Raw genomic sequence first — 72,089 nt, 5'->3', positions numbered from 1 at the left:
TTAATAAAGAAATGGGAGGATGTACCAAAAATCCCAGGTATCAGAACAATACATTCGGTATATTCTGATAGCAATGTTAAATTAAGCACAGCTCAGACAGCCTCTTCTTTGAAAACTATAATATTATAAATGTTTCATTACGTTATTTCTTATTATTACTTATTGCTTATTTCTTATTACTTATTACTTTTTACTTATTTCTTATTACTTATTACTTCTTACTCATTTTTCTTAAAATTAATAAATTTCTGTACATATTTCATATTCAATAAAATTTATTTTTTTTGCTTTAAATGTTATTAGACATATTAAATTGGGTTATATCCGTTTGTTTTTATGAAATATGAAATTATTAATAAAAAAAAGTTGTGGTAAAAATAAAAATTTAATAAAAAAAACCTCATGGAAAAATCGTACGTTCGCGACCGTACGTTCGCGACCGGAACTTAATTAAATTAAAAATAAATAAATGGAGATATTTTCTTGGGAGTAGACTTAATAGAAAGCTACATGATTCTACTTTAAAAGTAAAGTCATTTCTTTAAAGTATTCCGTCTCAATTCGCAGAGTTTTGCATTTTACTGCATTAAGCCAAATTCGACTTCCATTTTGCGTACGTTCGCGACCGCATGTTTTTTGACAATATTATGAAAATTAAAAATCGATAAGCCCCATAATTTACATTAAGCAAAGAGCTAAACAAATGCTATCGAAGAGTAAAAAAAAAGTTTCAGGAAACGTTTGTTTTCGATGTTATTTTTTGAATTAATCTCGTACGAACGTACGTTCGCGACTTTGAGAAATGCCCATATACAATAATTACTATAGTAGTTATGATTCCTGATTAGGTTGCGATCAGATAAAAATTGTCGAAGTTATTAAAGAAATACTTTTGTATGGGCAAAAACGCCTACTTACTAGGGCTCTTAGTTGCTTTGGCCGACAATCTGGTACATTGTGCCGTCTATTTTGAATGGTGTACTATATCGATATACCAAACATACCATTTGGTATATTTTTAGTATTTTCGGTATATTTTGAAAATAATACCGCAATATTTTGCCTTTATTGAAAATGGGTATCGGGTATCTCACAGTCGAGCACACTCGACTGTAACTTTCTTACTTGTTTTTTATTTGTATCAAGGAAATTTCTTAGAATAATTTTGGAAAAGTGGGCGGGTACACGCCTACGGGAAATATTTTCTTACATTTTTTTCATACGTAGTGTATAATAACTGAACGTGGGATGTTTTGTTTGTCTTAAACAACGAGCGAAGGTTCGCTTCATTTCCGATTGATTTCTTACATTGCTTCTTAATGTTAAGTAACTTGTTGAGACGCTGCTAAGTCGCTGTTTCGTTGAAGAAGTGGCGGCAGCGCTGCTTATTATACATAAGTGGTTTTAATATATAATTATATATATGTATATGTAATATATAGAGGAGCATGTGTTATGTACACCCGCTGACAGACAGCGGTCAGTGGCCGGCGTTTATGCTGACGCGGTTTTTGATGTGCCGGCTGCAGTTCAAGTGGCATCATATTGCAGTGCACTTGAACTGCGCTGGACATTTGTTGTTTTGTTTACATTAAAGTGTCAATGCATTATTTTTATGTGTTCCGGGTAACAACAGAGAGTTGCTGTTTAAGTATTTAGTGTTACTCTGGTTACAGTGTAACTTCGATATATGTGCATACCACAGTAGATAATTTGGAAACATACAAATTTTATGAATTTTGATTTAAATTTGGAATTGTATATCTTTAACTTATTCTTAATTTCACATTTAATCATAACTTTGTGAAGAATAAATTATTAACTGGGCATCAAGGTATCGAGTCACAAAACATAATTTTTGATTTCATTTTCCAGAGAACCAAATCAAATTTAAAATGCGAATCTGCCAAAAATATATTAATTAAATAAATTTACGCATTTTTATTAAATAGAATATTATTATTATTTATTTATTAGATTATTTTAAACGAAAATTTTTTTGCTTCGTCAAATTTGGTTTTAACAAAGTTAATTTTTTCCTCCATTATTTTTTGGGAACGCATGTTAATATTATTTATAGCTTTTATGTGCATCTTTTGTTCCATGTTTTTCAATTGGTTCCTCAAAATTTCAATTTTTTTTTTATTTAAACTCCGTTATGCGTTTGCAGCTTTTGCAATTCCTTCTTTAGTTTTTCTGCACTGCGCATCGCCGATCGTTGTTCTCTATCTTGCTGCAGTTCATATGACTGTATGTTCTTCAGAAGCGTATGTACTTGCGATTGACAAGCTTCTTTCTCTCTACACATGGCTTTTCTTTCATTGTCGCCTTCAAGGTCTCCAGTTCCTTCTGCAAGCCAACATTTTCCGTTTCGAGTACGGTCTTTCAGATCACAAACTTCTTTGTGGTGTTCCTGCATCAAGTTTTCCAATTGTTGCTTGGCAAGTTTTTCATTTTTCTTCGCCAATTTCAGATCACTTTCGGCTTGATTATACAAACTTTCGGCCTTGACTTTTTCCGATGTCAGCTTCAGTTCGGAACCATATTTTTGTTTCCGTAAAGTTAGCTCCTTTTTCTGCGACTCTTTTTGCGGGGCGGAAGTGGGCGTGGCAAAATATGAAACAAACTTGATCTGCGAGCAAACATAACAAATGCTGTCGAAAAAAAACTATAGCTCTATCTCTTATAGTCTCCGAGATGGCTGATGCTACTGTGTGGCTTAATACCTGTGTGGCATATTTAACTTTCATTTTTTCAAAGGAATTAGGATATACGTGCTTCCTTGATAGATTAGGGCATAATCGAGCTGAACTGTTGTTTGTGTCAATCTCAAACAATTTAACAACAATTTGCCATGACACCTGGCCATCTGGGGTCTTAATCGAATTACGCATTAAAATATTCCGAAGGGATTTGAATAAATGGGGGACATCATAAATTGTGTGAATTTTCTGCTCATTAACAAAAAAGTATGGTGTTTCGTCATTCACCCCATATTTGGTTAGGGCTCCTCTGTTATTCGGGCCTTGATCACATACCACTGCTCTGATAGTTAGGCCTATGTTTTGTGCGACAATTATATTTTTGTTAAGAAATTCTTTTAATTTGATGGCTGACAGTCCAGTGGATGTAGCAAAATAGCTTAAAACAAATTTCCAATTGGCATAAAGGCCTCGCACCATAAAAACGCAAGTCTGCTTGCATAGTTCTCCTGATTTTTCATAGCCATCGTCCACAAAACCTTCCACTTCGTCATGGTGGGAATTATATTTTCCGTATTGACATCTCTTCAAACAATAATACGGCATTCTTATTGTTGTCATCCATTTTTGAAAATATTTCTTTCAATGCATTAAGTGGTTATTCAGACCCGGAGTCATATTTTTGATTGGCGCCCATCTCAATAACGATGATTTCGATGGAAGATTCAATTCAAGATCATCCCTCATAAATGAATACGCCTTAGCTGAATAAAAATTAATCCTTTGAGCTATTAGTCTTTCTTTATCTTGCCACTTTTTTGTATTGCTCTTTATCAACATCTTGCAGAATGTGTTTGAATTCTCTGATAATCCTTTCTTGTCGAGAATTCCAAATAGATTGCTGTCATTTTTTTTATATTTTAAATATTTCAGTTTTCTTACTTTTTCATTTCTTAATTTCATTTGTAGCAGCCTTATTTTTTTCGTATACATATTATTCTTTCTTTTCTCTTTATTCAGTTTTTCAATAGTTGACCAGTATTTGTTCCTATAATGCATTTCGTTTTGCTCTTTTCTTAGGCAATTGTCGCAAAAGTTATTATCATTATTTTTGTTTTTGTTTTCATATATTGGGCTCTCTGCCATTTCCACACAATCAATGCTTGTGGGCTCCGGTGCCTTATGTGTACTTTGAACAATTGAAATTGGTTCAATCTCTTCGCAAAATGAAAACACATCAGTGCTCTCTGTGAACAAACAAGTATTTAAATTTAGCTTCGGCTCATCTACTAAACGCAGAGTCGGCAAAGCCCCTGCTTTTAATTTTTTACCCCCTAAATACTTCGACTCAAAATGTATGTTACATATTACCGCCCTGTCAATATTGACTCCCTTCTCCAATTTACATTTCGAAACCCATTCGCGACGGAGAGTTTCATTTTTCGGGAAGTGGAACAAACGGACAGGAAAGTGCTCTGAGCTATCCCTATAGCTTCGCTGGCATGAATCAATGCTGCAAGTCAACCCACTTTTCCTGACATCTTTTTTTATTACATTAGCCATTTTAATATTTTATAAATTAAAAAAATGCAAGCAATTTATCTCTCTAAAAATCGACGCAAGTCTTACCACACGCAGACAAATTAGAAAGAACAAGAAAAGCGCGGTTAAATAATGCAAAAGAAAATAGACAAAAAAAAGACAACAAATTGGCGCGTGCCAATCTCTTTGTTTTCCATATACATGTGTACATACATATTTACATATACATATGCAAGTCACACAAGCTTATGGTAAATTATTAAGAAGAAAAGCGCGGTCAAAATGGCGGAAAAGAAAATTTGTCAAATCAAAACAAAACAGATCAAACTGTCGACAAACAAAAATAACAATTGGCGCAACAACAACACTTGCAACAACATCTCTTGCAATGTGTATACACATGCACACGGGCAAGCTACACACGCATACAACCCACCCCACCTAAATTCTAGACAGTTTGGCATTTAGAACTATGTTTCTGAAATTAATAATAATTACTTTATTATCTGCTAATAATTAAAAAAAAGTATAATTTTGTATATATTTTCTGAAAAAATATTGTTTTTATTTTTATATTTTGTAATATTTTAGTAGGTAAAATATTGAATCAAAAGTTTTAATAAAAAAAAAATGAAGAATTTATAAATATTTTCATTTTTAAAAGTTTGTTTTAATAAATACATGTTTGTAAATCATGTAATAATGCAATTTATACAATATAATACAATTACAGAAAAATATTAAAAACATAATTACAATAAAATATTAATTATATATGTTTTTAATATTTAGATTAAATTTTTTACTAAAAATTTTCTAATAAATTAAAATTAAAACCATATTCCAAAAATGTATTTATCTTTCAAAAAAGATTGAACTTTTAATAATAATAATTGTATTATTATTATTAAAAATTGTGAAAGTTATTAAAAATTGTGAAAGTTATTAAAGAAATACTTTTGTATGGACAAAAACGCCTACTTAGCTGCTTTGGCCGACAATCTGGTACATTGTGCCGTCTATGGTATATTTTGAATGGTGTACTATATTGATATACCAAACATACCATTTGGTATATTTTCAGTATTTTTTTTTAGTAATTTCGGTATATTTTGAAAATAATACCGCAATATTTTGCCTTTATTAAAAATGGGTAGCGGGTATCTCACAGTCGAGCACACTCGACTGTAACTAACAGCCGATGTGAATGAACATTGTGCCACTGGCAACACGCCGCTCATAGTAGCAAGCGCGGACGGTCATGTGGATGTGGTGAAAGTACTGCTGAAGCATGGCTGCCAACGTTAAGGATCACAATAAGAACGGACATACACCGCTGATGGCAAAAATTTGAAACAAACTTGATCTACATACGTACAAACATAATAAAGCCTGTCGAAAAAAAATATTCATACCCACAGACGGACATGTCTAGATCGTCTTGGCTGTTGACGCTGGTCAAGAATTTATACACTTTATAGAGTCGGAGATGCCTCCTTCTACCTGTTACATACATTTTGCTGCCGGCACAAAGTTATAATACCCTTCTACTCTATGGGTAGCGGATATAAAAATAAGTGAAGGTTATTCTTAAAGCTTTAGCACTGTATTAAAAGCTAAGATTGATTTTAGCAACTTTTTCTGTTTTATGATAAAATATATAAATTCGTTCATTTTTTGGTTTGCATACGAATTTGTTAATTTTTGCAATTATCAGAAAAGAAAATAAAACAGGAAAAAAATTCAAAATCACTCGTAGCTTGTAGACTTCTTTTGGCATCGTCAATTTGTTTTAGTGCAAGCGAATTTCACAATGTTAGTGATGCAAGACGCTCCAATTTAGGTGCAAACTTTTGAGGGAAGTTATTTGATCCAAGTAAATATCGATATTTTGTCGATAGAAATACATTTTTAACATTTTAGCTATTTAATTCAATTTAAACATCACTAAAATTTGAGTAAAAGTAAACTAAAAAAAAGCTGCTTAAATTTGGTCAAAAATCCAGAATTCCCGCTGCCCGCTGTTTTCATAATTTTCACGCAAAAAGCGGAAATGACACAACTGTTGGCTATGTGCCTCATCGCCAGTCGAAGCTATCGCGACCAGCGTTGCCACTTTAGCTATTTGCCCGCTAGATTTGACGGTTTTTAAAAGCAAAATGCGGGATAAATTGAAAACTACTTTAGTTTTTTAAAAACATGTGGTAACTTTGTGTATTTTTATGTTTTACGATGCCACACTTTAAAACCTTGCAGTATTTTTGCATTGCAATGGTAAAAAACATCGATATGCCAAAAGATATTATCGATTTTTACTAGTGTTATACCATCACCATCTGGGTATTTCACAATTTTCAAAACGATCCTGTGACAGTTGAAATGCCAAAAGTTTATAAGCAAAAACCGCGACATGCTTGGTTGGAAGACCCACCACTTAAGGATTGGCTAACTTTGGATACAGCTGATGATCAAAAATGCTTTTGCAAATATTGCAAATCCAGCATTAATGCGAAGCTTTTGGATTTGCACACGCATGCCAAGACAAATAAGCACAAGTCTTCGTCATCTGCGTTTTCACAGACGAACAAAATAACGTTCGTTCCATCTGTCTCTCCAAAAACCTGCCGGCAAGTGAGATACCCGCTACCCATTTTTAATAAAGGCAAAAAATTGCGGTATCATTTTCAAAATATACCGAAAATACTAAAAATATATTTTGGGGTATTATTATTAATATATACCAAATATACTAAAACACTTAAAAATGTACCAAATGGTATATTTGGTATATCGATATAGTACCGCATTCAAAATATACCATAGACGGCACAAAATATACCAGATTGTCGGCCAAAGCAAATTAGACCCCTAGTAAGAAGGCGTTTTTGCCCATACAAAAGTATTTCTTTAATAACTTCGGCATTTGTTATCTGATCGCAACCAAATTTTCAGGAATCATAAATACTATACTTATTATTGTATATACCAATTCTAGCTTTACAATTACGCTTGTTATTCGATTTTTTGATTTACGGGGGCGGAAGTGGGCGTGGCAAAAATTTGAAACAAACTTGATATGTGTGCAAACATAACAAATGCTGTCGAAAAAATTATGGCTCTATCTTTTATAGTCTCTGAGATCTACATAGGTGTTCATACGGACGGACGGACAGACACACAGACGGACATGGCCAGATCGTCTCGGCTGTTGACGCTGATCAAGAATATATATACTTTATAGGGTCGGAGATGCCTCCTTCTACCTGTTACATACATTTCTTGTCGGCACAAAGTTATAATACCCTTCTACCCTATGGGTAGCGGGTATAAAAATGAGCATGTTTGACGAAAGCATCATTCGGATCAATTCGAGTTGATCGTGTATAAGTAAACGATTAGCGACAAGTCGACACGAAATGAGCATTACGAATGCATGTACAATAACAATTTCTATGCGAGCTTCTTGAAGCTTGTTGTTGTTGCTTCTTTTTTTTGTCTTCGCACATTTCATCTGTGGAGAAAAAGTACCGTTTGCTGCGCGCATGAGTAAAATCATACGAGTTGATTTTTGTGAGTTGAGTGCTATTCTTGTTCGAAAAAATGATTGTTGAATCGAATGAGTAGCGCCCGAAATCATTATGCTGAACACAAGCCGAACAATTTGGAGTGAAACAAAAAATCGCTCGCACCCGAGTGGATTTAAAATCTACAAAGAAAATGTGAGCGAATGCAAGTTTGATCGGCTGATCCGAACAGTGTGAATTTTTTTTACATATGTATGTACGTATACATTGCCTTGCATGCTGTACCCGCGTGCATAGGCACTTCTGCAAGCAGAACCCGGCCATTCCGACGAGTGATTGGTCCGTGCTGAAGGTTGATGAACCTTTACCCAGTGGTGGGCAGCACGTGATCATTCAGATCAACAAGGAGGCCGAGGATCTGCTATACAAGCGCAATTGGAAGATGGCGTGGAGCTTAGGGAGCGTGTACCTACGCCTCAAAAAACGTCATCCCAACGACCAGGACACACACACGCTGAGGTCAGGGGAGGTTGAGGCAGATCTCGGTCTCGAGAGCGTAACCGCAACTCAACCTTCATAAATCCAAAACGGCTTCGGTGGAGCTACTCCTTGCCCTGGAGGAAGTGTCCGCCTACGCGACTTTGGTCCAAGAACCATGGATAGCGTCGGGCAACACGGTTGCTGGGCTGAAGTCGCCTAACTATGATTTGTACGTCCCGACATTGGTTAGTAGATCGAGAACTGCCATCCTTGTAAAAAAGGGACTAAAAGCTCATCTACTGCCTAATTACAGCAATGCTGAGCTAACCGTGCTGGTGCTGGAGAGGTGTGAAGGATGTATGCTGCTGACATGGCCCACCACGTACCGGCTCCACCTGAACAGCTGCGGAGACTGCTGGACATGGCCCCCAACAATGTAATATTTACATAAATACATTTACTTTTAGCAAAGGCTTGGGTGTTTTGGGAGCGCGATATTCCTGAAAACAGCGAATCTTTTTATACCCGCTACCCATAGGGTAGAAGGGTAATATAACTTTGTGCCGGCAGGAAATGTATGTAACAGGTAGAACGAGGCATCTCCGACCCTATAAAAAATATATATTCTTGATCAGCATCAATAGCCGAGACGATCTAGCCATGTCCGTCTGTCTGTCTGTGTGTCTATCCGTATGAAACACTGGATCTCAGAGACTATAAGAGATACAGGTATATTTTTTTTCGACAGCATTTGTTGTTTGCACGCAGATCAAGCTTGTTTCAAATCATTGCCACGCCCACTTCCGCCCCTCAAATCGAAAAAATCGAATAACAAGCGTAATTTTAAAGCTAGAGTTGCGAATTTTGGTATATACAATAATTACTATAGTAGTTATGATTCCTGATTAGGTTGCGATCAGATAAAATTGTCGAAGTTATTAAAGAAATACTTTTGTATGGGCAAAAACGCCTACTTACTAGAGCTCTTAGTTGCTTTGGCCGACAATCTGGTACATTGTGCCGTCTATGGTATATTCTGAATAGCGTACTATATCGATAGTAGTAGTATATTTTGTATATTTTAAAAATGAGATATATTTTTTTTAATAATTTTGTCGTATGTTTTTTATATTTTGAGAATAATACCGCAAAATATATTGATTTTATTCAAAATGGGTAGCGGGTATCTCACAGTCGAGCACACTCGATTGTAGCTTTCTTACTTGTTTATGTTATTTGCATGATTAGCTTAAAAGTATGCAATAGTTCGTTCTCCAATTACAAATTTGTATGGCATAATACAGGTTTGTTTACATAAATTAAAAACGTAAACAGTAAATTTTACTTAATTGCCTGTTGCAATTCTCAAGTGGTTCTGGATTTTTGTACCCGCTACCCATAGGGTGGAAGGGTATTATAACTTTTAGGGCTGTCGAAAATTTAAAAAAATATCGTATCGATGATATTGTTTTTATCAAATAATATGATAATAATATTTCTAAATATCACCGAAAAATATCGATATATTTGATATTTTTGATTTTTTTTAATAAAAATGTTTTTTCCTGGATAATAAAAAGAAAATAAGTTTTATAAACTTACATTTTTTAATTATATTTTTAATCAATTTATATATATATATATACATGTCTTATGTCTTAATGTAACATCAAGCCCAATTGGCAGAATTTAAAGATTTTAAAAACACTCTTTACTTTACGAGTATGTCCGTCAAAAATTGCAAAAATTTCGCTATGCTAATTGCGCAAGTGCGACGACAGATTCGATGAATTACCGCTGGTTTTAATTGTTTTCTCACAATGAATGTACTTCGCGGTGCCGCCTGTTATGTTTGTGTAATTTGATTTAACATTCATTTTTCCCTTTATTCTTCTGTCAAATTTCAAATTTAATTTAAGTTTAAATTGAAAGTTTCAATCGACGCTTTGAATTTAGAGTGACCAAGGAAAAAATATCAAAAAAAAAAATATCGTGATTTCGATATTTGGGCAAAAAAAATATCACGATATAAATATATCATTTTTAGAAAAAAATATCGATATATTGATATTTTGATATATTATCAACAACCCTAATAACTTTGTGCCGGCAGGAAATGTATGTAACAGGTAGAACGAGGCATCTCCGACCCTATAAAAAATATATATTCTTGATCAGCATCAATAGCCGAGACGATCTAGCCATGTCCGTCTGTCTGTCTGTGTGTCTATCCGTATGAAACACTGGATCTCAGAGACTATAAGAGATACAGGTATATTTTTTTTCGACAGCATTTGTTGTTTGCACGCAGATCAAGCTTGTTTCAAATCATTGCCACGCCCACTTCCGCCCCCCTCAAATCGAAAAAATCGAATAACAAGCGTAATTTTAAAGCTAGAGTTGCGAATTTTGGTATATACAATAATTACTAGAGTAGTTATGATTCCTGATTAGGTTGCGATCAGATAAAAATTGTCGAAGTTATTAAAGAAATACTTTTGTATGGGCAAAAACGCCTACTTACTAGGGCTCTTAGTTGCTTTGGCCGACAATCTGGTACATTGTGCCGTCTATTTTGAATGGTGTACTATATCGATATACCAAACATACCATTTGGTATATTTTTAGTATTTTCGGTATATTTTGAAAATAATACCGCAATATTTTGCCTTTATTGAAAATGGGTATCGGGTATCTCACAGTCGAGCACACTCGACTGTAACTTTCTTACTTGTTTTTTATTTGTATCAAGGAAATTTCTTAGAATAATTTTGGAAAAGTGGGCGGGTACACGCCTACGGGAAATATTTTCTTACATTTTTTTCATACGTAGTGTATAATAACTGAACGTGGGATGTTTTGTTTGTCTTAAACAACGAGCGAAGGTTCGCTTCATTTCCGATTGATTTCTTACATTGCTTCTTAATGTTAAGTAACTTGTTGAGACGCTGCTAAGTCGCTGTTTCGTTGAAGAAGTGGCGGCAGCGCTGCTTATTATACATAAGTGGTTTTTAATATATAATTATATATATGTATATGTAATATATAGAGGAGCATGTGTTATGTACACCCGCTGACAGACAGCGGTCAGTGGCCGGCGTTTATGCTGACGCGGTTTTTGATGTGCCGGCTGCAGTTCAAGTGGCATCATATTGCAGTGCACTTGAACTGCGCTGGACATTTGTTGTTTTGTTTACATTAAAGTGTCAATGCATTATTTTTATGTGTTCCGGGTAACAACAGAGAGTTGCTGTTTAAGTATTTAGTGTTACTCTGGTTACAGTGTAACTTCGATATATGTGCATACCACAGTAGATAATTTGGAAACATACAAATTTTATGAATTTTGATTTAAATTTGGAATTGTATATCTTTAACTTATTCTTAATTTCACATTTAATCATAACTTTGTGAAGAATAAATTATTAACTGGGCATCAAGGTATGGAGTCACAAAACATAATTTTTGATTTCATTTTCCAGAGAACCAAATCAAATTTAAAATGCGAATCTGCCAAAAATATATTAATTAAATAAATTTACGCATTTTTATTAAATAGAATATTATTATTATTTATTTATTAGATTATTTTAAACGAAAATTTTTTTTGCTTCGTCAAATTTGGTTTTTAACAAAGTTAATTTTTTTCCTCCATTATTTTTTGGGAACGCATGTTAATATTATTTATAGCTTTTATGTGCATCTTTTGTTCCATGTTTTTCAATTGGTTCCTCAAAATTTCAATTTTTTTTTTATTTAAACTCCGTTATGCGTTTGCAGCTTTTGCAATTCCTTCTTTAGTTTTTCTGCACTGCGCATCGCCGATCGTTGTTCTCTATCTTGCTGCAGTTCATATGACTGTATGTTCTTCAGAAGCGTATGTACTTCCGATTGACAAGCTTCTTTCTCTCTACACATGGCTTTTCTTTCATTGTCGCCTTCAAGTTCCTTCTGCAAGCCAACATTTTCCGTTTCGAGTACGGTCTTTCAGATCACAAACTTCTTTGTGGTGTTCCTGCATCAAGTTTTCCAATTGTTGCTTGGCAAGTTTTTCATTTTTCTTCGCCAATTTCAGATCACTTTCGGCTTGATTATACAAACTTTCGGCCTTGACTTTTTCCGATGTCAGCTTCAGTTCGGAACCATATTTTTGTTTCCGTAAAGTTAGCTCCTTTTTCTGCGACTCTTTTTTGCGGGGGCGGAAGTGGGCGTGGCAAAATATGAAACAAACTTGATCTGCGAGCAAACATAACAAATGCTGTCGAAAAAAAACTATAGCTCTATCTCTTATAGTCTCCGAGATGGCTGATGCTACTGTGTGGCTTAATACCTGTGTGGCATATTTAACTTTCATTTTTTCAAAGGAATTAGGATATACGTGCTTCCTTGATAGATTAGGGCATAATCGAGCTGAACTGTTGTTTATGTCAATCTCAAACAATTTAACAACAATTTGCCATGACACCTGGCCATCTGGGGTCTTAATCGAATTACGCATTAAAATATTCCGAAGGGATTTGAATAAATGGGGGACATCATAAATTGTGTGAATTTTCTGCTCATTAACAAAAAAGTATGGTGTTTCGTCATTCACCCCATATTTGGTTAGGGCTCCTCTGTTATTCGGGCCTTGATCACATACCACTGCTCTGATAGTTAGGCCTATGTTTTGTGCGACAATTATATTTTTGTTAAGAAATTCTTTTAATTTGATGGCTGACAGTCCAGTGGATGTAGCAAAATAGCTTAAAACAAATTTCCAATTGGCATAAAGGCCTCGCACCATAAAAACGCAAGTCTGCTTGCATAGTTCTCCTGATTTTTCATAGCCATCGTCCACAAAACCTTCCACTTCGTCATGGTGGGAATTATATTTTCCGTATTGACATCTCTTCAAACAATAATACGGCATTCTTATTGTTGTCATCCATTTTTGAAAATATTTCTTTCAATGCATTAAGTGGTTATTCAGACCCGGAGTCATATTTTTGATTGGCGCCCATCTCAATAACGATGATTTCGATGGAAGATTCAATTCAAGATCATCCCTCTTAAATGAATACGCCTTAGCTGAATAAAAATTAATCCTTTGAGCTATTAGTCTTTCTTTATCTTGCCACTTTTTTGTATTGCTCTTTATCAACATCTTGCAGAATGTGTTTGAATTCTCTGATAATCCTTTCTTGTCGAGAATTCCAAATAGATTGCTGTCATTTTTTTTATATTTTAAATATTTCAGTTTTCTTACTTTTTCATTTCTTAATTTCATTTGTAGCAGCCTTATTTTTTTCGTATACATATTATTCTTTTTTCTCTTTATTCAGTTTTTCAATAGTTGACCAGTATTTGTTCCTATAATGCATTTCGTTTTGCTCTTTTCTTAGGCAATTGTCGCAAAAGTTATTATCATTATTTTTGTTTTTGTTTTCATATATTGGGCTCTCTGCCATTTCCACACAATCAATGCTTGTGGGCTCCGGTGCCTTATGTGTACTTTGAACAATTGAAATTGGTTCAATCTCTTCGCAAAATGAAAACACATCAGTGCTCTCTGTGAACAAACAAGTATTTAAATTTAGCATCGGCTCATCTACTAAACGCAGAGTCGGCAAAGCCCCTGCTTTTAATTTTTAACCCCCTAAATACTTCGACTCAAAATGTATGTTACATATTACCGCCCTGTCAATATTGACTCCCTTCTCCAATTTACATTTCGAAACCCATTCGCGACGGAGAGTTTCATTTTTCGGGAAGCGGAACAAACGGACAGGAAAGTGCTCTGAGCTATCCCTATAGCTTCGCTGGCATGAATCAATTCTGCAAGTCAACCCACTTTTCCTGACATCTTTTTTTATTACATTAGCCATTTTAATATTTTATAAATTAAAAAAATGCAAGCAATTTATCTCTCTAAAAATCGACGCAAGTCTTACCACACGCAGACAAATTAGAAAGAACAAGAAAAGCGCGGTTGAATAATGCAAAAGAAAATAGACAAAAAACAACAAATTGGCGCGTGCCAATCTCTTTGTTTTCCATATACATGTGTACATACATATTTGCATATACATATGCATGTCACAAAGCTTATGGTAAATTATTAAGAAGAAAAGCGCGGTCAAAATAGCGGAAAAGACAATTTGTCAAATCAAAACAAAACAGATCAAACTGTCGACAAACAAAAATAACAACAACTCTTGCAATGTGTATAGTATACTTTGTATACACTGTATACACATGCACACGGGCAAGCTACACACGCATACAACCCACCCCACCTAAATTCTAGACAGTTTGGCATTTAGAACTATGTATATAACATTTCTGAAATTAATAATAATTATTATAATTTTAACAAGAAAGTTATAGTCGAGTGTGCTCGACTGTGAGATACCCGCTACCCATTTTGAATAAAAGCAATATATTTTGCGGTATTATTCTCAAAACATACCAATTATACTACAAAAATACTAAAAAAAATATATATTTTGGGGTATTATTATTAAAATATACCAAATATACTAAAACACTTAAAAATATACCAATTGGTATATTTGGTATATCGATATAGTACCGCATTCAAAATAAACCCCTAGTAAGTAGGCGTTTTTGCCCATACAAAAGTATTTCTTTAATAACTTCGACAATTTTTATCTGATCGCAACCAAATTTTCAGGAATCATAAATACTATACTTATTATTGTATATACCAATTCTAGCTTTACAATTACGCTTGTTATTCGATTTTTTGATTTACGGGGGCGGAAGTGGGCGTGGCAAAAATTTGAAACAAACTTGATCTGCGTGCAAACATAACAAATGCTGTCGAAAAAATTATGGCTCTATCTTTTATAGTCTCTGAGATCTACATAGGTGTTCATACGGACGGACGGACAGACACACAGACGGACATGGCCAGATCGTCTCGGCTGTTGACGCTGATCAAGAATATATATACTTTATAGGGTCGGAGAGGCCTCCTTCTACCTGTTACATACATTTCCTGCCGGCACAAAGTTATAATACCCTTCTACCCTATGGGTAACGGGTATAAAAATGTTATAAATATATTAGTGGCAGAAAATAATTCGTAATTAAGTTTGGCACAGTGCATACATACATAGATGTCCAAGATATACATTGTTTGTGGGGGCGCTGAAAAGTGTCCAAAATGTTTTGCTTCCCGAAAAATAAAAACACTCGCGTTTTTATCACTATATATATATTTGGTTTATTGAAAACTTTTCGGGTTGTTATGTCGCACAGAAAAGGGGTGATTGTAACGATTTGAACTAGCCGTCGTTTGAAAACTAACTAATAGAAAAAAGCCGACGGCATTTCGGCGATCTATGCTGAGCGCGGCTCAGCGGTGTTGAGTTGTGGGAGAGAGAAGCTGAGAGCACTGGAGCTTGAGTGCATTCTTACGCACTGAGCGCATTGCTAGTGAGCGAAAAAGCTTTGAGTGCTTTTCGGTTGGCGGAGCGGAGGTGTGCCTCTCACTTAGCAATGCGCTCGCATCAACATTCTCCCCCCCTTGCAATATCGGGATTGCAACGAAACAACTAGTACGCACGTGCCGGACAGAATCCAGCCCAGCGTGGAATTCTGCGCCATAGGCAGTCCGCCTTGGCCCGGGAGGATACCCGGTAGCACGACATCAGGGTAAACATCAGCCCCAAGACTGCCGAGATCGATGCCGAGCGGAACCAGTCCTAGTCAGCCAACACGAGGTTACTGAAAGAACTGGGCCCGGCTGGAGTGACAGTCCTGGTGGGCGTCGTTGTATGGAGCAGCGGATCAGTTTTGAAGACGACCTCCCGGCTCATGGGTGACGTCTTGGAGCGCAACGTTGCCGTGCACACTCCTTCTGCGCCCACGCGAGTGATGGAGAGGCCCATGGCCACTGCCATCGACTCGCTGATGCGGCTTACAGGACAGCACGGATCAATGAGCACTCGCGCCTCGAAGGCCGTCTTCCCCGTGGCTAGCCAGACCGCCGCGGTGGGGAGAATACTGACTCCCTTGCACTGGAGTAGTGCCGTCAATGACAAGGCGGGGCTAGGCACGGGCCTGGTTATGCCTTTATTGGCATAAAGGCCTCGCACCATAAAAACGCAAATCTGCTTGCATAGTTCTCCTGATTTTTCATAGCCATCGTCCACAAAACCTTCCACTTCGTCATGGTGGGAATTATATTTTCCGTATTGACATCTCTTCAAACAATAATACGGCATTCTTATTGTTGTCATCCATTTTGAAAATATTTCTTTCAATGCATTAAGTGGTTATTCAGACCCGGAGTCATATTTTTGATTGGCGCCCATCTCAATAACGATGATTTCGATGGAAGATTCAATTCCAGATCATCCCTCATAAATGAATACGCCTTAGCTGAATAAAAATTAATCCTTTGAGCTATTAGTCTTTCTTTATCTTGCCACTTTTTTGTATTGCTCTTTATCAACATCTTGCAGAATGTGTTTGAATTCTCTGATAATCCTTTCTTGTCGAGAATTCCAAATAGATTGCTGTCATTTTTTTATATTTTAAATATTTCAGTTTTCTTACTTTTTCATTTCTTAATTTCATTTGTAGCAGCCTTATTTTTTTCGTATACATATTATTCTTTCTTTTCTCTTTATTCAGTTTTTCAATAGTTGACCAGTATTTGTTCCTATAATGCATTTCGTTTTGCTCTTTTCTTAGGCAATTGTCGCAAAAGTTATTATCATTATTTTTGTTTTGTTTTCATATATTGGGCTCTCTGCCATTTCCACACAATCAATGCTTGTGGGCTCCGGTGCCTTATGTGTACTTTGAACAATTGAAATTGGTTCAATCTCTTCGCAAAATGAAAACACATCAGTGCTCTCTGTGAACAAACAAGTATTTAAATTTAGCATCGGCTCATCTACTAAACGCAGAGTCGGCAAAGCCCCTGCTTTTAATTTTTAACCCCCTAAATACTTCGACTCAAAATGTATGTTACATATTACCGCCCTGTCAATATTGACTCCCTTCTCCAATTTACATTTCGAAACCCATTCGCGACGGAGAGTTTCATTTTTCGGGAAGCGGAACAAACGGACAGGAAAGTGCTCTGAGCTATCCCTATAGCTTCGCTGGCATGAATCAATTCTGCAAGTCAACCCACTTTTCCTGACATCTTTTTTTATTACATTAGCCATTTTAATATTTTATAAATTAAAAAAATGCAAGCAATTTATCTCTCTAAAAATCGACGCAAGTCTTACCACACGCAGACAAATTAGAAAGAACAAGAAAAGCGCGGTTGAATAATGCAAAAGAAAATAGACAAAAAACAACAAATTGGCGCGTGCCAATCTCTTTGTTTTCCATATACATGTGTACATACATATTTGCATATACATATGCATGTCACACAAGCTTATGGTAAATTATTAAGAAGAAAAGCGCGGTCAAAATAGCGGAAAAGACAATTTGTCAAATCAAAACAAAACAGATCAAACTGTCGACAAACAAAAATAACAACAACTCTTGCAATGTGTATAGTATACTTTGTATACACTGTATACACATGCACACGGGCAAGCTACACACGCATACAACCCACCCCACCTAAATTCTAGACAGTTTGGCATTTAGAACTATGTATATAACATTTCTGAAATTAATAATAATTATTATAATTTTAACAAGAAAGTTATAGTCGAGTGTGCTCGACTGTGAGATACCCGCTACCCATTTTGAATAAAAGCAATATATTTTGCGGTATTATTCTCAAAACATACCAATTATACTACAAAAATACTAAAAAAAATATATATTTTGGGGTATTATTATTAAAATATACCAAATATACTAAAACACTTAAAAATATACCAATTGGTATATTTGGTATATCGATATAGTACCGCATTCAAAATAAACCCCTAGTAAGTAGGCGTTTTTGCCCATACAAAAGTATTTCTTTAATAACTTCGACAATTTTTATCTGATCGCAACCAAATTTTCAGGAATCATAAATACTATACTTATTATTGTATATACCAATTCTAGCTTTACAATTACGCTTGTTATTCGATTTTTGATTTACGGGGGCGGAAGTGGGCGTGGCAAAAATTTGAAACAAACTTGATCTGCGTGCAAACATAACAAATGCTGTCGAAAAATTATGGCTCTATCTTTTATAGTCTCTGAGATCTACATAGGTGTTCATACGGACGGACGGACAGACACACAGACGGACATGGCCAGATCGTCTCGGCTGTTGACGCTGATCAAGAATATATATACTTTATAGGGTCGGAGAGGCCTCCTTCTACCTGTTACATACATTTCCTGCCGGCACAAAGTTATAATACCCTTCTACCCTATGGGTAACGGGTATAAAAATGTTATAAATATATTAGTGGCAGAAAATAATTCGTAATTAAGTTTGGCACAGTGCATACATACATAGATGTCCAAGATATACATTGTTTGTGGGGGCGCTGAAAAGTGTCCAAAATGTTTTGCTTCCCGAAAATAAAAACACTCGCGTTTTTATCACTATATATATATTTGGTTTATTGAAAACTTTTCGGGTTGTTATGTCGCACAGAAAAGGGGGTGATTGTAACGATTTGAACTAGCCGTCGTTTGAAAACTAACTAATAGAAAAAAGCCGACGGCATTTCGGCGATCTATGCTGAGCGCGGCTCAGCGGTGTTGAGTTGTGGGAGAGAGAAGCTGAGAGCACTGGAGCTTGAGTGCATTCTTACGCACTGAGCGCATTGCTAGTGAGCGAAAAAGCTTTGAGTGCTTTTCGGTTGGCGGAGCGGAGGTGTGCCTCTCACTTAGCAATGCGCTCGCATCAACATTCTCCCCCCCTTGCAATATCGGGATTGCAACGAAACAACTAGTACGCACGTGCCGGACAGAATCCAGCCCAGCGTGGAATTCTGCGCCATAGGCAGTCCGCCTTGGCCCGGGAGGATACCCGGTAGCACGACATCAGGGTAAACATCAGCCCCCAAGACTGCCGAGATCGATGCCGAGCGGAACCAGTCCTAGTCAGCCAACACGAGGTTACTGAAAGAACTGGGCCCGGCTGGAGTGACAGTCCTGGTGGGCGTCGTTGTATGGAGCAGCGGATCAGTTTTGAAGACGACCTCCCGGCTCATGGGTGACGTCTTGGGCGCAACGTTGCCGTGCACACTCCTTCTGCGCCCACGCGAGTGATGGAGAGGCCCATGGCCACTGCCATCGACTCGCTGATGCGGCTTACAGGACAGCACGGATCAATGAGCACTCGCGCCTCGAAGGCCGTCTTCCCCGTGGCTAGCCAGACCGCCGCGGTGGGGAGAATACTGACTCCCTTGCACTGGAGTAGTGCCGTCAATGACAAGGCGGGGCTAGGCACGGGCCTGGTTATGCCTTTATTGGCATAAAGGCCTCGCACCATAAAAACGCAAATCTGCTTGCATAGTTCTCCTGATTTTTCATAGCCATCGTCCACAAAACCTTCCACTTCGTCATGGTGGGAATTATATTTTCCGTATTGACATCTCTTCAAACAATAATACGGCATTCTTATTGTTGTCATCCATTTTTGAAAATATTTCTTTCAATGCATTAAGTGGTTATTCAGACCCGGAGTCATATTTTTGATTGGCGCCCATCTCAATAACGATGATTTCGATGGAAGATTCAATTCCAGATCATCCCTCATAAATGAATACGCCTTAGCTGAATAAAAATTAATCCTTTGAGCTATTAGTCTTTCTTTATCTTGCCACTTTTTTGTATTGCTCTTTATCAACATCTTGCAGAATGTGTTTGAATTCTCTGATAATCCTTTCTTGTCGAGAATTCCAAATAGATTGCTGTCATTTTTTTTATATTTTAAATATTTCAGTTTTCTTACTTTTTCATTTCTTAATTTCATTTGTAGCAGCCTTATTTTTTTCGTATACATATTATTCTTTTTTTCTCTTTATTCAGTTTTTCAATAGTTGACCAGTATTTGTTCCTATAATGCATTTCGTTTTGCTCTTTTCTTAGGCAATTGTCGCAAAAGTTATTATCATTATTTTGTTTTGTTTTCATATATTGGGCTCTCTGCCATTTCCACACAATCAATGCTTGTGGGCTCCGGTGCCTTATGTGTACTTTGAACAATTGAAATTGGTTCAATCTCTTCGCAAAATGAAAACACATCAGTGCTCTCTGTGAACAAACAAGTATTTAAATTTAGCATCGGCTCATCTACTAAACGCAGAGTCGGCAAAGCCCCTGCTTTTAATTTTTTACCCCCTAAATACTTCGACTCAAAATGTATGTTACATATTACCGCCCTGTCAATATTGACTCCCTTCTCCAATTTACATATCGAAACCCATTCGCGACGGAGACTTTCATTTTTCGGGAAGCGGAACAAACGGACAGGAAAGTGCTCTGAGCTATCCATATAGCTTCGCTGGCTTGAATCAATTCTGCAAGTCAACCCACTTTTCCTGACATCTTTTTTTATTACATTAGCCATTTTAATATTTTATAAATTAAAAAAATGCAAGCAATTTATCTCTCTAAAAATCGACGCAAGTCTTACCACACGCAGACAAATTAGAAAGAACAAGAAAAGCGCGGTTGAATAATGCAAAAGAAAATAGACAAAAAAAAAAAAACAACAAATTGGCGCGTGCCAATCTCTTTGTTTTCCATATACATGTGTACATACATATTTGCATATACATATGCATGTCACACAAGCTTATGGTAAATTATTAAGAAGAAAAGCGCGGTCAAAATAGCGGAAAAGACAATTTGTCAAATCAAAACAAAACAGATCAAACTGTCGACAAACAAAAATAACAACAACTCTTGCAATGTGTATAGTATACTTTGTATACACTGTATACACATGCACACGGGCAAGCTACACACGCATACCACCCACCCCACCTAAATTCTAGACAGTTTGGCATTTAGAACTATGTATATAACATTTCTGAAATTAATAATAATTATTATAATTTTAACAAGAAAGTTACAGTCGAGTGTGCTCGACTGTGAGATACCCGCTACCCATTTTGAATAAAAGCAATATATTTTGCGGTATTATTCTCAAAACATACCAATTATACTACAAAAATACTAAAAAAAATATATATTTTGGGGTATTATTATTAAAATATACCAAATATACTAAAACACTTAAAAATATACCAATTGGTATATTTGGTATATCGATATAGTACCGCATTCAAAATATACCCCTAGTAAGTAGGCGTTTTTGCCCATACAAAAGTATTTCTTTAATAACTTCGACAATTTTTATCTGATCGCAACCAAATTTTCAGGAATCATAAATACTATACTTATTATTGTATATACCAATTCTAGCTTTACAATTACGCTTGTTATTCGATTTTTTGATTTACGGGGGCGGAAGTGGGCGTGGCAAAAATTTGAAACAAACTTGATCTGCGTGCAAACATAACAAATGCTGTCGAAAAATTATGGCTCTATCTTTTATAGTCTCTGAGATCTACATAGGTGTTCATACGGACGGACGGACAGACACACAGACGGACATGGCCAGATCGTCTCGGCTGTTGACGCTGATCAAGAATATATATACTTTATAGGGTCGGAGATGCCTCCTTCTACCTGTTACATACATTTCCTGCCGGCACAAAGTTATAATACCCTTCTACCCTATGGGTAACGGGTATAAAAATGTTATAAATATATTAGTGGCAGAAAATAATTCGTAATTAAGTTTGGCACAGTGCATACATACATAGATGTCCAAGATATACATTGTTTGTGGGGCGCTGAAAAGTGTCCAAAATGTTTTGCTTCCCGAAAAATAAAACACTCGCGTTTTTATCACTATATATATATTTGGTTTATTGAAAACTTTTCGGGTTGTTATGTCGCACAGAAAAGGGGGTGATTGTAACGATTTGAACTAGCCGTCGTTTGAAAACTAACTAATAGAAAAAAGCCGACGGCATTTCGGCGATCTATGCTGAGCGCGGCTCAGCGGTGGTGAGTTGTGGGAGAGAGAAGCTGAGAGCACTGGAGCTTGAGTGCATTCTTACGCACTGAGCGCATTGCTAGTGAGCGAAAAAGCTTTGAGTGCTTTTCGGTTGGCGGAGCGGAGGTGTGCCTCTCACTTAGCAATGCGCTCGCATCAACATTCTCCCCCCCTTGCAATATTGGGATTGCAACGAAACAACTAGTAGCACGTGCCGGACAGAATCCAGCCCAGCGTGGAATTCTGCGCCATAGGCAGTCCGCCTTGGCCCGGGAGGATACCCGGTAGCACGACATCAGGGTAAACATCAGCCCCCAAGACTGCCGAGATCGATGCCGAGCGGAACCAGTCCTAGTCAGCCAACACGAGGTTACTGAAAGAACTGGGCCCGGCTGGAGTGACAGTCCTGGTGGGCGTCGTTGTATGGAGCAGCGGATCAGTTTTGAAGACGACCTCCCGGCTCATGGGTGACGTCTTGGAGCGCAACGTTGCCGTGCACACTCCTTCTGCGCCCACGCGAGTGATGGAGAGGCCCATGGCCACTGCCATAGTATTTTTGCATTGCAATGGTAAAAACATCGATATGCCAAAAGATCTTTACATTATTATCGATTTTACTAGTGTTATACCATCACCATCTGGGTATTTCACAATTTTCAAAACGATCCTGTGACAGTTGAAATGCCAAAAGTTTATAAGCAAAAACCGCGACATGCTTGGTTGGAAGACCCACCACTTAAGGATTGGCTAACTTTGGATACAGCTGATGATCAAAAATGCTTTTGCAAATATTCCAAATCCAGCATTAATGCGAAGCTTTTGGATTTGCACGCGCATGCCAAGACAAATAAGCACAAGTCTTCGTCATCTGCGTTTTCACAGACGAACAAAATAACGTTCGTTCCATCTGTCTCTCCAAAAACCTGCCGGCAAGAGGCGGCATTGTCTTTGTATGTTGCGGCGCATTCATCGGTGAGCCCAATTGACCATTTGGGATTGTTGTGAGGGACAAATTTTCAGGATGGCGGTGCTATAAAGCTTCAAAGTGCACCAGTATAATAACAAATATTTGGGCTCCAAGCTTTAAATCAGCTTGTTGCTTGATGCAAGTACTGATATAAGTGTCTGCAAGACCCTTGGTAAGTTAAAATGCTAATCATCCTAAAACACAATTAAATATAGGTCTTGGTATAAACTATTTTAGTTCAACACGGAGCATCATGGTTTCCACATTTTTATCCCTGGTTCCGCTCGAGGAGGGCGACGCGAAAACGATTGCGAACACCCTCTGCCAGGAACTTAACAACTTTAAATGAAACCTTGGGAATTTGATTGGAATCGGCACGGACAACGCAAGTGTTATGGTTGGTTCAAAGCAAAGTGTGTACACGGAGTTGAAAAAGAGTTCCTTCCCTAATTTTAATTAAGTGTGTATGCCATTCACTACAACTGGCTGTCAACAGTACATGTAAACATTTTTACGCGAGGCCTTAGAATATATTGTTTACGAAACCTATAATTGGTTTTCAAAAGCGCGAAAAGGCAATCAGATTACAAAAAAATATATCAGCTTATTAATGCAGAAGAGGTAAAACGACCTATGTACGTGTTTGTATTGTTTGACTTTAACCTGTTTGTCTATTAACATGTGCTTGTCTCTAGTCTGTGTAATGTGGTATTGTTCTCTATGTTTGTATATTTATTTTCTGGTATACAGTGTTGCCAACTTGGCTATTTTCTAGCCAGATTTGGCTATTTTGCATGACCTAAAACTAGAAACCACTCAATTTTGCAGGAGCCTGTTATGTTGGCTATTTCACAAAAAAAATTTTCTCTTTTAAATAATTTGTAAGGCGCTAGCCTGGCGGGACACATGCGCACCCATGCCGAGGACAAGCCGTATAAATGCGATCAATGCGTACGCAGCTATGCGTCCTTCGATCATCTGCGTCGCCACAAAGTGACGCACACCGGGGAGCGGCCGTATGCGGTCCGGCAACATAAAATCAGGGCGAAAAGCCCTTCAAGTGCGACAAATGCATGAAGGCATTCCCAACCAAGAAAGGCCTCAGTATCCATATGCGTGTCCCTAATAAGGAGGCGCCCGTCACTGCCACCATCATCAGCAGCGTCGGCGGCGGCGCGGCCAATAGCTCAGCACAGTCCCAATCGCAAGATGTAACATCTGTGAACGCTTCTATCTGACCACCTCTAGCCTGGCGGCACACATGCGCACCCATGCTCAGCACAGTCCCAATCGCAATTGTCGCCGTCGCAGCAACAGCAATCGGAACGGTTAACGAGGGTCGCTAGACGTCGCACGGTGATGAGCGGAAGCACAATGCCCGATGTCAGTGATCAGCAGGTGTCCACACCCACACAAAGATAAAATAATTTCAACAATAATAAGTGAAATTACAAGGAAAACTTTCGCTGTCAAATCTTTCGAATTTCCACATTTAAAAATATCAAAATGTACTTTACTTATTCTATGTGAATATTAAGTTTGCCGCAGGGCATGAATATCCAAAATGGAAAATGCGGTGCCAGCCGATTAGAACTAAACTTAACAGCAATTTGCCGATTGATGTTTGTTGATTCTTGTACATAAGGTTTTCATAAGATGGAAGTGTTTTGGCTTCATGGTGGCTTCTATATATATATAGTCGTACATATAGCATTATTCGAGCTGCTCCTTTTGTTGATCAACGGCACAAACTTTGCGGGAATGCGAACGTTTGTGGGCAATCAAATTGCTGGAGTAGCGGAAGCTGCGTCCACAGCTGTCGCAGGTATGCGGCTTTTCGCCCGTCTGCGTCAGCATGTGCTTCTTGTAGCCGGACTTCTGTGTTAAACCCTTTCCGCATATGTCGCAGGTGAAGGGCTTGACACCGGTGTGGCTCAAGAGATGGGAGCGCAGCGAAGAGGCCTGACGATACGTTTTGCCGCACGTGCGACATTTGTTGGGATTGTGAAGCGTTGCATGGCCATCGTTTGCGTTGCGTGTCTTGAATGAATCGCCGCAAATGTTGCACACATGGGGACGATCCTCGCCATGCAATTGCATGTGATATTTAAAGGAGTTACTCGTGCTCAGCTGCTTGCTGCACATCTACAAAAACAAGTAAGAAAGTTACAGTCGAGTGTGCTCGACTGTGAGATACTTACCCATTTTTAATAAAGGCAAAAATTGCGGTATCATTTTCAAAATATACCGAAAATACTAAAATATATTTTTGGGGTATTATTATTAATATATACCAAATATACTAAAACACTTAAAAATATACCAAATGGTATATTTGGTATATCGATATAGTACCGCATTCAAAATATACCATAGACGACACAATATACCAGATTGTCGGCCAAAGCAAATTAGACCCTAGTAAGTAGGCGTTTTTGCCCATACAAAAGTATTTCTTTAATAACTTCGGCATTTTTATCTGATCGCAACCAAATTTTCAGGAATCATAAATACTATACTTATTATTGTATATACCAATTCTAGCTTTACAATTACGCTTGTTATTCGATTTTTTGATTTACGGGGGCGGAAGTGGGCGTGACAAAAATTTGAAACAAACTTGATCTGCGTGCAAACATAACAAATGCTGTCGAAAAAATTATGGCTCTATCTTTTATAGTCTCTGAGATCTACATAGGTGTTCATATACGGACGGACAGACACACAGACGGACATGGCCAGATCGTCTCGGCTGTTGACGCTGATCAAGAATATATACTTTATAGGGTCGGAGATGCCTCCTTCTACCTGTTACATACATTTCTTGTCGGCACAAAGTTATAATACCCTTCTACCTATGGGTAGCGGGTATAAAATGTTATAAATATATTAGTGGCAGAAAATAATTCGTAATTAAGTTTGGCACAGTGCATACATATATACATAGATGTCCAAGATATACATATACTTACATAGAGGACAATGCAACATTGAATAAAATCGTCAAAAAGAATAGTCCCACGACCAAATCGATCGAATTTACGTAAAAGAACTTCAACAAGGTGGTCGGAAAGACGATAACCAAATGATGTAGCGCAGTCTTTAGTTCATGTTTATCAATATTTCCGGAATTGTCTCTGCCAAATGACCGAAAACAATTTTGCCAATCGGTTACATATTTCCAAAGTGCTCCAAAATCTTGAAATGAAACTGTTCCTCGGTTTTCGCGATCAAACATTCAATCATCAAGCGGACTGTTTCGGGCAAAATTTTGCGACGCCCACTTCCGCCCAAAGCTAAAAGTTTTGGTATGTACTATAATTACTATAGTACCTGGTTGCGATCAGATAAAATTGTGGAAGTTATTAAAGAAATACTTTTGTATGGACAAAACGCCTACTTAGCTGCTTTGGCCGACAATCTGGTACATTGTGCCGTCTATGGTATATTTTTTTAATGGTGTACTATATTGATATACCAAACATACCATTTGGTATATTTTCAGTATTTTTTTAGTAATTTCGGTATATTTTGAAAATAATACCGCAATATTTTGCCTTTATTAAAAATGGGTAGCGGGTATCTCACAGTCGAGCACACTCGACTGTAAACTAACAGCCGATGTGAATAAACATTGTGCCACTGGCAACACGCCGCTCATAGTTGAAGCATAGCTGAAGCATGGCCGCCAACGTTAAGGATCACAATAAGAACGGACATACACCGCGGATGGCAAAAATTTGAAACAAACTTGATCTACATACGTACAAACATAACAAAGCCTGTCGAAAAAAAATATTCATACACACAGACGGACATGGCTAGATCGTCTTGGCTGTTGACGCTGGTCAAGAATATTTATACACTTTATAGGGTCGGAGATGCCTCCTTCTACCTGTTACATACATTTTGCTGCCGGCACAAAGTTATAATACCCTTCTACTCTATGGGTAGCGGATATAAAAATAAGTGAAGGTTATTCTTAAAGCTTTTGGTTAGCACTATATTAAAAGCTAAGATTGATTTTAGCAACTTTTTCTGTTTTATGATAAAATATATAAATTCGTTCATTTTTTGGTTTGCATACGAATTTGTTAATTTTTGCAATTATCAGAAAAGAAAATAAAACAGGAAAAAAAATTCAAAATCACTCGTAGCTTGTAGACTTCTTTTGGCATCGTCAATTTGTTTTAGTGCAAGCGAATTTCACAATGTTAGTGATGCAAGACGCTCCAATTTAGGTGCAAACTTTTGAGGGAAGTTATTCGATCCAAGTAAATATCGATATTTTGTCGATAGAAATACATTTTTAACAGCTGTTAAATTCAATTTAAACATTACTAAAATTTGAGTAAAAGTAAACTAAAAAAAAAGCTGCTTAAATTTGGTCAAAAATCAGAATTCCCGCTGCCCGATGTTTTCATATTTTTCACGCAAAAAGCGGAAATGACTGCCTCATCGCCAGTCGAAGCTATCGCGACCAGCGTTGCCACTTTAGCTATTTGCCCGCTAGATTTGACGGTTTTTAAAAGCAAAATGCGGGATAAATTGAAAACTACTTTAGTTTCTTAAAACATGTGGTAACTTTGTGTATTTTTATGTTTCACGATGCCACACTTTAAAACCTTGCAGTATTTTTGCATTGCAATGGTAAAAAACATCGATATGCCAAAAGATCTTTACATTATTATCGATTTTTACTAGTGTTATACCATCACCATCTGGGTATTTCACAATTTTCAAAACGATCCTGTGACAGTTGAAATGCCAAAAGTTTATAAGCAAAAACCGCGACATGCTTGGTTGGAAGACCCACCACTTAAGGATTGGCTAACTTTGGATACAGCTGATGATCAAAAATGCTTTTGCAAATATTCCAAATCCAGCATTAATGCGAAGCTTTTGGATTTGCACGCGCATGCCAAGACAAATAAGCACAAGTCTTCGTCATCTGCGTTTTCACAGACGAACAAAATAACGTTCGTTCAATCTGTCTCTCAAAAACCTGCCGGCAAGAGGCGGCATTGTCTTTAACATGTTGCGGCGCATTCATCGGTGAGCCCAATTGACCATTTGGGATTGTTGTGAGGGACAAATTTTCAGGATGGCGGTGCTATAAAGCTTCAAAGTGCACCAGTATAATAACAAATATTTGGGCTCCAAGCTTTAAATCAGCTTGTTGCTTGATGCAAGTACTGATATAAGTGTCTGCAAGACCCTTGGTAAGTTAAAATGCTAATCATCCTAAAACACAATTAAATATAGGTCTTGGTATAAACTATTTTAGTTCAACACGGAGCATCATGGTTTCCACATTTTTATCCCTGGTTCCGCTCGAGGAGGGCGACGCGAAAACGATTGCGAACACCCTCTGCCAGGAACTTAACAACTTTAAATGAAACCTTGGGAATTTGATTGGAATCGGCACGGACAACGCAAGTGTTATGGTTGGTTCAAAGCAAAGTGTGTACACGGAGTTGAAAAAAAGAGTTCCTTCCCTAATTTTAATTAAGTGTGTATGCCATTCACTACAACTGGCTGTCAACAGTACATGTAAACATTTTTTACGCGAGGCCTTAGAATATATTGTTTACGAAACCTATAATTGGTTTTCAAAAAGCGCGAAAAGGCAATCAGATTACAAAAAAATATATCAGCTTATTAATGCAGAAGAGGTAAAACGACCTATGTACGTGTTTGTATTGTTTGACTTTAACCTGTTTGTCTATTAACATGTGCTTGTCTCTAGTCTGTGTAATGTGGTATTGTTCTCTATGTTTGTATATTTATTTTCTGGTATAGAGTGTTGCCAACTTGGCTATTTTCTAGCCAGATTTGGCTATTTTGCATGACCTAAAACTAGAAACCACTCAATTTTGCAGGAGCCTGTTATGTTGGCTATTTCACAAAAAAAATTTGCTATTTTTTGCTATTTTAAATAATTTGTAAGGCGCTAGCCTGGCGGGACACATGCGCACCCATGCCGAGGACAAGCCGTATAAATGCGATCAATGCGGACGCAGCTATGCGGCCTTCGATCATCTGCGTCGCCACAAAGTGACGCACACCGGGGAGCGGCCGTATGCGGTCCGGCAACTTAACCTGTTTGTCTATTAACATGTGCTTGTCTCTAGTCTGTGTAATGTGGTATTGTTCTCTATGTTTGTATATTTATTTTCTGGTATACAGTGTTGCCAACTTGGCTATTTTCTAGCCAGATTTGGCTATTTTGCATGACCTAAAACTAGAAACCACTCAATTTTGCAGGAGCCTGTTATGTTGGCTATTTCACAAAAAAATTTTCTATTTTTGCTATTTTAAATAATTTGTAAGGCGCTAGCCTGGCGGGACACATGCGCACCCATGCCGAGGACAAGCCGTATAAATGCGATCAATGCGGACGCAGCTATGCGGCCTTCGATCATCTGCGTCGCCACAAAGTGACGCACACCGGGAGCGGCCGTATGCGGTCCGGCAACATAAAATCAGTCATTCGGGCGAAAAGCCCTTCAAGTGCGACAAATGCATGAAGGCATTCCCAACCAAGAAAGGCCTCAGTATCCATATGCGTGTCCATAATAAGGAGGCGCCCGTCACTGCCACCATCATCAGCAGCGTCGGCGGCGGCGGCACAACCAATAGCTCAGCACAGTCCCAATCGCAAGATCAGTGTAACATCTGTGAACGCTTCTATCTGACCACCTCTAGCCTGGCGGCACACATGCGCACCCATGCTCAGCACAGTCCCAATCGCAATTGTCGCCGTCGCAGCAACAGCAATCGGAACGGTTAACGACGGTCGCTAGACGTCGCACGGTGATGAGCGGAAGCACAATGCCCGATGTCAGTGATCAGCAGGTGTCCACACCCACACAAAGATAAAATAATTTCAACAATAATAAGTGAAATTACAAGGAAAACTTTCGCTGTCAAATCTTTCGAATTTCCACATTTAAAAAATATCAAAATGTACTTTACTTATTCTATGTGAATATTAAGTTTGCCGCAGGGCATGAATATCCAAAATGGAAAATGCGGTGCCAGCCGATTAGAACTAAACTTAACAGCAATTTGCCGATTGATGTTTGTTGATTCTTGTACATAAGGTTTTCATAAGATGGAAGTGTTTTGGCTTCATGGTGGCTTCTATATATATATAGTCGTACATATAGCATTATTCGAGCTGCTCCTTTTGTTGATCAACGGCACAAACTTTGCGGGAATGCGAACGTTTGTGGGCAATCAAATTGCTGGAGTAGCGGAAGCTGCGTCCACAGCTGTCGCAGGTATGCGGCTTTTCGCCCGTCTGCGTCAGCATGTGCTTCTTGTAGCCGGACTTCTGTGTTAAACCCTTTCCGCATATGTCGCAGGTGAAGGGCTTGACACCGGTGTGGCTCAAGAGATGGGAGCGCAGCGAAGAGGCCTGACGATACGTTTTGCCGCACGTGCGACATTTGTTGGGATTGTGAAGCGTTGCATGGCCATCGTTTGCGTTGCGTGTCTTGAATGAATCGCCGCAAATGTTGCACACATGGGGACGATCCTCGCCATGCAATTGCATGTGATATTTAAAGGAGTTACTCGTGCTCAGCTGCTTGCTGCACATCTACAAAAAAAAGCAAGAAAGTTACAGTCGAGTGTGCTCGACTGTGAGATACCCCCATTTTTAATAAAGGCAAAAAATTGCGGTATCATTTTCAAAATATACCGAAAATACTAAAAATATATTTTGGGGTATTATTATTAATATATACCAAATATACTAAAACACTTAAAAATATACCAAATGGTATATTTGGTATATCGATATAGTACCGCATTCAAAATATACCATAGACGACACAATATACCAGATTGTCGGCCAAAGCAAATTAGACCCCTAGTAAGTAGGCGTTTTTGCCCATACAAAAGTATTTCTTTAATAACTTCGGCATTTTTTATCTGATCGCAACCAAATTTTCAGGAATCATAAATACTATACTTATTATTGTATATACCAATTCTAGCTTTACAATTACGCTTGTTATTCGATTTTTTGATTTACGGGGGCGGAAGTGGGCGTGACAAAAATTTGAAACAAACTTGATCTGCGTGCAAACATAACAAATGCTGTCGAAAAAAATTATGGCTCTATCTTTTATAGTCTCTGAGATCTACATAGGTGTTCATACGGACGGACGGACAGACACACAGACGGACATGGCCAGATCGTCTCGGCTGTTGACGCTGATCAAGAATATATATACTTTATAGGGTCGGAGATGCCTCCTTCTACCTGTTACATACATTTCTTGTCGGCACAAAGTTATAATACCCTTCTACCCTATGGGTAGCGGGTATAAAAATGTTATAAATATATTAGTGGCAGAAAATAATTCGTAATTAAGTTTGGCACAGTGCATACATATATACATAGATGTCCAAGATATACATATACTTACATAGAGGACAATGCAACATTGAATAAAATCGTCAAAAAGAATAGTCCCACGACCAAATCGATCGAATTTACGTAAAAGAACTTCAACAAGGTGGTCGGAAAGACGATAACCAAATGATGTAAGCGCAGTCTTTAGTTCATGTTTATCAATATTTCCGGAATTGTCTCTGCCAAATGACCGAAAACAATTTTGCCAATCGGTTACATATTTCCAAAGTGCTCCAAAATCTTGAAATGAAACTGTTCCTCGGTTTTCGCGATCAAACATTCCAATCATCAAGCGGACTGTTTCGGGCAAAATTTTGCCAAGCCCACTTCCGCCCACGCAAATCAAAAAAATCGAATAACAAGCGTAATTTTAAAGCTAGAGTTTTGGTATGTACTATAATTTCTATAGTAGCTGGTTGCGATCACATAAAAATTGTGGAAGTTATTAAAGAAATACTTTTGTATGGACAAAAACGCCTACTTAGCTGCTTTGGCCGACAATCTGGTACATTGTGCCGTCTATGGTATATTTTTTTAATGGTGTACTTTATTGATATACCAAACATACCATTTGGTATATTTTCAGTATTTTTAGTAATTTCGGTATATTTTGAAAATAATACCGCAATATTTTGCCTTTATTAAAAATGGGTAGCGGGTATCTCACAGTCGAGCACACTCGACTGTAACTAACAGCCGATGTGAATAAACATTGTGCCACTGGCAACACGCCGCTCATAGTTGAAGCATAGCTGAAGCATGGCCGCCAACGTTAAGGATCACAATAAGAACGGACATACACCGCGGATGGCAAAATTTGAAACAAACTTGATCTACATACGTACAAACATAACAAAGCCTGTCGAAAAAAAATATTCATACACACAGACGGACATGGCTAGATCGTCTTGGCTGTTGACGCTGGTCAAGAATATTTATACACTTTATAGGGTCGGAGATGCCTCCTTCTACCTGTTACATACATTTTGCTGCCGGCACAAAGTTATAATACCCTTCTACTCTATGGGTAGCGGATATAAAAATAAGTGAAGGTTATTCTTAAAGCTTTTGGTTAGCACTATATTAAAAGCTAAGATTGATTTTAGCAACTTTTTCTGTTTTATGATAAAATATATAAATTCGTTCATTTTTTGGTTTGCATACGAATTTGTTAATTTTTGCAATTATCAGAAAAGAAAATAAAACAGGAAAAAAATTCAAAATCACTCGTAGCTTGTAGACTTCTTTTGGCATCGTCAATTTGTTTTAGTGCAAGCGAATTTCACAATGTTAGTGATGCAAGACGCTCCAATTTAGGTGCAAACTTTTGAGGGAAGTTATTCGATCCAAGTAAATATCGATATTTTGTCGATAGAAATACATTTTTAACATTTTAGCTGTTAAATTCAATTTAAACATCACTAAAATTTGAGTAAAAGTAAACTAAAAAAAAAAAGCTGCTTAAATTTGGTCAAAAATCCAGAATTCCCGCTGCCCGATGTTTTCATATTTTTCACGCAAAAAGCGGAAATGACTGCCTCATCGCCAGTCGAAGCTATCGCGACCAGCGTTGCCACTTTAGCTATTTGCCCGCTAGATTTGACGGTTTTTAAAAGCAAAATGCGGGATAAATTGAAAACTACTTTAGTTTCTTAAAACATGTGGTAACTTTGTGTATTTTTATGTTTTACGATGCCACACTTTAAAACCTTGCAGTATTTTTGCATTGCAATGGTAAAAAACATCGATATGCCAAAAGATCTTTACATTATTATCGATTTTTACTAGTGTTATACCATCACCATCTGGGTATTTCACAATTTTCAAAACGATCCTGTGACAGTTGAAATGCCAAAAGTTTATAAGCAAAAACCGCGACATGCTTGGTTGGAAGACCCACCACTTAAGGATTGGCTAACTTTGGATACAGCTGATGATCAAAAATGCTTTTGCAAATATTCCAAATCCAGCATTAATGCGAAGCTTTTGGATTTGCACGCGCATGCCAAGACAAATAAGCACAAGTCTTCGTCATCTGCGTTTTCACAGACGAACAAAATAACGTTCGTTCCATCTGTCTCTCCAAAAACCTGCCGGCAAGAGGCGGCATTGTCTTTGTATGTTGCGGCGCATTCATCGGTGAGCCCAATTGACCATTTGGGATTGTTGTGAGGGACAAATTTTCAGGATGGCGGTGCTATAAAGCTTCAAAGTGCACCAGTATAATAACAAATATTTGGGTTCCAAGCTTTAAATCAGCTTGTTGCTTGATGCAAGTACTGATATAAGTGTCTGCAAGACCCTTGGTAAGTTAAAATGCTAATCATCCTAAAACACAATTAAATATAGGTCTTGGTATAAACTATTTTAGTTCAACACGGAGCATCATGGTTTCCACATTTTTATCCCTGGTTCCGCTCGAGGAGGGCGACGCGAAAACGATTGCGAACACCCTCTGCCAGGAACTTAACAACTTTAAATGAAACCTTGGGAATTTGATTGGAATCGGCACGGACAACGCAAGTGTTATGGTTGGTTCAAAGCAAAGTGTGTACACGGAGTTGAAAAAAAGAGTTCCTTCCCTAATTTTAATTAAGTGTGTATGCCATTCACTACAACTGGCTGTCAACAGTACATGTAAACATTTTTTACGCGAGGCCTTAGAATATATTGTTTACGAAACCTATAATTGGTTTTCAAAAAGCGCGAAAAGGCAATCAGATTACAAAAAATATATCAGCTTATTAATGCAGAAGAGGTAAAACGACCTATGTACGTGTTTGTATTGTTTGACTTTAACCTGTTTGTCTATTAACATGTGCTTGTCTCTAGTCTGTGTAATGTGGTATTGTTCTCTATGTTTGTATATTTATTTTCTGGTATACAGTGTTGCCAACTTGGCTATTTTCTAGCCAGATTTGGCTATTTTGCATGACCTAAAACTAGAAACCACTCAATTTTGCAGGAGCCTGTTATGTTGGCTATTTCACAAAAAAAATTTGCTATTTTTTGCTATTTTAAATAATTTGTAAGGCGCTAGCCTGGCGGGACACATGCGCACCCATGCCGAGGACAAGCCGTATAAATGCGATCAATGCGGACGCCGCTATGCGGCCTTCGATCATCTGCGTCGCCACAAAGTGACGCACACCGGGGAGCGGCCGTATGCGGTCCGGCAACATAAAATCAGTCATTCGGGCGAAAAGCCCTTCAAGTGCGACAAATGCATGAAGGCATTCCCAACCAAGAAAGGCCTCAGTATCCATATGCGTGTCCATAATAAGGAGGCGCCCGTCACTGCCACCATCATCAGCAGCGTCAGCGGCGGCGGCACAACCAATAGCTCAGCACAGTCCCAATCGCAAGATCAGTGTAACATCTGTGAACGCTTCTATCTGACCACCTCTAGCCTGGCGGCACACATGCGCACCCATGCTCAGCACAGTCCCAATCGCAATTGTCGCCGTCGCAGCAACAGCAATCGGAACGGTTAACGACGGTCGCTAGACGTCGCACGGTGATGAGCGGAAGCACAATGCCCGATGTCAGTGATCAGCAGGTGTCCACACCCACACAAAGATAAAATAATTTCAACAATAATAAGTGAAATTACAAGGAAAACTTTCGCTGTCAAATCTTTCGAATTTCCACATTTAAAAAATATCAAAATGTACTTTACTTATTCTATGTGAATATTAAGTTTGCCGCAGGGCATGAATATCAAAATGGAAAATGCGGTGCCAGCCGATTAGAACTAAACTTAACAGCAATTTGCCGATTGATGTTTGTTGATTCTTGTACATAAGGTTTTCATAAGATGGAAGTGTTTTGGCTTCATGGTGGCTTCTATATATATATAGTCGTACATATAGCATTATTCGAGCTGCTCCTTTTGTTGATCAACGGCACAAACTTTGCGGGAATGCGAACGTTTGTGGGCAATCAAATTGCTGGAGTAGCGGAAGCTGCGTCCACAGCTGTCGCAGGTATGCGGCTTTTCGCCCGTCTGCGTCAGCATGTGCTTCTTGTAGCCGGACTTCTGTGTTAAACCCTTTCCGCATATGTCGCAGGTGAAGGGCTTGACACCGGTGTGGCTCAAGAGATGGGAGCGCAGCGAAGAGGCCTGACGATACGTTTTGCCGCACGTGCGACATTTGTTGGGATTGTGAAGCGTTGCATGGCCATCGTTTGCGTTGCGTGTCTTGAATGAATCGCCGCAAATGTTGCACACATGGGGACGATCCTCGCCATGCAATTGCATGTGATATTTAAAGGAGTTACTCGTGCTCAGCTGCTTGCTGCACATCTACAAAAAAAACAAGTAAGAAAGTTACAGCTACCCATTTTTAATAAAGGCAAAAAATTGCGGTATCATTTTCAAAATATACCGAAAATACTAAAAATATATTTTGGGGTATTATTATTAATATATACCAAATATACTAAAACACTTAAAAATATACCAAATGGTATATTTGGTATATCGATATAGTACCGCATTCAAAATATACCATAGACGACACAATATACCAGATTGTCGGCCAAAGCAAATTAGACCCCTAGTAAGTAGGCGTTTTTGCCCATACAAAAGTATTTCTTTAATAACTTCGGCATTTTTTTATCTGATCGCAACCAAATTTATAATCATAAATACTATACTTATTATTGTATATACCAATTCTAGCTTTACAATTACGCTTGTTATTCGATTTTTTGATTTACGGGGGCGGAAGTGGGCGTGACAAAAATTTGAAACAAACTTGATCTGCGTGCAAACATAACAAATGCTGTCGAAAAAAAATTATGGCTCTATCTTTTATAGTCTCTGAGATCTACATAGGTGTTCATACGGACGGACGGACAGACACACAGACGGACATGGCCAGATCGTCTCGGCTGTTGACGCTGATCAAGAATATATATACTTTATAGGGTCGGAGATGCCTCCTTCTACCTGTTACATACATTTCTTGTCGGCACAAAGTTATAATACCCTTCTACCCTATGGGTAGCGGGTATAAAAATGTTATAAATATATTAGTGGCAGAAAATAATTCGTAATTAAGTTTGGCACAGTGCATACATATATACATAGATGTCCAAGATATACATATACTTACATAGAGGACAATGCAACATTGAATAAAATCGTCAAAAAGAATAGTCCCACGACCAAATCGATCGAATTTACGTAAAAGAACTTCAACAAGGTGGTCGGAAAGACGATAACCAAATGATGTAAGCGCAGTCTTTAGTTCATGTTTATCAATATTTCCGGAATTGTCTCTGCCAAATGACCGAAAACAATTTTGCCAATCGGTTACATATTTCCAAAGTGCTCCAAAATCTTGAAATGAAACTGTTCCTCGGTTTTCGCGATCAAACATTCCAATCATCAAGCGGACTGTTTCGGGCAAAATTTTGCCACGCCCACTTCCGCCCACGCAAATCAAAAAAATCGAATAACAAGCGTAATTTTAAAGCTAAAGTTTTGGTATGTACTATAATTACTATAGTACCTGGTTGCGATCAGATAAAAATTGTGAAAGTTATTAAAGAGATACTTTTGTATGGACAAAAACGCCTACTTAGCTGCTTTGGCCGACAATCTGGTACATTGTGCCGTCTATGGTATATTTTTTAATGGTGTACTTTATTGATATACCAAACATACCATTTGGTATATTTTCAGTATTTTTAGTAATTTCGGTATATTTTGAAAATAATACCGCAATATTTTGCCTTTAATAAAAATGGGTAGCGGGTATCTCACAGTCGAGCACACTCGACTGTAACTAACAGCCGATGTGAATAAACATTGTGCCACTGGCAACACGCCGCTCATAGTTGAAGCATAGCTGAAGCATGGCCGCCAACGTTAAGGATCACAATAAGAACGGACATACACCGCGGATGGCAAAAATTTGAAACAAACTTGATCAACATACGTACAAACATAACAAAGCCTGTCGAAAAAAAATATTCATATACACAGACGGACATGGCTAGATCGTCTTGGCTGTTGACGCTGGTCAAGAATATTTATACACTTTATAGGGTCGGAGATGCCTCCTTCTACCTGTTACATACATTTTGCTGCCGGCACAAAGTTATAATAGACTTCTTTTGGCATCGTCAATTTGTTTTAGTGCAAGCGAATTTCACAATGTTAGTGATGCAAGACGCTCCAATTTAGGTGCAAACTTTTGAGGGAAGTTATTCGATCCAAGTAAATATCGATATTTTGTCGATAGAAATACATTTTTAACATTTTAGCTGTTAAATTCAATTTAAACATCACTAAAATTTGAGTAAAAGTAAACTAAAAAAAAAAAGCTGCTTAAATTTGGTCAAAAATCCAGAATTCCCGCTGCCCGATGTTTTCATATTTTTCACGCAAAAAGCGGAAATGACTGCCTCATCGCCAGTCGAAGCTATCGCGACCAGCGTTGCCACTTTAGCTATTTGCCCGCTAGATTTGACGGTTTTTAAAAGCAAAATGCGGGATAAATTGAAAACTACTTTAGTTTCTTAAAACATGTGGTAACTTTGTGTATTTTTATGTTTTACGATGCCACACTTTAAAACCTTGCAGTATTTTTGCATTGCAATGGTAAAAAACATCGATATGCCAAAAGATCTTTACATTATTATCGATTTTACTAGTGTTATACCATCACCATCTGGGTATTTCACAATTTTCAAAACGATCCTGTGACAGTTGAAATGCCAAAAGTTTATAAGCAAAAACCGCGACATGCTTGGTTGGAAGACCCACCACTTAAGGATTGGCTAACTTTGGATACAGCTGATGATCAAAAATGCTTTTGCAAATATTCCAAATCCAGCATTAATGCGAAGCTTTTGGATTTGCACGCGCATGCCAAGACAAATAAGCACAAGTCTTCGTCATCTGCGTTTTCACAGACGAACAAAATAACGTTCGTTCCATCTGTCTCTCCAAAAACCTGCCGGCAAGAGGCGGCATTGTCTTTGTATGTTGCGGCGCATTCATCGGTGAGCCCAATTGACCATTTGGGATTGTTGTGAGGGACAAATTTTCAGGATGGCGGTGCTATAAAGCTTCAAAGTGCACCAGTATAATAACAAATATTTGGGCTCCAAGCTTTAAATCAGCTTGTTGCTTGATGCAAGTACTGATATAAGTGTCTGCAAGACCCTTGGTAAGTTAAAATGCTAATCATCCTAAAACACAATTAAATATAGGTCTTGGTATAAACTATTTTAGTTCAACACGGAGCATCATGGTTTCCACATTTTTATCCCTGGTTCCGCTCGAGGAGGGCGACGCGAAAACGATTGCGAACACCCTCTGCCAGGAACTTAACAACTTTAAATGAAACCTTGGGAATTTGATTGGAATCGGCACGGACAACGCAAGTGTTATGGTTGGTTCAAAGCAAAGTGTGTACACGGAGTTGAAAAAGAGTTCCTTCCCTAATTTTAATTAAGTGTGTATGCCATTCACTACAACTGGCTGTCAACAGTACATGTAAACATTTTTTACGCGAGGCCTTAGAATATATTGTTTACGAAACCTATAATTGGTTTTCAAAAGCGCGAAAAGGCAATCAGATTACAAAAAATATATCAGCTTATTAATGCAGAAGAGGTAAAACGACCTATGTACGTGTTTGTATTGTTTGACTTTAACCTGTTTGTCTATTAACATGTGCTTGTCTCTAGTCTGTGTAATGTGGTATTGTTCTCTATGTTTGTATATTTATTTTCTGGTATACAGTGTTGCCAACTTGGCTATTTTCTAGCCAGATTTGGCTATTTTGCATGACCTAAAACTAGAAACCACTCAATTTTGCAGGAGCCTGTTATGTTGGCTATTTCACAAAAAATATTTTCTCTTTTAAATAATTTGTAAGGCGCTAGCCTGGCGGGACACATGCGCACCCATGCCGAGGACAAGCCGTATAAATGCGATCAATGCGTACGCAGCTATGCGTCCTTCGATCATCTGCGTCGCCACAAAGTGACGCACACCGGGGAGCGGCCGTATGCGGTCCGGCAACATAAAATCAGTCATTCGGGCGAAAAGCCCTTCAAGTGCGACAAATGCATGAAGGCATTCCCAACCAAGAAAGGCCTCAGTATCCATATGCGTGTCCCTAATAAGGAGGCGCCCGTCACTGCCACCATCATCAGCAGCGTCGGCGGCGGCGGCACAACCAATAGCTCAGCACAGTCCCAATCGCAAGATCAGTGTAACATCTGTGAACGCTTCTATCTGACCACCTCTAGCCTGGCGGCACACATGCGCACCCATGCTCAGCACAGTCCCAATCGCAATTGTCGCCGTCGCAGCAACAGCAATCGGAACGGTTAACGAGGGTCGCTAGACGTCGCACGGTGATGAGCGGAAGCACAATGCCCGATGTCAGTGATCAGCAGGTGTCCACACCCACACAAAGATAAAATAATTTCAACAATAATAAGTGAAATTACAAGGAAAACTTTCGCTGTCAAATCTTTCGAATTTCCACATTTAAAAAATATCAAAATGTACTTTACTTATTCTATGTGAATATTAAGTTTGCCGCAGGGCATGAATATCCAAAATGGAAAATGCGGTGCCAGCCGATTAGAACTAAACTTAACAGCAATTTGCCGATTGATGTTTGTTGATTCTTGTACATAAGGTTTTCATAAGATGGAAGTGTTTTGGCTTCATGGTGGCTTCTATATATATATAGTCGTACATATAGCATTATTCGAGCTGCTCCTTTTGTTGATCAACGGCACAAACTTTGCGGGAATGCGAACGTTTGTGGGCAATCAAATTGCTGGAGTAGCGGAAGCTGCGTCCACAGCTGTCGCAGGTATGCGGCTTTTCGCCCGTCTGCGTCAGCATGTGCTTCTTGTAGCCGGACTTCTGTGTTAAACCCTTTCCGCATATGTCGCAGGTGAAGGGCTTGACACCGGTGTGGCTCAAGAGATGGGAGCGCAGCGAAGAGGCCTGACGATACGTTTTGCCGCACGTGCGACATTTGTTGGGATTGTGAAGCGTTGCATGGCCATCGTTTGCGTTGCGTGTCTTGAATGAATCGCCGCAAATGTTGCACACATGGGGACGATCCTCGCCATGCAATTGCATGTGATATTTAAAGGAGTTACTCGTGCTCAGCTGCTTGCTGCACATCTACAAAAAAAAAACAAGCAAGAAAGTTACAGTCGAGTGTGCTCGACTGTGAGATACCCGCTACCCATTTTTAATAAAGGCAAAAAATTGCGGTATCATTTTCAAAATATACCGAAAATACTAAAAATATATTTTGGGGTATTATTATTAATATATACCAAATATACTAAAACACTTAAAAATATACCAAATGGTATATTTGGTATATCGATATAGTACCGCATTCAAAATATACCATAGACGACACAATATACCAGATTGTCGGCCAAAGCAAATTAGACCCCTAGTAAGTAGGCGTTTTTGCCCATACAAAAGTATTTCTTTAATAACTTCGGCATTTTTATCTGATCGCAACCAAATTTTCAGGAATCATAAATACTATACTTATTATTGTATATACCAATTCTAGCTTTACAATTACGCTTGTTATTCGATTTTTTGATTTACGGGGGCGGAAGTGGGCGTGACAAAAATTTGAAACAAACTTGATCTGCGTGCAAACATAACAAATGCTGTCGAAAAAAATTATGGCTCTATCTTTTATAGTCTCTGAGATCTACATAGGTGTTCATACGGACGGACGGACAGACACACAGACGGACATGGCCAGATCGTCTCGGCTGTTGACGCTGATCAAGAATATATACTTTATAGGGTCGGAGATGCCTCCTTCTACCTGTTACATACATTTCTTGTCGGCACAAAGTTATAATACCCTTCTACCCTATGGGTAGCGGGTATAAAAATGTTATAAATATATTAGTGGCAGAAAATAATTCGTAATTAAGTTTGGCACAGTGCATACATATATACATAGATGTCCAAGATATACATATACTTACATAGAGGACAATGCAACATTGAATAAAATCGTCAAAAAGAATAGTCCCACGACCAAATCGATCGAATTTACGTAAAAGAACTTCAACAAGGTGGTCGGAAAGACGATAACCAAATGATGTAAGCGCAGTCTTTAGTTCATGTTTATCAATATTTCCGGAATTGTCTCTGCCAAATGACCGAAAACAATTTTGCCAATCGGTTACATATTTCCAAAGTGCTCCAAAATCTTGAAATGAAACTGTTCCTCGGTTTTCGCGATCAAACATTCCAATCATCAAGCGGACTGTTTCGGGCAAAATTTTGCGACGCCCACTTCCGCCCAAAGCTAAAGTTTTGGTATGTACTATAATTACTATAGTACCTGGTTGCGATCAGATAAAAATTGTGGAAGTTATTAAAGAAATACTTTTGTATGGACAAAAACGCCTACTTAGCTGCTTTGGCCGACAATCTGGTACATTGTGCCGTCTATGGTATATTTTTTTAATGGTGTACTATATTGATATACCAAACATACCATTTGGTATATTTTCAGTATTTTTTTTTAGTAATTTCGGTATATTTTGAAAATAATACCGCAATATTTTGCCTTTATTAAAAATGGGTAGCGGGTATCTCACAGTCGAGCACACTCGACTGTAACTAACAGCCGATGTGAATAAACATTGTGCCACTGGCAACACGCCGCTCATAGTTGAAGCATAGCTGAAGCATGGCCGCCAACGTTAAGGATCACAATAAGAACGGACATACACCGCGGATGGCAAAAATTTGAAACAAACTTGATCTACATACGTACAAACATAACAAAGCCTGTCGAAAAAAAATATTCATACACACAGACGGACATGGCTAGATCGTCTTGGCTGTTGACGCTGGTCAAGAATATTTATACACTTTATAGGGTCGGAGATGCCTCCTTCTACCTGTTACATACATTTTGCTGCCGGCACAAAGTTATAATACCCTTCTACTCTATGGGTAGCGGATATAAAAATAAGTGAAGGTTATTCTTAAAGCTTTTGGTTAGCACTATATTAAAAGCTAAGATTGATTTTAGCAACTTTTTCTGTTTTATGATAAAATATATAAATTCGTTCATTTTTTGGTTTGCATACGAATTTGTTAATTTTTGCAATTATCAGAAAAGAAAATAAAACAGGAAAACAATTCAAAATCACTCGTAGCTTGTAGACTTCTTTTGGCATCGTCAATTTGTTTTAGTGCAAGCGAATTTCACAATGTTAGTGATGCAAGACGCTCCAATTTAGGTGCAAACTTTTGAGGGAAGTTATTCGATCCAAGTAAATATCGATATTTTGTCGATAGAAATACATTTTTAACATTTTAGCTGTTAAATTCAATTTAAACATCACTAAAATTTGAGTAAAAGTAAACTAAAAAAAAAAAGCTGCTTAAATTTGGTCAAAAATCCAGAATTCCCGCTGCCCGATGTTTTCATATTTTTCACGCAAAAAGCGGAAATGACTGCCTCATCGCCAGTCGAAGCTATCGCGACCAGCGTTGCCACTTTAGCTATTTGCCCGCTAGATTTGACGGTTTTAAAAGCAAAATGCGGGATAAATTGAAAACTACTTTAGTTTCTTAAAACATGTGGTAACTTTGTGTATTTTTATGTTTCACGATGCCACACTTTAAAACCTTGCAGTATTTTTGCATTGCAATGGTAAAAAACATCGATATGCCAAAAGATCTTTACATTATTATCGATTTTTACTAGTGTTATACCATCACCATCTGGGTATTTCACAATTTTCAAAACGATCCTGTGACAGTTGAAATGCCAAAAGTTTATAAGCAAAACCGCGACATGCTTGGTTGGAAGACCCACCACTTAAGGATTGGCTAACTTTGGATACAGCTGATGATCAAAAATGCTTTTGCAAATATTCCAAATCCAGCATTAATGCGAAGCTTTTGGATTTGCACGCGCATGCCAAGACAAATAAGCACAAGTCTTCGTCATCTGCGTTTTCACAGACGAACAAAATAACGTTCGTTCCATCTGTCTCTCCAAAAACCTGCCGGCAAGAGGCGGCATTGTCTTTGTATGTTGCGGCGCATTCATCGGTGAGCCCAATTGACCATTTGGGATTGTTGTGAGGGACAAATTTTCAGGATGGCGGTGCTATAAAGCTTCAAAGTGCACCAGTATAATAACAAATATTTGGGCTCCAAGCTTTAAATCAGCTTGTTGCTTGATGCAAGTACTGATATAAGTGTCTGCAAGACCCTTGGTAAGTTAAAATGCTAATCATCCTAAAACACAATTAAATATAGGTCTTGGTATAAACTATTTTAGTTCAACACGGAGCATCATGGTTTCCACATTTTTATCCCTGGTTCCGCTCGAGGAGGGCGACGCGAAAACGATTGCGAACACCCTCTGCCAGGAACTTAACAACTTTAAATGAAACCTTGGGAATTTGATTGGAATCGGCACGGACAACGCAAGTGTTATGGTTGGTTCAAAGCAAAGTGTGTACACGGAGTTGAAAAAAAGAGTTCCTTCCCTAATTTTAATTAAGTGTGTATGCCATTCACTACAACTGGCTGTCAACAGTACATGTAAACATTTTTACGCGAGGCCTTAGAATATATTGTTTACGAAACCTATAATTGGTTTTCAAAAGCGCGAAAAGGCAATCAGATTACAAAAAATATATCAGCTTATTAATGCAGAAGAGGTAAAACGACCTATGTACGTGTTTGTATTGTTTGACTTTAACCTGTTTGTCTATTAACATGTGCTTGTCTCTAGTCTGTGTAATGTGGTATTGTTCTCTATGTTTGTATATTTATTTTCTGGTATAGAGTGTTGCCAACTTGGCTATTTTCTAGCCAGATTTGGCTATTTTGCATGACCTAAAACTAGAAACCACTCAATTTTGCAGGAGCCTGTTATGTTGGCTATTTCACAAAAAAAATTTGCTATTTTTTGCTATTTTAAATAATTTGTAAGGCGCTAGCCTGGCGGGACACATGCGCACCCATGCCGAGGACAAGCCGTATAAATGCGATCAATGCGGACGCAGCTATGCGGCCTTCGATCATCTGCGTCGCCACAAAGTGACGCACACCGGGGAGCGGCCGTATGCGGTCCGGCAACATAAAATCAGTCATTCGGGCGAAAAGCCCTTCAAGTGCGACAAATGCATGAAGGCATTCCCAACCAAGAAAGGCCTCAGTATCCATATGCGTGTCCATAATAAGGAGGCGCCCGTCACTGCCACCATCATCAGCAGCGTCAGCGGCGGCGGCACAACCAATAGCTCAGCACAGTCCCAATCGCAAGATCAGTGTAACATCTGTGAACGCTTCTATCTGACCACCTCTAGCCTGGCGGCACACATGCGCACCCATGCTCAGCACAGTCCCAATCGCAATTGTCGCCGTCGCAGCAACAGCAATCGGAACGGTTAACGACGGTCGCTAGACGTCGCACGGTGATGAGCGGAAGCACAATGCCCGATGTCAGTGATCAGCAGGTGTCCACACCCACACAAAGATAAAATAATTTCAACAATAATAAGTGAAATTACAAGGAAAACTTTCGCTGTCAAATCTTTCGAATTTCCACATTTAAAAATATCAAAATGTACTTTACTTATTCTATGTGAATATTAAGTTTGCCGCAGGGCATGAATATCCAAAATGGAAAATGCGGTGCCAGCCGCTTAGAACTAAACTTAACAGCAATTTGCCGATTGATGTTTGTTGATTCTTGTACATAAGGTTTTCATAAGATGGAAGTGTTTTGGCTTCGTGGTGGCTTCTATATATATATAGTCGTACATATAGCATTATTCGAGCTGCTCCTTTTGTTGATCAACGGCACAAACTTTGCGGGAATGCGAACGTTTGTGGGCAATCAAATTGCTGGAGTAGCGGAAGCTGCGTCCACAGCTGTCGCAGGTATGCGGCTTTTCGCCCGTCTGCGTCAGCATGTGCTTCTTGTAGCCGGACTTCTGTGTTAAACCCTTTCCGCATATGTCGCAGGTGAAGGGCTTGACACCGGTGTGGCTCAAGAGATGGGAGCGCAGCGAAGAGGCCTGACGATACGTTTTGCCGCACGTGCGACATTTGTTGGGATTGTGAAGCGTTGCATGGTCATCGTTTGCGTTGCGTGTCCACATAGGGACGATCCTCGCCATGCAATGCATGTGATATTTAAAGGAGTTACTCGTGCTCAGCTGCTTGCTGCACATCTACAAAAAAAACAAGTAAGAAAGTTACAGTCGAGTGTGCCCGACTGTGAGATACCCGCTACCCATTTTTAATAAAGGCAAAAAATTGCGGTATCATTTTCAAAATATACCGAAAATACTAAAAATATATTTTGTGGTATTATTATTAATATATACCAAATATACTAAAACACTTAAAAAATATACCAAATGGTATATTTGGTATATCGATATAGTACCGCATTCAAAATATACCATAGACGGCACAATAACCAGATTGTCGGCCAAAGCAAATTAGACCCCTAGTAAGTAGGCGTTTTTGCCCATACAAAAGTATTTCTTTAATAACTTCGGCATTTTTTATCTGATCGCAACCAAATTTTCAGGAAGCATAAATACTATACTTATTATTGTATATACCAATTCTAGCTTTACAATTACGCTTGTTATTCGATATTTTGATTTACGGGGGCGGAAGTGGGCGTGGCAAAAATTTGAAACAAACTTGATCTGCGTGCAAACATAACAAATGTTGTCGAAAAAAAAATTATGGCTCTATCTTTTATAGTCTCTGAGATCTACATAGGAAAGACGATAACCAAATGATGTAAACGCAGTCTTTAGTTCATGTTTATCAATATTTCCGGAATTGTCTCTGTCAAATGATCGAAAACAATTTTGCCAATCGGTTACATATTTCCAATGTGCTCCAAAATCTTGAAATGAAACTGTTCCTCGGTTTTCGCGATCAAACATTCCAATCATCAAGCGGACTGTTTCGGGCAAATTTTTGCCACGCCCACTTCAGCCCCCGCAAATCAAAACAAGTAAGAAAGTTACAGTCGAGTGTGCTCGACTGTGAGATACCCGCTACCCATTTTTAATAAGGGCAAAATATTGCGGTATTATTTTCAAAATATACTGAAAATACTTAAAAAAATACTATAACTATACCAAAGGTATGTTTGGTATATCGATACAGCACACCATTCAAAATATACCATAGACGGCACAATGTACCAGATTGTCGGCCAAAGCAACTAAGAGCCCTAGTAAGTAGGCGTTTTTGCCCATACAAAAGTATTTCTTTAAAAACTTCCACAATTTTTATCTGATCGCAACCAAATTTTCATAACTACTATAGTAATTATAGTATATACCAAAATTCACAGCTCTAGCTTTAAATTTACGCTTGTTATTCGATTTTTTGATTTGCGGGGCGGAAGTGGGCGTGGCAAAAATTTGAAACAAACTTGATCTGCGTGCAAACATAACAAATGTTGTCGAAAAAAAATTATGGCTCTATCTTTTATAGTCTCTGAGATCTACATAGGTGTTCATACGGACGGACGGACAGACACACAGACGGACATGGCCAATCGTCTCGGCTGTTGACGCTGATCAAGAATATATATACTTTATAATAATATAAGTTAATCATATTTTCCATTTTTTAAGTGTAAAGACGCGCAACAAAGCTTTATACTTCCAACCAGATATATCTTGTGTGCCCGATTCGCCCGTTTGGTACTCCTCACAGGCGCTTAGCTAGGATGCATTGCAGCGAATGCTGCATCGAGTGAAGATGATTCATGGAATCAACCAACCCTATTGACAACTTAATGTATAGTAAGACAGACCGACGATACACGCATACACATTGTATGTGAAAGGATTATTAAAATAAACTATACAGATAGATACAGTGTACATAGAGCATGTGGGCGTTAACAACACCAGACTCGGAAACATTTTCAGATCAGCAAACGTGATAATATTTACTTAATATATACTAAACTACCTACTCTTAATATATTAATATACTATAACTTGTATATACTACTAAATTATACTCATATATGTACATATGTATGTATATAGAAAGTACTCACTCCTTAGACAGACTTGAAATTATTCCAATGTAAAGAATTAGAAAAGTCGAGAAATTTCTATTTATTGTGAATAAGTCAGGTGAAATATAATATATTCAGAAGACAGCAAGATACCAAATTCAATGCTTTATTGAAAACTTATGACCTTTTCCTTAAGGGTATAGTTGCAGAGCAGGTTCTTCAGTGACTTGAAGAACTTTGTCATCGGACTGTTTCGCTGAAGACCCAAAACTTCGCCAGGCATCGGCTGCAGCTCATGGCGCATAGCAGAACTTCAATGTTCCCAGCACGCGGAAGGTCTGGAAGGGTAAGAGCTATTGAGATCAAAGACTTGTTGAATGATTTTACTAATATATTTTGACCTTTGTAAAACAGATGCCAATCCGCACAAGAAAAAGAAGTACGAACAGCACGAAAACGAAGAGAATCTACGGCGCTGTCCTGTGGCTCTACTCGAATTCTATAAATCGAAATGGTATTTTCTAATTGATATTGTTGTAAAAAGGCTTCCCAGATTCAAATCAATTAAATAAGGCGAGTGGTTGTTTTGTTTTAAATTATTTCTTGTTATATTTCTTCACTTGTACAACTTGTCCGTTCTATGTCAAAAATACAAAAAGGAAGAGAGCTTAAAGAGCAGAGAGCGAAACACTTTTAGGTTGACCAGTTCACGGTTGTTCAAGAATCTTTTGTAATGAGAAATACCAAATTGGTATATTTCAATAGATATAATTATTTTGTATATGATTAACTTATATTTTCCATTTTTAAGTGTAAAGACGCGCAACAAAGCTTTATACTTCCAACCAGATATATCTTGTGTGCCCGATTCGCCCGTTTGGTACTCCTCACAGGCACTTAGCCAGGATGTATTGCAGCGAATGCTGCATCGAGTGAAGATGATTCATGGAATCAACCAACCCTATTAACAACTTAATGTATAGTTAGACAGACCGACGATACACGCATACACATTGTATGTGAAAGGATTATTAAAATAAACTATACAGATAGATACAGTGTACATAGAGCATGTGAGCGTTAACAACACCAGACTCGGAAACATTTCCAGATCAGCAAACGTGATAATATTTACTTAATATATACTTAACCTACCTACTCTTAATATAGTAATATACTATAACTTGTATATACTACTAAATTATACTCATATATGTACATATGAATGTATATAGAAAGTACTCACTCTGTCGGGAGCAGCAGACAGCGCATGTGAATGCAATGCTGTGACAGCGTCTGCCAGCAGCGCTGCATCTGCCGGCAGCGCTGTATGCTCTCTGTTAGCGATCGCTTGCAGTTCGATAGGCTAATTGCCTTTACTCTTGTTTTGACTCTTCAATTGTAATTGCTTGTTATCGTGTCGGTGGCGAAGCTTGGTACTACGCAAGTCACAGCCAAATAGTCTAAAGTGGTGGTTACATATACGTACATATGTACCATTTAATAAACAACTGAATTTGAATCTCGCGTGTTTTATTTATAAACAATAGACGTGCTAATAAAGCTTAGTAGTGCAACATTTGGAGACCCCGGCGAGATTCAATATACTCTCGCTAAGTGTTGTGAATGCAATTGATTTGCATAAATAATCAGTGTCGCAGCTGCGTACATTGCCCTTGCTGCTCTCTCTTATGCTCTCGGTTTGTGTGATCTAAATCAGCTAATCAACTGATTAGCTTTGAACAGCTGCTGTGCGTAAACAACTCGCGCGCGTTTGTGATTGCGGTTTTGACGCGTTTTCCGTGGTGCGCTTAACTTTAAGCTACTGCTGTGCTTAAGCAACTAGAGCTCGTTTGTGATCGCGAGTTTGACGCGTTTTCTCTGGCTTTGAACTGCTGCTGTGCTTAAGCAAACCGCGCGCGTTTGTAATCGCGGTTTGACGCATTTTTTCTGCTGCGCTGCACAGTAAATTTGATATACAAAGTGAGCTATTGCCAGTTAGCACAAGTGCGGTTAACTCCTAACAATGGAAAACTCGATGAACGAGCAAGCGACTACTGTCGAAAATCGCGCGCGGTTTTTCAAGGTTTTATCGCTTTATGATAGCCTTGTGAGACTCGATGCGTCGCTTTCTGAAGTTAAGCTAGCTGCATTTAATTCATCTGAATTAGCAGTACGGTTGGAGCTATTAGAACGTGCTCAAGCTTCATTTGACTTAGCTCAGAATGCGCTAAATGAGAACGACTATAATGAGATTGGTAGTGAAACGCGGGACAATTTCAATGAGCGTTTTCTTGAAGTGAAATCGCGTGTTCGAGCGCAATTTGACAGTCGTGAACGCCAATTGACTCGGTCGTCCACATTGCGGCGTGATGAGACCATCGATCCTTCGGCTAATGGCCTCGGTGCCCGCGCTAATAGACGTCGTCTACGCGAGCTCAAACTTCCCACGTTCGGTGGAGGTTATGCGGAATACGCGAGTTTTTGGTCAATGTTCGAGTCTGTCATTGACACGGACAACGACTTAGATGATGTTGAAAAGTTTCAGCATCTGCTATCGTGTTTAACTGGTCCAGCGCTGGATGCAGTTCGGTCGTTGGAGATATCGAGGCCCAATTATCGTGTGGCCATGGATATATTGGATAATCGGTTCAACAACAACCGACTTGTGTTCCAGTCGCACATCAAGGATCTGTTGGGTACCAAGAAGGTGGAGGCAGGAGCATCCGTGGCCACTAAACTTCGTGAGCTTAGCGATAAGGTAAATGTTCACATGGGGGCATTAAAGACTCTGGGCCGTCCAGAGGAAATTGCAAACAGCATTATCATTTACGTGCTGCTGCAAAGGCTGGATGTGGAAACTCAGGCGGCGTGGGAGGATAGCAGGGCATTGGACAATCCTGCCGCCGATAAAGTGCCGACTGCTACTGAGTTTTTCACGTTTCTGGACGAAAGATGTCGGAAGCTGGAAAGTCTGCAGTACGCTATGGTCATTCACACAGCAGGCTCACAGTTTAGCCATAACGGCAGCAGGAAGGCGTTTGTGGCCCAAACTAGCCCCAGCAGGGCAAATGTTTGTGTGTTTTGTGACGCGCATGGTCACGGCATATATTCCTACCCCATCTTTGCAAATTTGTCTCCCTTCTTGAGGCAGAAAGAAGTGAAGAATCTCGCTCTCTGCTTTAACTGTCTAAAGAAAGGACACCAAACTCGATCCTGCACATCTGGCGCTTGCCGTAACTGTAATGGACGGCATCATTCGTTGTTGCATTTCGAGACGTCGCAACGAGCCTCGTCAACTGATGCGTCTGCCGCTTTACAGCCTCAAGCGTCCACCTCTCTTGCTGCTCAATGTCTTCGTTCTGATGCTGCACTCTTGGGTACTGTTGTTGTTTTGCTTAGGAGTCGTGCTGGGTCGTTCATTCCTTGTCGTGCTCTGCTGGATTCTGGTTCGCAAATCCACATGATGACGTCCCATTTAGCCCAACAGTTACAACTAAAACGGACACGATCAGATGCTATGGTTTCTGGGCTCGGGGATACAGACGTTTCTGTTGAAGGATGCACAGTAAATGTTTGTATGCGTTCTTGCATCTCCGACTAATCTGTCAGTCTTCAAGCTGTTGTGACGTCAACAAACGCTAACAGCCATCCGAATTTTGCCATTGACATCGACGGTTGGGCGATTCCATCTAATATTCAGTTAGCTGATCCAGCCTTCAATCGTCCGCAGCGCGTGGACCTGCTGATTGGTGCAAGCCTATTCTACGGCTTGTTATGTGACGGACAGATTGACCTTGGAGATGGATTGCCTATCCTTCAGAAGATCCGCCTTGGTTGGATCGTTGCTGGTGGTGGAGACAGCAGACAGCATTGATGGCAGCGGAAAAGGTTTCTGATGATAGTGACGAACAGCAGCAATGCCAACGGATGGGCCAGTGTTGTGCAGTGCATGTCCAAGCAGATGGACAAGTTGAGCTGTCAGGAGAAGTCACAGACACCGCTTCCCGAGACAAATGCCGTGCTGCAGCAGATGCAGCGCAATTACGAAGAGCTGCAACAGCAGTTGCACGACAGGGATGTGGAATGGACGCAGCGTCAGCAGGAGTTGGAGCATCATTTGCGTCACAAGTAGGATCAGCTGAATGCCGCCGAGCAGCAAGTGATGCAGTTGCAGACACGCATTCGCGATCAGGAAGCGCTGGAGCGGATAAAGGAGCTAGGCAAGGAGCTGCAATCGCTGCGCACCAACACCGAGATGAAGGAACGTGATCTGCGCGATCGTCTGGCGTTGTTCCAAGATGAGGTCAGCGCGATGCGCACTTCGTCGCAGCGTCGCAGTCCCAGCAACCACCGCTATAGCAATGGTAACCACAGCAACAGTCTCAACGATAGCAGCGGTGAGCTGTGCTGTCTGACCAACGATATGGAGAGTTTGCGCTGTGTGCTGGAGCTGAAACAGGCCGATATCCCGACGCTGTCCAAGCAGTACGCAGAGCTGCAGCGTGAGAACGACGAGCAACGCAGTTTGAGCAATCGTGTCACTCTGCTGCACCATCTGTATCGCTCTGTTAATCGCTTCGTTCTCAATTACGATGAGCTTCGCCCGTTGATTTGCCAAATAGCGGCAATACTTAATAATCGTTTATTACTATCAGTTTCAGAGAATCCTGACGATTTGGATGCGCTGACTTCCGCTCATCTACTGTTTGGTGGTCCTCCAACCATGATTCTTGCACCCGACCTAACTACGTTGGACTACAATCGGCTGGTTGGCAGCGTGTCACTCAACTGCAGCAGGTCTTCTGGAATAGGACGGCGAGTGTCGAGTTGCCGAGTTAAAGACGTCGTGTGGCAGCACCAGCCATAAATAAACTATGTCTACTGCCCCTGAAGGATGATGTTGAAAGATAGGCTTTCAACGGCGGGAGTATGTCGGGAGCAGCAGACAGCGCATGTTAATGCAATGCTGTGACAGCGTCTGCCATCAGCGCTGCATCTGCCGACAGCGCTGTATGCTCTCTGTTAGCGATCGCTTGCAGTTCGATAGGCTAATTGCCTTTACTCTTGTTTTGACTCTTCAATTGTAATTGCTTGTTATCGTGTCGGTGGCGAAGCTTGGTACTACGCAAGTCACAGCCAAATAGTCTAAAGTGGTGGTTACATATACGTACATATGTACCATTTAATAAACAATTGAATTTGAAACTCGCGTGTTTTATTTATAAGCAATAGACGTGCAAATAAAGCTACTAAAAAAAGCTTAGTAGTGCAACACACTCCTTAGACAGACTTGAAATTATTCCAATTTAAAGAATTAGAAAAGTCGAGAAATTTCTATTTATTGTGAATAAGTCAGGTGAAATATAATATATTCAGAAGACAGCAAGATACCAAATTCAATGCTTTATTGAAAACTTATGACCTTTTCCTTAAGGGTATAGTTGCAGAGCAGGTTCTTCAGTGACTTGAAGAACTTTGTCAACGGACTGTTTCGCTGAAGACCCAAAACATCGCCGGGCATCGGCTGCAGCTCATGGCGCATCGCAGAACTTCAATGTTCCCAGCACGCGGAAGGTCTGGAAGGGTAAGAGCTATTGAGATCAAAGACTTGTTGAATGATTTTACTAATATATTTTGACCTTTGTAAAACAGATGCCAATCCGTACAAGAAAAAGAAGTACGACCAGCTAGAAAACGAAGAGAATCTACGGCGCTGTCCTGTGGCTCTACTCGAATTCTATAAATCGAAATGGTATTTTCTAATTGATATAAATATTTTGTATATGATTAACTTATATTTTCCATTTTTTAAGTGTAAAGACGCGCAATAAAGCTTTATACTTCCAACCAGATATATCTTGTGTGCCCGATTCGCCGGTTTGGTACTCCTCACAGGCGCTTAGCCAGGATGCATTGCAGCGAATGCTGCATCGAGTGAAGATGATTCAAATTAACCGACCCTATTGACAACTTAATGTATAGTAAGACAGACAGACAGATACACGCATGCACATTGTATGTGAAAGGATTATTAAAATAAACTATAAATATAGATACAGTGTACATACTATAGAGCATAACAAAAAGCATGAAACAATTTAGCCATTGTCGCGCTGTTCTTCTATAGGTGTTTTATTTGTAAAATGCTGTACTCCTTAATTAACAAATAATTTTAAATATACAATATACATGTATTTTACAGCATATATATATGCATTTTTTTTAATATTTCACACGGGTCCTTGGAAATGAGGGGATAACAGCAATTATTGAAATAAGATTAAGGATTAACCCAAATAAAAATTTGCAAAAAAATATTTGTTTTCGAATTTGCTTTGTTCGCCACACTGAAAAGTTATGCTTCATTTTTTTCAGTGCAAGTGAAAAGGAACAAAGTGTACTCATTCTTGTACATGTTTACATACACATACACATATAATGGATGTGTGCATATTTGCTTTTATTTTTGTTGGTATATACATACATACATACATACATATGTATATATGTGAGCGGGTTAGTGAGTAAGCTTTGAGCGAGTTTTCTTCCATGAAATTGACGGATTCAAAACGGTCAGAAACGTTTTTTAAGGGATTAATTATATTATCGTTAAATTATTTAGATTTTCCACTTAACTTTTAGTATGAAATTAATTAAAGTCATTAAATTTATTTAATTAGAAGATGAGTTGCTAATAAATCGGCAGAGATATAGCGTTTTGAAAACGACTGTAGCTCCGCCAAAAAAATAGATATGTACATATGTATATATACATATATAATTAAATGTTCGCGGTGCACGAACAGTAAAAAAAATAAAACACAAGGATTTATTTTTGTTTACTTAATAGACTACTTTAATTTTATTTATAAGCTCGCGGGCTACGCGTCTTAAGTGAGGAAAGTGTCTTTAAAAACTGAACTCACAATATGCTGAGCTCTAACATGAAAGTTCTTATTACGACTTAGGGCTAACATACGTGTGATGTTTTGTGTTTGTGTTTGTGTTAGTGCAGTAATGCTGAGTCCTCAAGTTGCAAATGGAAAATTTTAATGGACTTTGGATTTTTTTGGAAGTGGCACGATCGCCAATGTAATAGGATCTTTTTGTTCGTGACAGTTGGTGCCGTTGCGACAAATGCTTATGTTTATGATATGATTTGTGGGAAAGAATTTGGAAGGGGAATAATTATGAGTGTTTGTCATGTACGAGAAATTATTCTGGTGGTGGATATATTACTCCCCCCAACCTATAGAGGTTAGCTTGTCCTCAAGCGTTTAGTTCGGGGTACATAAGTGGAACTGGAATTTCAATATTATCGGTTTCAGCATTAGCACATATGTCTGTGTCATGTGTTCTTACAAATTTTTGTGTTATTATGTTGAATAGTGTTTTAATTTTCTTATTCACTAAGTTGTATAAAACAATGAGGATTAAAATTAATACAATCATAATTATTGGATATTTATAATTATTGTTTTCTCTATTGTTATACATAATCATTTCTTTTATTTCAATGTGTGATATTGGTTCTATTTTAGTTACATTGTATTCTGTAAACATAATAGTTGTAAATTGTTGCGCTCTATTTGAAATTTTAACATTTTTTAATTCAATGGTACAATTAAATATTTTTATTATTTTATCTTTTTCGATGTATATTTCTAAATCATTAAAATTTTGATTTAGTTTGGTTCTGGTTAAGTTCCAGGTTATTATGATGTTTGGTTCTACTATTTGTATAAATTCTTGTTTACGATATTTATTAAAGGTGCAAACTGGAGTTTCATGTTTTATTATATTAGTTATGCATTGGTCATTTATGATCTTTTTAGAGATTGAATTCGAAACAAAGTTATTGTGTAAATAAAATTTTCCTTCAACACTTTCATTGATGATTTGTCCATTCTTATCTGGGTAAGGGATTACTTGGAAAGTTTTGGTAACCAATGGAGCTTGTCTAAATCGTGTATCTACTTCAAAATCACTTCTGTTTTTATTGAGGTTATTTATTTGATTTACTTTATTCTCTTGTGAGTTATATTCAGGGGTTCCTGCATAAATAAAAATATCTGCTGGAGTTCTATTAGTTGCCTTATGTTTTGTTTTATAATTATAAGTATATAATATTGTTTCAAAGTTTGTTATTTTATTCTCTATATTATCGTCGCTTCCTATTATTCTTAACTTTTCATTTATAGTTTTATGAAACCTTTCTATATCTGATATTCCTGTTTTACTTGTTGTTATGTTAATTTTATGCCTTCTTCTTGTAACCAAATTTGCAAAGCCGCACTGATGAATGCTGAATCTTTGTCTGCTTTTATCTCTATGGGTTTTCCCATTTCATTGAAAACTTTTAGTAAAGCTCTTTTAGCTTCTAACCAATCTCTACTTTGAACTTCAACTAATGTTGTGAATTTAGAATAAACATCTATACAAGAAAGAAATTGTTTCTTATCTATCATATAAAAATCTATAACATATTTATCCCTAACATTAAGTACTTCGGGTGTTATCTCGAACATGAGTTTTGTATCTCTATGTTCGGTTTTAGCTATGTTGCAAATTTCACATTCATTAATTAGATTTTGTATTAGTTTTTGGTAATCAGGGTAATAATATTTTTCCTTAAACCAATTTATTGTTTTTTCTATACCTGGATGTAACAATTTTTTATGTGTTTTAAAATTAATTCTTTAAACTCTGCAAAAGTTTGTAAGTCAATTAATTTTAAGCTTGTTTTCATTATTTTAGTTATATTAATTGGGCTTATTATTTCTAAATAGGCTCTTTGAAAAATTGGAAAATCTATTTTGTCATGAAAATAGACAATACTATTTTTCGAGCAAAGATATTCCTTTATCATATCTTTGGCATATTGGTTAGTCATTTCCTTGTAAGAAATTTTAATGTTAAGTTTATGAAAATAGTGAGTTGTTTCAACTTTTTTATCGTCACTTTTTATGAATTCTATTTGCCTGTTAAAGTAGTTTAAAGGTCTTTCGGTTATTGGTATGTGATATTGACTGTCCTCTTGAGCACTACGTATAGTTGCTCCTGTGCTAATTGCATCTTCTCCTAAGAAATTCTCTTCTATTTTTATACGTGAAAGTGCATCTGCTACGTTATTTTCTTTTCCTGGTAAATACTTGATTTGATAATCATATTCATTCAATCGGATTTTCCATCTTTGTAATTTCATATTTGGTTCTTTAATGTTACTGAGCCAAACTAATGGTTTGTGATCACTTAAGATTTGGAATTTTCTACCGAATAGGTAAGAACGGAAATATTTGGTTGCCCACACGATAGCTAATAGTTCTTTCTCTCTAGCTGAATAGTTTGATTCGTGTTCGTTTAAAGTTCGACTTGCATAGCAAATGGGTTTGTGTTCCTGTGATAGAACGGCGCCTATAGCGAAGTTACTAGCATCTGTAGTCAAGAATGGTTTCTCGAAATTTGGATAAACTAGTATCGGATCGGACGTTATTAAAACTTTGAATTTTTCAAATGCTGACACATAAGTGGGATCTTTTATGTTTATGGTGGCGTTTTTCTTCAACTTTGTTGTCATGGGTTTTGCAATATTTGCGAAATTGGGTATAAATTTGCGATAAAATCCGCATAAACCTAGGAATGATTTGATTTCTTTTGGTGTCTTTGGTATTGGGAATTCAACAATTTCCTTAATTTTGTTTGGATTTGGTTTTATACCTTGCGTGGAGATTACATGCCCGAGGAAATCAGTTTCCTTTTTCATGAATTCGCATTTGTCTAATTGTAATTTCAAATTTGCTTCCCGAAGTTTTGAGAAGACTTTCGAAATGGATGATATGTGCTCTTCCAATGAAGTGGAGTAGATAATAATATCATCTAAGTAAACTAGACAATCCTTGAAGATCAGATCTTCAAGTAGGTTATTCATACAGCGCTGGAAAGTCGCTGGAGCATTTTTAAGCCCAAAGGGCATACGAGTAAATTCGTAGTGACCATGCTTGGTTGAAAAGGCAGTTTTTGCAATTGAATCGGGATCCATTTGGATTTGATGGAAACCCTTTGCAAGATCGCTCGTAGTGAAGTATTGGCATTTGCCTAACTTGTCTAGGATATCATCCATATTTGGTATGGGGAATTTGTCGTCAATGGTTATTTCATTGAGGTTTCGGTAGTGAATGACTAACCGGAATTTTTGTTTTCCCGAAGCGTCCATTTTTTTTGGAACAATCCAGATGGGTGAACAATAAGGGTTTTTGATTTTTTAATTATGCCCTGCTCTATCATTTCGTTGATTTCTTTATTGACTTCTTGATCGTAAGCCTGTGGGTATTTATAGGGTCTTTTATATAATGAGTCTTCGTGTTTCGTTTGAATTGAATGCTTAATCGTACTAGTTTTTTTTTTGAGGACTTTGCTTTTATTTATTGAATCTTCTCTAGATTTTGAGACTAACAATAAGTTTACGAATCTTAACATTAAATTTTAGCTAACAGTGTGTTAAAACTGCATTCTGGTTGCGCGTCCCTCAAATCGGTCGCTGGGGAGGTAAGTCATTACGACGAAGACGTGATTGGTTGCTCAACCTTGTTAGACCTCTCGCCAGGTAGTTAGGGTGCAAGAGTAGCTTGGTATAGTACTTTTCTTTCTGTTCTGCGATCACTTCTTTGACTGGTAGGATGTTTAAGTCGCGTTGTATGTTTTCGTTGCGAACGTACCACGGTGCCCCGGTGATGGTTCTCAAGATCTTCGACTGAGCTCGCTGGACTATGTCAATATTACTATTGCTGGCATTCCCCCATAATTGGGAGCCGTACATCCATATAGGTTTTAGTACCGAGTTATACAGCAGGACTTTATATTCGAGGCTGAGAGGAGACCGAGCGTTGATAAGCCAATGAAGGCTGCTGGCTTTTAGCTTTAGATGTGTTCTTTTGGCTTCAATGTGCCGGCGCCATGTGAGTCTTCTGTCGAGGTGTACTCCTAGATATGTTCCTTCGTTTGCTTGCGGGAGTAGAGTGTTGTTTAACGTTAGCGGCGGGCAGTTTTGCCAATCTGATAGCCATTTTTCAACGTCGATTATATGAAGAGCTAGCTGCGCAGTTGCTTGCCTCGGGCATTTTGAGCGGCTAAGAATAGCTGTATCATCAGCAAACGTAGATGTTGTTATTCGTGTGCTTGTCGGGATGTCTGCTGTGTAGAGGACGTATAGTGTTGGCCCTAGCACACTATCTTGAGGAACTCCAGCTCCAACAGTGAAATCATCAGATACAGCAGTGTTGCATCTCACAACAAATTTTCTGTCGTAAAGGTAAGACTCTAAAAGCTTATGGGTGTTGCTGGGGAGCATTGTCTTGATCTTGTACATTAGACCTTCTAGCCAAACTCTATCAAATGCTTGAGAGACATCTAAAAATACGGCAGTACAGTACTCTCGTTTTTCGAACGCGTTCCGAATTTCTGATGTTATCCGGTTGACCTGCTCAATTGTTCCGTGCTTTTCACGAAACCCAAATTGATGTGACGGGATTCCTTCCTGGAGTCTTAGGTATGCGTTTATCCGAATCAAAATGCATTTTTCAAAGAGTTTAGATAAGCATGAAAGTAGGCTTATAGGTCTATACGACGTGGGGACTGTGTGGTCTTTTCCCGGTTTTGCTATCATTATTATAATTGACTTTTTCCATCTCACTGGATAGTAGCCAAGTTTTGCGATGGTATTGAAAAGCTGGGTGATAGTGCAAACGGCGCAATATGGGAGCTCGATGATCATTTTGGGAGTTATGAGGTCGCAGCCCGGGGATTTTTTCGGATTCAGTTGATTTTTGATGATGCTAACGATTTCATTTGGGCGAAATTCGATTGACTCACGTTGAAGCTGAGGATCGTTTGGTAAAGTCGGCAGAGTAAACGCACTCGTGGCAGGATTTGGTTGGAATACATTTTTGAGGTGGTTGGCAAATGTGCTGGCTCTGTCTGCATCGCTTCGCGCCCAGCCTCCTGTGGGATTTCTAATAGGCATCACGGTTTCTTTCGGTGAGCTCAGAGTAGGTTGAGCTCTCCATAGTGAGTTTTTCGTGCTAGAAGTACACAATTGCTCTATGTAGTGGCGTTGGACATATGCTTCTTCTTGTTGAAGAGCTTTAGTTAGTTCACGTGAGGCATGTCTTAAACGTTGCTTAGCAGATGGCGATCTGTGGAATTGCCACTCTCGACGTAAGCGTCGCTTTTCGAGGACGAGCTGCTCGATTTGTAGATTTGTCTTCTTTCGATTGCATTGTGTATTTATGGTTTGAGGTGTTGAAGCTTGGGCTGCAGAGACAAGTACAGACTCCAGTGAATTAACAAAGCTGTCTACGTCGGCTTCATTATTGAGATGGGGACTTAGCTCAATGTGTGAGCTTATATACTTTCTGTACCTAATCCAATTAGTTTTCTGTGAGGTCAATTTTAGTGATTGTTCCAATGTTCCTGGATGCCGGAGTAGAATAAACAGTATAGGCGAGTGGTCAGATGGAAGATCCGGAAGGCATTCGGCGCTTATCAGATTTTTTTGAATGTTTTTGGTAATCGCAAAGTCTATTAAATCGGGCAGTTTCTTTGGGTCTGCCGGCCAGTATGTTGGTGTGCCAGGAGAAACATAGTCGAGCTTGTTCTTGGCGTTGATAATGGCATTGTAGAGCTGCTTTCCTTTTGGGGTCACGAGACGAGATCCCCAGTGTGTGTGCTTGGCATTGTAGTCTCCTGCTGCTATGAAGTGGTCTCCTAGTGAGTTGAAAAACTGCATAAACTCAACATCAGCTATAGTGAAGCGAGGGGGGTAGTATACGGCGGCTATTGTAAGTTCGTTGCCGGTATTTAGTTTTATATTTATAGATGTGGCCTGTAGGTAGTTTTTAGCAAATTTGTTATGATAGTAGTGCTTAATACGCCTTCTGATTAGAATTCCAGTCCCACCATGTGCTTTACCGTCTGGATGATTTGCTCCGTAGAAAGTATATCCTCGTAGATGAAAATTGTATTTGTTTGTAAGGTGTGTTTCTGAAAGCAGCATTACGTCGATTTGATTGTCGAGTAGGAATTGAGCTAACTGAAGTTTATGCTGTGAAACGCCGTTAGCGTGCCACGTAGAGATCCGTAGGGGAGTCATTATTTGGATTGTTGTGAAACCAGCATTTGAATCAATAGATTTTGGTTTCGCATTAAATCTTGCATAGTTGTGCGCATGAATGACATAAATTCTGTAAGGCTTTGTTGTAAGCTGCATATCATAGCTTCGAAGTTGCTTTTTGGCTGCGCCGGCGATTGATGTTGCTGAGCCATGTTCGGTTCTTGGTATGCTGATTGCAGAAATGAACTTTTTGGGGCAGGGGTAGCCGGTCCTGATTTTAAAGCGCTTTTCAGATCCTTATAAACTGGGCAACCTCTATAGTTAGCGGTGTGATTGCCACCGCAGTTGCCGCACTTTTTCGAGTTGCAGTCATCTTTGCTCGCTGGGCAGTGTGCGGAGTCATGAAGCTCTCCACAAACTACACACACCGGGCGCAGTTTACAGTATGACCTTGTATGACCATATTCTTGGCAGTTTGCACATTGTACCGGACCATTGCGTTTGTGCGGTTCCTCAACTGTAATACGGCGGTGCAGCAGGAACTGAAGATTGTATATAGGGTGCACTTCGTATTTCTTCATGGGCTTATTTTCTGGCTCGAGCTCAACCTTAAAGAGTGGCTGCGGCTTTCTATCCCTGTTAAGGATATTGAAGACTGTCTTTGCGCTAAATCCCTTCTCTTGTAGTGCCTTTGTTATCTCTGCTGGCGTTACTTCAGATTCTATACCCTTAAGTACGACTTGCAAGCCTTTGCTGCTTTTAAGCTGATACGTGTAAAAGTTCTTTTTATTATCGGTAAGATATTTCGATAATACTCTGTAATTGTCTTCAGACTTCATTTGAACCTTCGTTTCGTGAATGTTGCCCTTTACAAGGGGTATTATGTGGAAGTTATCCTTGCCAATAAGCTCAATAATTTTGTTGACGAGAACATTGGAACTTTTTTTCTCGTATATAAATAGGCGGAGGCTTTGGCTTCCTTTTCTCGACTTCAGTAGATTCGGCCGCCTCAACCTCATAGGCGTCTGCTAAAATTTTGAATCGGTTCGAGTTCATGTCCGTTTCTATTGCAGTTAGTCTAGCATTGCCACGGGTTATTTTGCGTTGAGAATTTAGAGGGCTCATCTTTCTTTTAATTTGAATGTAGCGATCCATACCAGTCTGCACAGCCGGCTTAATAGGTTCATTGTTTTTGTTATTTTTTTCGGGCAGCGCAGCGACAGACGTAGTAATGTTTGCGCTAATAGCTGATGATGTCGTTAAACGCGCTGTTGTTGTTGTTACGGTTGACGTTGTCAGCGAAATTGCGGTGCTGGTTACTGCGCTCTTAGGCTGCAGAGACATCGATGGAAGCGAGGGAGAGCATGAGCGCGCTCTATTGCTCTCTACGTTTAGAAATTCGGTCGAGTTGGGGGTAATTGACCGCACTTGATCAGATCTTGCATTATTTTCGGTCGCTTTAAAAGAGAAGTACGCGTTGTTTTTGTTGTGAGAGCCGTCTCTCGTCTTGCTCACGGTTACGTTGTGCACGAATGTCGTTTTGACTCATTGTAATCGAGATTGATTAGTTATAGATTTAATTGTTATGATTTATATTAACTAATTAATCAATCAATATAAACATTAGCGATTTCATCGCAAAGAGCGTCTTTTCGCGTTATTGTAGATTTTTTAAACCAGTCACTGCACTTATGTGATTTTATTGAATATTTTTCTCGGAGCACAATAAATACACGTCTGCATGCGACGATGGTTTACGGTTTGAATCGTACTAGTGAAAGTCAAATTTTCACCTTCCCGGTACTGAATATCGCGAAATTCATGTAAAACCTTTTTTTAGTTTTTCTACCTCTTCTGTGTTAAGATGATCAAGTCTGAACTTATTACACTCTTTTAATTCATCTTCGATTGCGAAGTTGAATGGCCTATCTTCGGTCAAGGGTGGATTTGCACAATCTTCTGTATAAGTTTCTTCAGAATTTTCTTCTTCGTTTTGAAATGTAAATTTATATTCTCCTAATGTAACTGTGCCATTTTCGTAATCAATTTGGGATTTACTGGCTTTTAAGTATTCTCTTCCTAATAGCATATCATAATTTTCAGAGAAATTATGAAATTAAAATTTTTGTTTTGTAGGGCAAAGTCTGCTGGGACCAAAAAGTATACTTTCTGATAATTCGGTAATGCCATTAATTGTTTGAACATTGATTGGATTTTTATGAATTGGAAAACTGAAAATATTTTGTTTTAAAAGGTTTATTGAAGAACCTGTATCAATGATACATTTTAGGTTTACTTCATTCATTTTGATTCTTATGTATGGTGTGTTTGCTCTGCATTTAGTTCCGAGGCACTTTGATGAAAATCTTCACCTTGCTCCATTTTGAACTGGCCACTTTGGCTTTCCCTTTGTCTTTTTACCGGTGGGTTAGGCCCACGGCTTGTTGAGGTGTCCCTCGAATAGTTATAAGGGTTTTGGGTTTGAGCTTCTTTTAGTTTTTTATTGAATTCTTGGTGAAGATTTTGATTATTCTGATTTGAGTTTGAGTAATTGATTTGTGGTCGACTTCAGTAGATTCGGCCGCCTCAACCTCATAGGCGTCTGCTAAAATTTTGAATCGGTTCGAGTTCATGTCCGTTTCTATTGCAGCTAGTCTAGCATTGCCACGGGTTATTTTGCGTTGAGAATTTAGAGGGCTCATCTTTCTTTTAATTTGAATGTAGCGATCCATACCAGTCTGCACAGCCGGCTTAATAGGTTCATTGTTTTTGTTATTTTTTTCGGGCAGCGCAGCGACAGACGTAGTAATGTTTGCGCTAATAGCTGATGATGTCGTTAAACGCGCTGTCGATACAGTTGCGGTTGTTGTTGTTGTTACGGTTGACGTTGTCAGCGAAATTGCGGTGCTGGTTACTGCGCTCTTAGGCTGCAGAGACATCGATGGAAGCGAGGGAGAGCATGAGCGCGCTCTATTGCTCTCTACGTTTAGAAATTCGGTCGAGTTGGGGGTAATTGACCGCACTTGATCAGACCTTGCATTATTTTCGGTCGCTTTAAAAGAGAAGTACGCGTTGTTTTTGTTGTGAGAGCCGTCTCTCGTCTTGCTCACGGTTACGTTGTGCACGAATGTCGTTTTGACTCATTGTAATCGAGATTGATTAGTTATAGATTTAATTGTTATGATTTATATTAACTAATTAATCAATCAATATAAACATTAGCGATTTCATCGCAAAGAGCGTCTTTTCGCGTTATTGTAGATTTTTTAAACCAGTCACTGCACTTATGTGATTTTATTGAATATTTTTCTCGGAGCACAATAAATACACGTCTGCATGCGACGATGGTTTACGGTTTGAATCGTACTAGTGAAAGTCAAATTTTCACCTTCCCGGTACTGAATATCGCGAAATTCATGTAAAACCTTTTTTAGTTTTTCTACCTCTTCTGTGTTAAGATGATCAAGTCTGAACTTATTACACTCTTTTAATTCATCTTCGATTGCGAAGTTGAATGGCCTATCTTCGGTCAAGGGTGGATTTGCACAATCTTCTGTATAAGTTTCTTCAGAATTTTCTTCTTCGTTTTGAAATGTAAATTTATATTCTCCTAATGTAACTGTGCCATTTTCGTAATCAATTTGGGATTTACTGGCTTTTAAGTATTCTCTTCCTAATAGCATATCATAATTTTCAGAGAAATTATGAAATTAAAATTTTTGTTTTGTAGGGCAAAGTCTGCTGGGACCAAAAAGTATACTTTCTGATAATTCGGTAATGCCATTAATTGTTTGAACATTGATTGGATTTTTATGAATTGGAAAACTGAAAATATTTTGTTTTAAAAGGTTTATTGAAGAACCTGTATCAATGATACATTTTAGGTTTACTTCATTCATTTTGATTCTTATGTATGGTGTGTTTGCTCTGCATTTAGTTCCGAGGCACTTTGATGAAAATCTTCACCTTGCTCCATTTTGAACTGGCCACTTTGGCTTTCCCTTTGTCTTTTTACCGGTGGGTTAGGCCCACGGCTTGTTGAGGTGTCCCTCGAATAGTTATAAGGGTTTTGGGTTTGAGCTTCTTTTAGTTTTTTATTGAATTCTTGGTGAAGATTTTGATTATTCTGATTTGAGTTTGAGTAATTGATTTGTGGTTTTGAATTGGACGAATCATCTGAATGAGAATTGTTTGAATAGTTTGCGTAAGATTTATTTTGATTCCTACGACTATTGTTTTCACTTTTATGGTTATTCTGAGTCTCATAAGACTCATAAATGCCTTCTGTTTGAGCAACGGCTTTTAGCTTGCTTATTGAAGTTATATCATGCCTTGCTAAGGTCATGTATATCCTGTCTGGTAATTTTCTGGTTATTACATTTTTTGTAGTAATTTTTAGTGCATTTCTGTATATTATTGCTGTGCTACTTTCAGTGTCTAGTGCTAACTTATTGCTAACAATATAGGTTTTTCTCTCGAGCTCTTCGACGAACTTACGTAGACTTCCATTCCAGTTGGTGTTGGATAGTCTTCTTAGTAACTCTTCATAAGGTGTCTGTGTCCTGAATTCTTCGATTAGGGACGATCTCAGCGACATCCAATTGTTGGATTGCGTAATCTGGGATGTACGCAAGGCTTCTCCATCCAGTTGTCGTTCAATAGCACCGAAGATTACGCTGCTTTGGCGTACATCAGTTGTTGGGTATAGAGACAGAATAAAATCTATTCTCTTTATAAATGCCGACAAATTTTCTGCTCCGTTATCAAACGCTGGCACGTGTTTGATTTGATTTATACACTGGTTTAAGTGTGCTTCTGTTAGTTCGGTTGCCATTTTTGATTTGTTATTAGTTTGCACACGTGGTTCGGGTTTTTTGAGTTTTTTATTATGACGGGTCTTTTACAACGTTTTTTTTTTTGTATTACCGTTTAAATAACGCACTCACGCACGTAGATGTTTTTGGCGGATACGTTTTGTATAGTTCACAACTAGGACGCGTTCACCCAGGACAATGTTAAAGTCCTTCTAGCGGTTCACGACTGCTTTGTTGATTCAGTAACTAGTACGACGTATCCTACCGGCTGCGCCAATTAAATGTTCGCGGTGCACGAACAGTAAAAAAAATAAAACACAAGGATTTATTTTTGTTTACTTAATAGACTACTTTATTTTTATTTATAAGCTCGCGGGCTACGCGTCTTAAGTGAGGAAAGTGTCTTTAAAAACTGAACTCACAATATGCTGAGCTCTAACATGAAAGTTCTTATTACGACTTAGGGCTAACATACGTGTGATGTTTTGTGTTTGTGTTAGTGCAGTAATGCTGAGTCCTCAAGTTGCAAATGGAAAATTTTAATGGACTTTGGATTTTTTGGAAGTGGCACGATCGCCAATGTAATAGGATCTTTTTGTTTGTGACAGTTGGTGTCGTTGCGACAAATGTTTATGTTTATGATATGATTTGTGGGAAAGAATTTGGAAGGGGAATAAATATGAGTGTTTGTCATGTACGAGAAATTATTCTGGTGGTGGATATATTACTATATATATGTACATATGTCGCTATGCCCTCAGAAACATTTGTTTGGGATTAAACCCAGGTTAATAGTTAATATGTACATATATATAAATCTCTTACACTTTTTGAAATAGACTATCTAGATCTAGATAGATCTATCCACTATCATTTCATACACATATGTATGTACATACATACATACATATACAATACATATATACATAATTTCCAATTTGTAAACGTTGAATGATTTAATTATGATAATTGAAGTCATCTAATGATAACTTCATTCTATGTACAAACATACATACCTACACATTTTTAATCGAGTTAGAAAAGATTTATGTATGTATGTATAAATAGAAATTACGGTTTACGTTTGCAACTTAACTTCAGCTTGCACAATGGATTCTCTTAGTCTGTGTATGTGAGTATATATACGAGTATATACATATGTATGTAGTATATACATGCATTTGTATAGTTAAAGCTTAGTATTGCGCTGGACTCGGTTGCATTTTGTGGACGGTACTCTTAAGTAATATTGCTCGTTGAGCGCAACGAAATACACCCGTGCTCATCGCTCCGCATTTGATCTGCGACTGAACTCAACGCTGCGCGCTGCGTTAGAACTTCGAATTTTCGAATGAGCCAAAGAGGCTCTGGTGTTCGAATCGCAGCGCTTGGCCCGACTGGGGTTGCAATAATACTGTTTTTAATGATACAAAAATTTGTATGGGCTGAAGCATCTATGTATTGTATGGTTAGTGGTAGAAGGGTATTATAACTTTGTAGCGTCAACAGCCGAGACGATCTAGCCATGTCCGTCTGTCCGTCCGTCCGTATGAAACACTGGGTCCCAGAGACTAAGAGATAGAGCTATAATTTTTTTTCGACAGCATTTATGTTTGCACGCAGATCAGGTTTGTTTCAAATTTTTGCCACGCCCACTTCCGCCCCCGCAAATCAAAAACAAGCGTAATTTTAAAGCTAGAGTTGGATTTTGGTATATACAATAATTACTATAGTAGTTATTATTCCTGAAAATTTGGGTGCGATCAGATAAAGATTGTCGAAGTTATTAAAGAAATACTTTTGTATGGGCAAAAACGCCTACTTACTAGGGGTCTTAGTTGCTTTGGCTGACAATCTGGTATATTGTGCCGTTTATGGTATATTTTTATACTATATCGATATACCAAATATACCATTTGGTGTATTTTTAGTATTTTTGTAGTATATTTGGTATATTTTGAGAACAATACCGCAAAATATATTTCTTTTATTCAAAATGGGTAGCGGGTATCTCACAGTCGAGTACGCTCGACTGTAGCTTTCTTACTTGTTCTTCCTATTTTTCTTCGTCACTGGAAATTTCCCCCGTCCCTTCCTTTTACGTTCTTCTTCTGTGTCCGATACTCCCGTTCCCATTTGGGTGTAAAATACCACAGCGCTGCCCTTGGTATTTTTTCTAGTATTTTTTTGGTATTCTTATTTATTGTTTGCTACGCTCTTTCCGTATCGTTTTTACTATCTCGGTCGATTTCAGGCAAAAAAAAACAATTTCCATTTTGTATTTTTGGGTATATTTTCTTGATTTCCCGGTTTTGAGTCCGAATCCTTGTTGGACTGTAAGAGCGCCCAGTTACTTTCTCATCCTCTTTGCGTAGCATGTCATCGGGCAAATCCGATAAAAGTAAAGCTCGACTATCCGTGCCCTCTACTAGCGCCGGTAGAACTTCTATCAGCCCCCTTTACCTAAATCCAGCACTTCGCCGATTCATTCCCAATCGAAAAGGGAGGTCCCGCACGGTCAGCTAGCGTTTCGCCCGCTTCTGCACAAGGCTTGCAGTCAAATCTGCTTTTCGATCACCTGTAATGCGCTCACGCGTAAGAAAGCACTCAAGATCCAGTGCTCTCAACTTCTCTCTCTCCCACAACTCTCCACAGCAGACTCTGCGGCGCAGAGCCGAGCTTTGCAAGGGCAAAGCCGACGGCATTTTGCCTCTCCAGTGTCGACTTACACTTATTCTAAAGCGGTCACCCCCAACAACCCCAACTCTGTGTGTTTTATTGTAATATCCCAAAAAATGTAAATAGATGTATAGAAAAGAAAACGCGTTATAGTATATTTAATATATCGTCAATATTATCTGCATTATCCACTCCTTAAATTCCGTGCTCTGCAGCCAGATATCTCTGACTTTCTGCTTGTAGGTGATAGGTTTGGCATCGTCAATTTGTTTTAGCGCAAGCGAATTTCACAATGTTAGTGATGGAAGACGCTCCAATTTGGGTGCGAACTTTTGAGGGAAGTTTTTGTTTTTTTGTATTGCATTATTAATTTCTTATTAAAAGTTAAGCGTTTAGTAAATTCTCATTGGAAATAACTACAAAAATAACTTTGCGTGACCTTAGGGGTCTGCTTTAATTTGATATTTTAAATTGGCGTGAACATAACGCTTATATATTATTATATTATTACAATATTATTAATATAGCATTAACATGGAATTATTTCGATGCAAAAAAAAAATTTCAAGCTGATATCTCTTTGGAAGTATTTTTGGCCGCTTTCTCCATACAAGACCGTCCACTGTGCATTGCCGTCGAGTATCTGTGCAAAAAGAAGAAGCAGCCCGGCTAACAGGAATTATTGATAAACTTGCGACGCGTTAATCCCTCGCTTCGGCCAGCTCGCGCTTCATACGCACCACGGACAAGTTTGCCATTGTTGCTTGCCTTGTTAACTCTTAACTAAGCTAGATGGATCTATGGCTTTATCTTTGGAAAATTTTTATTTTTTATAGCATTTTCATCATTATCTTCACCACCAATTTCGTCAATTACTTCAATTGACTCAATCTTGTATATTTTGCACTCAATGGTATATTTTGACTATAGTGCTATATCAATGCATTGCAATGTACCTAGAATAGCCTTTGGTAAATTTCCAGTATTTTTGCGGTTATTTTGGTATATTTAAAAATGAATACCGCTATATTTTGCCTTTATTTAAAATGTGTAGCGGGGGGTCTCAGAGTTGAGCACACTTGACTGTAGCCTTCTTGTTTTTTTATGTTCTTTGCATGATTAGCTTAAAAGTATGCAATATTTCGATCTCCAATTACAAATTTGTATGGCTTAATTGCAGATTTGTTTACATAAATTGACAAGTAAGAAAGCTACAGTCGAGTGTGCTCGACTGTGAGATACCCGCTACCCATTTTGAATAAAAGCAATATATTTTGCTGTATTATTCTCAAAACATACCAATTATACTACAAAAATACTAAAAATATATTTTGGTTTATTATTATTAAAATATACTAAATATACTAAAACACTAAAAAAATATACCAAATGGTATATTTGGTATATCGATATAGTACCGCATTCAAAATATACCATAGACGGCACAATATACCACACTGTCGGCCAAAGCAAATTAGACCCCTAGTAAGTAGGCGTTTTTGCCCATACAAAAGTATTTCTTTAATAACTTCGACAATTTTTATCTGATCGCAACCAAATTTTCAGGAATCATAAATACTATACTTATTATTGTATATACCAAAATTCTAGCTTTACAATTACGCTTGTTATTCGATTTTTTTGATTAACGGGGCGGAAGTGGGTGTGGCAAAAATTGGAAACAAACTTGATCTGCGTGCAAACATAACAAATGCTGTCGAAAAAAAATTATAGCTCTATCTTTTATAGTCTCTGAGATCTAGGTATTCATACGGACGGACGGACAGACGGACATGGCCAGATCGTCTCGGCTGGTGACGCTGATCAAGAATATATATACTTTATATGGTCGGAGATGCCTCCTTCTACCTGTTACATAGGGTAGAAGGGTATTATAACTTTGTGCCGACAGGTAATGTATGTCACAGGTAGAAGGAGGCATCTCCGACCCTATAAAGTATATATATTCAGATCAGCGTCAACAGCCGAGACGATATAGAGAGACTATAAGACTATCATTTTTTTCGACAGCATTCAAGTTTGTTTTAAAATCCCCGCAAATCAAAAAGTTAGAGCTGCGAATTTTGGTGTATACATTAATATCTATAGTATTTATGAGTCCTGAAAATTAGATAGCTGAAAATTTTTAGCTGATCAAAAAATTGTGGAAGGTATTAAAGAAATACTTTTGTATTGGTTTTATCCGACAATTTGGTATATTGTGTCATCTATGGTATATTTTGAATGTGGTACTATACTCCATTCAACTAGCAGTAAACCATTCGTTAGAATTTCTTGTCCACGATACATATTCGTGGTTCGATAAAAGCTCTATTCGGCAAATTAATTACAAAGATATGTATACCAATGTTTGAATAATGACCAGGTATATATAAATTCAAAATGTGTACTTGTGATTGTCCCAACAAACGTACTAATATCCCACTGTGTTTTAGCTAACCCATGTTTAAGATTTTGTTCTATGAAATATTTGTTAAAGCCCTGTTAGTTTCTTTCCTTTAAATTATAATTATAATTATATATCGTTTCCATAGGCTCCATTGAAGATTCCAAGAGTTTCTGATACCAGATGGCTGTCAATAGAAGCAGCTGTTACAAGGATCTTGGATAAGTGGACCGAGCTGAAATTACATTTTGCTCTACAAGCCACAAGTTGTCACAAGGCGAAACTTTTGCATGCATGTTATTGCAATGTTAACTTGTTATATTTGATATTTTTAAAACCTATATTGATAGATATGCAATCCCTAAATAAGTTGTTTCATGGTAATAATGTTAATTCCTCAAAATTGTTGGACAATTTAATACTTTACATTAACTCCTTAAAAACTAAAGTAATTCCACCTAATGTAAAAACAGATATTTTAGTGGATGATTTTGAAAACGTGGTGGAACATGATTTAGTTTTAGGCTATGAATTTGAGAAGAAAATCAAAGAATCTTTATTTAAATCCAGTCAAACTATTCGCAGAAATTGAATAAATTTCGTCATTAAATTAATCATGCAGTTAAGAGAACAGTAACAATAGAATATGGTTAATTATCTATTTAAGACTAAGCTTACTTTTGTGTGCTTTCAGATTACCAGACAACTTTAATGTTCTAAGGAAATTAAACATTTTTTCCGTGGATAACATGCTCCGGACGAACAAACCAGACGTTTTCGAGATATTGGAATACTTCAATGAGAAAAATATTAAAACTATTAGGTTGTGTTATGAGAAAATTAATTTTGTAAAATGGAAAAATACCAATAACACAATAAAGTTTTGGGTAAAGTTTTGGAGTACAGAGACGACGGAGAAGTCAACACATTCGCCCCCTTACACAGTGGGCGATTTGGTCTCGCTAGCGGCATTTAATTCATAACTTCTAAACTAAAATAGATGTCTTCAGTCGGATTTTTCACTGATCAGAGAAAAATCATAGAATTTTTTAAGTTAACACATTTTTTTTTTAAATTTATTTCTTGTTTTTTTTTTAATTAAACAAATTTTTTTTTTTAATTTAAAATTTTGTTGTACTTTGATTTTATTTGAACTTCAATTATTATATTTCATAAATAAACTTTATTTAAAAAATGATGGGATGATGGAAAAAAAGGGATGACTTCTGAGTGCAATACTAAAAAAAGATCCCTTTTTGGTACTAACACTGTGTCTAAAAAGTACCATAGCTTGAAGGCTAGCAGGTAATAGCAGTTCATATTACACATTTTGGACGCCACTGATTCACAC

General features: G+C 38.2%; 6 protein-coding genes across 6 annotated transcripts; 3 read left to right on the top strand and 3 right to left on the bottom strand.

Annotated features, from left to right (window-relative positions):
- The first annotated feature begins 24,129 nt into the window (after positions 1 to 24,129).
- LOC132797910 (zinc finger protein 135-like) lies at positions 24,130 to 35,145 on the top strand. The gene is made up of 5 exons (XM_060809662.1): positions 24,130 to 24,239; positions 24,433 to 24,484; positions 29,194 to 29,310; positions 29,630 to 30,011; positions 34,685 to 35,145. The coding sequence occupies exons 1-5, from the start codon at positions 24,130 to 24,132 to the stop codon at positions 35,143 to 35,145; spliced, it is 1,122 nt and encodes a 373-aa protein (XP_060665645.1).
- Positions 35,146 to 35,525: 380 nt separating this feature from the next.
- On the bottom strand, positions 35,526 to 35,957 carry LOC132797909 (zinc finger protein Gfi-1b-like). Its single transcript, XM_060809661.1, has one exon. The coding sequence runs from the start codon at positions 35,955 to 35,957 to the stop codon at positions 35,526 to 35,528; it is 432 nt and encodes a 143-aa protein (XP_060665644.1).
- A 3,612-nt stretch (positions 35,958 to 39,569) lies between these two features.
- On the top strand, positions 39,570 to 40,010 carry LOC132797908 (zinc finger protein 676-like). The gene has a single exon (XM_060809660.1). The coding sequence runs from the start codon at positions 39,570 to 39,572 to the stop codon at positions 40,008 to 40,010; it is 441 nt and encodes a 146-aa protein (XP_060665643.1).
- Positions 40,011 to 40,391: 381 nt separating this feature from the next.
- Positions 40,392 to 42,380, bottom strand: LOC132797907 (oocyte zinc finger protein XlCOF6.1-like). Its single transcript, XM_060809659.1, has 3 exons — positions 42,314 to 42,380; positions 41,567 to 41,991; positions 40,392 to 40,823 (listed from the first exon to the last, which is right to left on the bottom strand). Exons 1-3 carry the CDS (start codon positions 42,378 to 42,380, stop codon positions 40,392 to 40,394), a joined length of 924 nt encoding a protein of 307 aa, XP_060665642.1.
- A 2,289-nt stretch (positions 42,381 to 44,669) lies between these two features.
- Positions 44,670 to 45,110, top strand: LOC132797906 (zinc finger protein 676-like). Its single transcript, XM_060809658.1, has one exon. It carries the CDS (start codon positions 44,670 to 44,672, stop codon positions 45,108 to 45,110), a length of 441 nt encoding a protein of 146 aa, XP_060665641.1.
- A 380-nt stretch (positions 45,111 to 45,490) lies between these two features.
- Positions 45,491 to 48,031, bottom strand: LOC132797905 (zinc finger protein 227-like). The gene is made up of 2 exons (XM_060809657.1): positions 47,912 to 48,031; positions 45,491 to 45,895 (listed from the first exon to the last, which is right to left on the bottom strand). The coding sequence occupies exons 1-2, from the start codon at positions 48,029 to 48,031 to the stop codon at positions 45,491 to 45,493; spliced, it is 525 nt and encodes a 174-aa protein (XP_060665640.1).
- Between the last annotated feature and the right edge of the window lie 24,058 nt (positions 48,032 to 72,089).

Source organism: Drosophila nasuta, unplaced genomic scaffold (assembly GCF_023558535.2).
Source record: "Drosophila nasuta strain 15112-1781.00 unplaced genomic scaffold, ASM2355853v1 ctg30_pilon, whole genome shotgun sequence".
Lineage (NCBI taxonomy): Eukaryota > Metazoa > Arthropoda > Insecta > Diptera > Drosophilidae > Drosophila > Drosophila nasuta.
The sequence above is the reverse complement of the archived record's forward strand: the minus strand, read 5'-3'. Positions and strand labels throughout refer to the sequence as shown.

Coding starts and splice junctions, on each gene's coding strand:
- LOC132797910 (XM_060809662.1), top strand. CDS start 24,130: ATGCGCACCCATGCCGAGGACAAGCCGTATAAATGCGATCAATGCGTA. Junction 29,311..29,629: donor CCGGGGAGCGGCCGTATGCG/GTCCGGCAACTT, acceptor ATGCGGACGCAG/CTATGCGGCCTTCGATCATC. Junction 30,012..34,684: donor CAGCAACAGCAATCGGAACG/GTTAACGACGGT, acceptor ATAATTTGTAAG/GCGCTAGCCTGGCGGGACAC.
- LOC132797909 (XM_060809661.1), bottom strand. CDS start 35,957: ATGTGCAGCAAGCAGCTGAGCACGAGTAACTCCTTTAAATATCACATG.
- LOC132797908 (XM_060809660.1), top strand. CDS start 39,570: ATGCGCACCCATGCCGAGGACAAGCCGTATAAATGCGATCAATGCGTA.
- LOC132797907 (XM_060809659.1), bottom strand. CDS start 42,380: ATGCTTCAGCTATGCTTCAACTATGAGCGGCGTGTTGCCAGTGGCACA. Junction 41,992..42,313: donor AATGTTTATTCACATCGGCT/GTTAGTTACAGT, acceptor CCAAAACTTTAG/CTTTGGGCGGAAGTGGGCGT. Junction 40,824..41,566: donor CTAATATATTTATAACATTT/TTATACCCGCTA, acceptor TTTTTTTTGTAG/ATGTGCAGCAAGCAGCTGAG.
- LOC132797906 (XM_060809658.1), top strand. CDS start 44,670: ATGCGCACCCATGCCGAGGACAAGCCGTATAAATGCGATCAATGCGGA.
- LOC132797905 (XM_060809657.1), bottom strand. CDS start 48,031: ATGCGCCATGAGCTGCAGCCGATGCCTGGCGAAGTTTTGGGTCTTCAG. Junction 45,896..47,911: donor ACTATACCCTTAAGGAAAAG/GTCATAAGTTTT, acceptor TTTTTTTTGTAG/ATGTGCAGCAAGCAGCTGAG.